The sequence below is a fragment of the Ailuropoda melanoleuca genome, chromosome 9 (genome assembly GCF_002007445.2).
Source record: "Ailuropoda melanoleuca isolate Jingjing chromosome 9, ASM200744v2, whole genome shotgun sequence".
Classification (NCBI taxonomy): Eukaryota; Metazoa; Chordata; class Mammalia; order Carnivora; family Ursidae; genus Ailuropoda; species Ailuropoda melanoleuca.
The window spans coordinates 34,626,452-34,694,569 of NC_048226.1; the positions used below are offsets into that span (position 1 = coordinate 34,626,452).

The following is a 68,118-nucleotide window of genomic DNA, read 5'->3' on the forward strand; positions in this document are numbered from 1 at the left end:
CACCATGATCCAGTGGAATTTATCCCTGTGATGCAAGAGTGGTTCAACATATGCAAATCAATAAATGTGATACATCACATTAACAAAATAAACATAAAAATCATATGCTTATCTCAATAGATGCAAAAAAATAATTTGACAAAGTACAACATCCTTTCATGATAAAAGCACCGAATAAATTCAGTATGGAAGGAACACAACTCAACATGATAAAAGCTGTATATGACATGCCCACAGAGAGCATCATTCTTAATGGTGAAAGTTTTAAAGCTTTCCTCTAAGATCATAAGACAAAGGTGCCTACTCTCTCCACTCTTATTCAGTGTGGTGATGGAAGAGCTAACCAGAGTAATTAAGCTTAAAAAAAGAGATGAAAGACATCCAAATTGAAAAGGAAGAAGTAAAATTGTTTTTTATGGCAGATAATGTGATCTTACATACCTACACTCCTAAAGACTTCACTAAAAACGATTAGAACTAATCAAGGAATTCAGTAAATCTGTAGGATACAAAATCAACATATAGAAATCAGTTTGTTTCTATACACTAAGAACAAAATATCTGAAATAGAAGTAGAGAACAGTCCCATTCACCATAGCACCAAAAACAAGAACATACTTAGGAATAAATTTAACAAAGGAGGTGAAAGAGCTGTACACTGAAAACTATAAGACTTTGATGAGATAAATTAAAGAAGTCATAAACATATGGAAAACTATCCCATGTTCCTGGATTGGAAGAACTAATTGTTAAACTGGTCATACTACCCCAAGCCATCCATAGATTCAACATGATCCCTATCAAAATTCCAATGGCATTTTTCACAGAAATAGAACAAAGAATCCTAAAATTTGCATATAACCACGAAAGACTCCAAATAACCAATGCAGTCCTAAGCAAGAAGAACAAAGCCAGAGGTATCACATTTCTTGATTTTGAACTATACTACAAAGCCATAGAAATCAAAACAGCATGGTGATGACATTAAAATAGACACATAGACCAGTAGAACTGAATCGAGATACATAAATCCACACATATACACTCAACTAATATTTGACTAAAGAGCCAAGAATAGTCAGTGGAGAAAGGGTGGTCTCCTCAATGAAAGGTGTTAGGGAAACTGGGTAACTACACGCAGAGGCATGAAACTGGACCCCTCTCTCACAGCACTCACAAAAATTAGCTCAAAATGAATTAAAAACTTAAAATCTGAAACCATAAGACTCCTAGAGGAAAACACAGGGGAAAACTCCTTGACATTGGTCTTGGCAATGATTTTTTTAATTTGACACTAAAAGCAAAGGGCCAAAAGCAAAAATAACCATGTAGGAGTACATCAAACTAAAAGCTTCTGCATAGCAAAGAAAACAATCAACAAAATGAAAAAGTAACTTATGGAGCAATTTGTAAATCATATATCTGATGAGAGATCAATATTCCAAATACGTAAGGAAATCATACAACTGAATAGCAAAAAAAAAAAAAAAAAAATCTGGTTTTTAAAATGGGCAGACGGACTGGATTGACATTTTTCCAAAGAAGTTATTCAGATGGCCAACAGGTATATGAAAAGGTGCTTAACATCACTCATTATCAGAGAAATGCAAGTCAAAACCATGGTGAGATATCACCTCTCATCCGTTAGAATGGCTGTCATCAAAAAGACAAGAGATAACAAGTGTTGGCAAGGATGTAGCAAAAAGGAAACCCTTGTGAGCTGTTGTGGGAATGTAAATTGGCACAGACACTATGAAACAGAATGGAGATTCCTCAAAAAATTTAAAAGAACGAACATATGATTCTTCAAACCCATTTCTGCATATATATCCAAAGGAAATGAAAACAAGATCTGGAAAAAATATCTTCACTTCCATGTTCCATTCAGCATTATTCATAAGAGCCAAGATATGGAACAACCTGTCTATCAACAGAAAAATGGATAAAGAAGATGTGATTGTGACATATCACATTATTATATTATATTATAATGTAATATATAATGGACTGTAATTCAGCTATGAGAAGGAAGGAAATCCTAGCATTTGTGACAACGTGGATGGACCTTGAAGGCATTAGGCTAAGTAAGATAAATCAGAGAAAGACAAAAATGTGGAGTCTAAAAATACTGAACTCATAGAAACAGAAGGTTTGGTGCTTATAACTAATAATTCTGTATTATATATTGAAAGTTGTTAAGAGAGTAAATCTTGAAGAGTCTCGCCTGCAAAAAAAAAAAAAAAAAGGTGATTACATGACATGTTGGATATGTTAGCTGATACTACAGCAGTAACAATCGTTTTGCAATATATAAGTTTATCAAATCAGAGGGGAGGAGTCCAAGATGGCGGAGGAGCAGGAGGCTTACATTTCGTCTGGTCCTAGAAATTCAGCTAGATAGCTATCAGACCATTCTGAACACCTACATACTCAACTGGAGAATTAAGAAAAGAATATCAGCAACTCTATGAACAGAAAAGCGACCACTTTCTGCAAGGAACCCAGTTTAAAACAGGAGTTCAGCTCCAGCTCGGCATTCCAAGATGGCGGAGGAGCAAGAGACCTAAAGTTCGTCTGGTCCCAGGAGTTCAGTGAGAGAGCTACCAAACCATTCTGAATACCTATGAATGCAACTGGAGAATGAAGAAAAGAGTAGCAGAAACTCTATGAACAGAAAAGCGACCACTTTCTGCAAGGAGGAGAAAAGATGGCAGAGGAGTAGGAGACCCTTTCCCAGCTGGTCCCGAGTCGAGCTGGATATCTATCAGACCATCCTGAACACCCACAGAATCAGCCTGACCTTGTGCTGGGGAGTGGGCTGGACTCCCAGACCGGCACCCGCGAGATAGCAGACTGAGACCATGAGCCTGGGAACGCACGTGTCCAAACTGAAAACAGGAACTCCGGACAGCACACTCGAACTAGACTGAAACAGAGAGCTCGGGAGTGCGTGTGCGACCAGACTGAAAACTGGCACTCCAGAGCACACACGAACCATACTGAAACAGGGAGCTCGGTAGCACACGTGGGAACCGGGGGCGGCAGGCAATGTTAGAAGCACAAAGAACAGAGATGTGCCGGCCCTGGAAGTGAGGGCTGGGACACAGGCTGTGGGGCGCACATCCTGGGTCGCTGAAGAGTTTTTAGCAGCACCGATAGAAACAGAGTTAAAGTGGCCAAGTTCAGTGGAGAGTGAACTACGAGCTCTCTGTTCTGAGACAGAGGCTAGGATACGGCCACTGCTGCTCTGATTCTCAAAAGAGGCACAGAAAACCACCAGGGAAAGCTGACAGAGAACAAAAGCCCGGAAATACCAGCTCACATTGTGCCCATCCCCATCCCCCCTCGCAGGGGACAGGGCAACTCTACCCAAACAGGTTTTCCTGAATATTAGCGCAGCAGGCCCCTCGCCCAGAAGGCAGGCTGAAAAATCAGGAAGCTGACATCCCTAAGGTCCCTATAAAACAAGTGCACACTACCTGGGTCCTAGTCAATACTTGAGCTCTGGGCATCCCCACAACCTCTCCTCATCAGAATGTTGAGAAGGAGAAATCCTCCCCAGCAAAGAAAAGATAATGAATCTGTGGCCTCTGCCACAGAACTAATGGATATGGATACAACCAAATTGTCAGAAATGTAGTTCACAGGGTGCCTGGGTGGCTCAGTCATTAAGCGTCTGCCTTCGGCTCAGGGCATGATCCCAGCATTACGGGATCGAGCCCCACATCAGGCTCCTTCGCTGGAAGCCTGTTTCTTCCTCTCCCACTCCCCCTGCTTGTGTTCCCTCTCTCGCTGGCTGTCTCTCTCTCTGTCAAATAAATAAATAAAATCTTTAAAAAAAAAAAAAGAAATGGAGTTCAGAGTAACAATGGTCAAGATGATGTGTAGGCTTGAAAAAACTATTAATGAAAATATTAACGAGAATATAGAATCTCTAAGGGCAGAAATGAGAGCAAGTCTGGCAGAAATTAAAAATGCTATGAATCAAATGCAGTCTAAACTAGACACTCTGACAGCCAGTGTAAATAAGGCAGAAGAAAGAATTAGTGAATTGGAGGATGGGATGGCAGAAGAGAAAGTTAAAACAGAAACTTGCCTCAAAAAAATCCAATCTCAAGAATGTAGATTACGGGAGATTACTGACTCAATGAAACGTTCCAATGTCAGAATCATCGGCATCCCTAAGGGGGTGGAGAAAGAGAGAGGTCTAGAAGAGATATTTGAACAAATCGTAGCTGAGAACTTCCCTAATCTGGCAAAGGAAACAAGCATTCGTGTCCAGGATGCAGAGAGGACCCCTCCCAAGGTCAATGAGAACAGACCTACACCACGTCACGTCATAGTGCAATTCACAAATATTAGATCCAAGGATACAGTATTGAAAGTGGCCAGGGGGAAGAAAATCCTTACATACAGAGGGAAAGATATCAGAATAACATCAGACCTGTCTACAGAGACCTGGCAGGCTAGGAAGAGTTGGCAGGGTATTTTCAAAACTCTATCTGAGACGAACATGCAGCCAAGGATCCTTTATCCAGCAAGGCTGTCATTCAGAATCGATGGAGAGATAAGGACCTTCCAGGATCGGCAGAAACTGAAGGAATTCGTAACCACCAAACCAGCCCTACAGGAGATATTAAGGGGGGTTCTATAAAAGTAAAAAGGCCCCAAGAGTGATCAGAACAGAAATTTATAATCTATAGAAACAAAGACTTCACAGGAAACATGACATCATTAAAATCCTATCTCTCAATAATCACTCTCAATGTGAATGGCCTAAATGCTCCCATAAAATGCCACAGGGCTGCAGATTGGATAAAAAGACATGACCCATCCATTTCCTGTCTGCAAGAGACTCATTTTGAACCTAAAGATACATCCAGATTGAAAGTGAAGGGATGGAAAACCATTTTTCATGCCAATGGACCTCAAAACAAAGCTGGGGTAGCAATTCTCATATCAGACAGATTAGATTTTACACTAAAGATTGTAGTGAGAGATACAGAAGGACACAATATTATTCTTAAAGGATGTATCCAACAAGTGGATATGACAATTATAAATATCTATGCCCCCAACAGGGGAACAGCTAGATACATAAGCCAACTCTTAACCAGAATAAAGAGACATATAGATAATAATACATTAATAGTAGGGGACCTCAACACTCCACTCTCAGCAACAGACAGATCACCTAAGCAGAAAATCAACAAAGAAACAAGAGCTTTGAATGACATACTAGACCAGATAGACTTCATAGATATATAGAACACTACACCCCAGAACAAGAGAATACTCATTCTTTTCAAATGCACATGGAACTTTCTCCAGAATAGACCATATACTGGGTCACAAAACAGGTCTTAACTGATACCAAAAGACTGAGATTATTCCCTGCATATTCTCAGACCACAATGCTTTGAAACTGGAACTCAATCACAAGGAAAAATTTGGAAGAAACTCAAACACTTGGAAACTAAGACCATCCTGCTCTAAAATGATTGGGTAAACCAGGAAATTAAAAATCAGTTTAAACAATTTCTGGAGACCAATGAGAATGAAAACACATTGGTCCAAAACCTGTGGGACACTGCAAAGGCAGTCCTAAGGGTAAAATACATAGCCATCCAAGCCTCACTCAATAGAAAAATCTAAAATGCAGTTTTTATATTCTCACCTCAAGAAGCTGGAGCTGGAACAGAAGAATAGGCCTAACCCATGCACGAGAAGGCAGGTGATCAAGATTAGAGCAGAGATCAATGAATTAGAAACCAGGAACACAGTAGAGCAGATCCAGAACTAGAAGCTGGTTCTTTGAAAGAATAAATAAGATCTATGCCAATAAATTAAACAACCTGGAAGAAATGGATGCCTTCCTGGAAGCCTATAAACTACCAAGACTGAAACAGGAAGAAATTGATTATTTAAACAGACAGATTAATTATGAAGAGATTGAAGCAGTGACCAAAAACCTCCCCAAAAACAAGAGTCCAGGGCCTGACAGATTCCCTGGGGAATTCTACCAAACTTTCAAAGAAGAAATAATACCTATTCTCCCGAAGCTGTTTCAAAAAATAGAAACAGAAGGAAAACTACCAAACTCATTCTATGAGGCCAATATTACCTTTATCCCCAAACCAGGCAAAGGCCCCATCAAAAAGGAGAATTACAGACCGATATCCCTGATGAATATGGACGCCAAAATCCTCAACAAGATCCTAGCTAATAGGATCCAACAGTACATTAAAAGGATAATCCATCATGACCAAGTGGGATTCATCCCTGGGATGCAAGGGTGGTTCAACATCGATCAGTATGATTGATCATATCAACAAGAAAAGAGTCAAGAACCATATGATCCTCTCAATTGATGCAGAAAAAGCATTTGACAAAATACAGCATCCTTTCCTGTTTAAGACCCTTCAAAGTGTATGGATAGAGGGTACATTCCTCAATTTCATAAAAACCATCTATGAAAAGCCTACAGCGAATATCATTCTCAATGGGGAAAAGCTGGAAGTTTTCCCTTAAGATCAGGAACACGACAAGGATGCCCACTCTCGCCATTATTATTCAATATAGTATTAGAAGTCCTTGCAACAACAATCAGACAACAAAAAGGGATAAAAGGTATCCAAATCGGCAAAGAAGTCATCAAACTGTCTCTCTTTGCAGATGACATGATACTCTATATAAAAATCCAAAAGACTCCATCCCCAAACTACTAGAACTTATAGAAAAATTCAGTAATGTGGCGGGATGTCACAAACCCCGCCCTGATTCCAGAAGAGGGACAATAACCCCCAGCATCCCCATCTCTGGGTGGAAGGAGCACCCGTCATACTGTAAGAAGAATCTGTGGGATGAGATAAATGCATAGGAGCAGGAACCGATGAGAAATGCAATTTCCCACAGCCTTAAACTCTGTTAGACCTTAGAGCAAGCTTTGGAGTTAGTCAACACCAAGAAACATGTGTCATACAGGGCTCCATGGGTGGTCAGAGGATCATTTGTGACCAAGGATTAAGGCAGGCTTCATAGAGGAAGCAACATTTGAGTTTTATCCTGACGGGGCAGGATTTTGCTTTGTTTAGTCATTGAGTGCCTACTTGGTGTATGGATGGTAATGTGCTAAGTGAAGAATGTCATGAAAAATTCTACTACCAAAAGCACAGAGCTGAAGGTGATCTCTAGAGAGGGGCTCAGGACTTCCCCAGTGGTGAACTATTCATTTGCACCCTTGCTTCTCTCCTCTCACTGTCATGTACCTTCTGGCGTTGCTGGAAGCTCACAGTGGTGCAGAGATCATGAATCCTACTTCCCTGGCTTCCCTTTTGTCTCTTCTCCGATAGAGAGCAGGACCATGGGAGACATGGCACTAAGGAACTTGTGGACCAACCTAGAAACTATTTCATATTTCTTTATTTTTTAATATTTTTAAAGTTTTATTTATTTAAGTAATCTCTATGCCCAACATGGGGCTTGAACTCACAACCCCAAGATCAAGAGTCTCACCTGAGCCAATCAGGTGCCCTTGTTCTATATTTCTAAGGAAAATAATTACATAAAACTGTGAATGGAATGAAATAATCTCTTTGTAGACCATTAAGCTGCCAGCTTTTAAATATTCAAGGAAATCAATTTTCTTGTGATGTGTGAACTCAACAGTTTAAAATACATAGAAGCAAATATCTTTATAATTTCCATTTTCTGTTTTATTTTGATCTTTCCTACTTCTTATCTCTCCCTATCCATGTGATTCCACATGGAATAGAGATCAAAAGATTTTACTTGTTCATGAGGAAAAGCAGAGGAAAATCTAAATGACATTTTTAGTAATTAACAGCCGGACCAAATAAACTAGAAATGTCAGAGCTATGGCTGTGATTTTTTAAATCCTATCAATTATTCTGTCCCTGAGCAAGTGAAACTTTCAACAATACTAGGGCATTGTTTTTTTTTAATAGCTCCAAGTCTTGTATTTTACTACAGAACTACAGAATAAGTAGGATATGCCCCACATTTATACACCAGAAGTTCAGTAAAATGTTCACTGTTTTTAAACCCATACATATAAAAAACTGACTTTGGAAACTCAGTGTAAATTCCAAGTCTCTCCTCTTATAATGAAACATTGACCATGAATCAACTGTGATTTCTTTCTTCGTATATATGAGATTAGCTTATAACTTTAGACTTATCTTGAAAGTAGATCATCAAATACCTTTACAGGTAAGAACTTTGCAGATTTTACTTCTAAAAGAGGATCAATGCATGGTTATTTAAAAACACAGTGATTGCAAAAGGCTAAGAGTTTCGCAGGATAAGGACATTAATTTTCTAGGTTGGAGAGTATTTTTTTAACGCAGAGATGGAATGATCCTAAACTCCCATTTCTCCCTTCTGAAGCTCTTTAGAACTGGCTCAGAGATAAAGTTCAAATACAATAAAATTTAGATAAACCAGCTCATGAGATTTAGGCAAATTCAGAGGCCTTTCACCGTGAGCAAAACCTAGATAGTCTGTCTATTCTCTCCCCTCTGCCTCACAAGCCTCATTTGTGATTCACATCAAGGTTTGAAAGTACAGAATGATTACTAGGTGTGGTCTGAGAAGCTCAAAGGAGCCACATATTTATTCGTATGGTGATCTCTGGGTTAAAACCCCACTCACAAAAGAATAAGAACCTTAGAATATAAGGATATATTATAAGAATATATCAAAATAGGGTGCCTGCATGGTTCAGTCAGTTAAGTGTCCAACTCTTGATTTCAGCTCTGATCATGATCTCAAGGTCATGAGATCAAGCCCCGAGTAGGGCCCCATGCTCAGCTCAGAGTCTGCTTGAGGATTCTCTCCTTCTCCTTCTGCCCCTCCCTCTGCTCACACTCTCTTTGTCTCTAATATAAATATATAAAATCTAGGGGCGCCTGTGTGGCTCGGTTGGTTAAGCGTCTGCCTTCAGCTCAGGTCACGGTGGGGGAGATCAGGCCTCATGTAGGGCTCCCTGATCAGCAGGGAGCCTGCCTCTCCCTCTGCCCCTCCCCCCCCACTTGTGCACATACGCTGGCTCGCTCTCTCTCTGTCTCTCAAATAAATAAATGAAATCTTTAAAAAATTTTTTAAATAAATAAATCTTTTTTTAATAAATAAAATCTTTTTAAAAAGAATATATCAAAATAATATAAGGATTTACAATAAAACTAGCTGATAAGAATCCCAAAATATGAGAAGTGAAGAGGAGTGAACAACAGTGACAAAACCTACTTGGTGTCTGCACTTATGTGGGAGGAAATGGAAAGAGCAAAATGGGGCATCTGAGTGCCCTGAGAAAAAGGGAATCCAAAATCACCAAGTTACTCTCTAAGCGTGAAGACTGTCAGGGGATTCTACAAATTCTCATTTGCAGGTGAGAGCAAGGTAACCCGTGGAAAGGTCAGCAGGTGCTGACATGGTCTCAGTCCTTGGAATTCTCAAAACTTGAAATCCTGAGCTCATTTCTAGAGCAAACCTCTCACTAAGGAAGAACTGGTGATAATCTAGGTTGCAGGACATCAGGGTAAAGAGAAAAGAAATCCAGGTAAATATGGGGAAAGAGCAGAGGAACCAGAGCTCAGAAAATAGGCCATGGTTTAATTATTTTATAAAAACACCAGACAGGGGAGCTTTAGAGTTATGAAGCTAGAAAACATATTCCAGTCCACCCCTGCCTCTTTAAAGTATAGTATAAAACCTGTCTCTCCACCTGCTCCCATTTCTCTCTCTCTCTCTCAAAAAATATTTAAAAATAAAAAATAAAAAGAACTAAAATAATAATTGTAGAAAGTAATAAAGAAGAATATAAATCAGAATTAGAAAACCTTGGAAATAAAGTGACTGGAGAAAGGGAATATTTGAAAAAGGTGACGAAACTAAAAAAAATACATACATTTTATTTAATTAGTTAGTTATAAAAATTTTCAAAAAGAAAGAAAAACCATGCAAACTTGAATAAACACAATACAGAATGCCCTAAAGAGAGTTATAAAACTGAAAGAACAAATATTCCTATTTTTTAGAAGATTTTATTTATTTATTTATTTATTTTAAAGATTCTACTTATTTATTTGTCAGAGAGAGAAAGGGAGGGAGGGAGGGAGAGAGAGCGGCAGGCAGAGGGAGAAGCAGACTCCCCATCAATCACAGAGCCCAAGGTAGGGCTCGATCTCATGACCCTGAGATCATGACCTGAGCTGAAATCGAGTTAGACGCTTAACCAACTGAGCCACCCAGGCACCCCAATCCTCAAGTTGAAGAACCATATATCAATGGCTTTGAATTCCAGGAATATGGTTTAGAGAAATCCTCCCTAAGAATTTATTAAAATGAGCTTCAGACAACCAAAATGGAAAGAGATATATTGATGTAATACTCGACAATGGTTGTGAGACAGAATAGTATTTATAATACTGTCAGATTACGATATAAAACAACTTCAAAGTCTGGCGGAAGAATAGCCAGAGTATATGAAAGTATAATAATTTTGTTTATAGGCATTAAGTAGTAAAAGGACATTACATCAAATCGGATGACATGGAGATGAATAGGAAGGAAAATAAGAGGACACCAGCTAATTTCAATATTGTTAACAGTGGGGGGAAAATGGACAATAACCAAAAAGAGAGCACTAAGTGTTTTATATAGAGTTTAAAGGCAACCATGAGAACAAAAAATGCAAACCTTTCTAAAGAACATATCCATTTATATATTCAAAAAAAGAAAGAACATTTTAGTGGTCTCCAAAGAATGAAGGATAAAATAGGGTAGAGGGATTAAAAGTTAGTCCTCTTTCAAAAATACCTTGTTTTGTAGATTTGACTTTGGAGTCATATAAATATTTCATATAATCTTAAAGCAAAATTAAAATTCTCAAAAGCAGTTTCTGGAGTTCCTTCCACTTCTGGAATGAAAACATGAGGACCTTCATGGACCCAACCCTCAGTGAAACAAGAAAAGTTCATGAGAATTACTGTTTTTAATTTTTAAATCTCTGGGAATTTCCTAAGGGCATACAGCAGGTGAATGTAAGTTAGTCAAGAAAATCTATGAAAACTTGTAGGAAAAATGAAACTGTACACTTGAGCTATAACCCATGCATCCCCAGCCCTCTAACAGCTAAGTTTGATAGAAGCTCCACTCTGGGCAGATGTGGCCAAGAAGATAGGTCTCTCTTCCTCCTCAATTCCCAATCAAGGATTAGAGTATCTCACCGGGAGAGGCAGTCTGCCAGCATTTCTCATCCCCACCAAGTATATGATGAAGAAACTACATTCATAGGGAGAACAGCTGAGAGGCCAGTGCTCCCTACCTCCACCTAGCCTCTACCCATATGGCAGAAACTAACTCCCAGTTCATAGCATGCCAAGAATATTAGAGCTCTAACCACCTTCACCGCAGCTCACTTGTAGGGGAGGGTGCTTCGGGGGAAATTCATAGCTGCAAAGGCCTACATTAAAACAAGAAGAAAGATCTTAAATCCACGACCTCACCTAGAAAAGGAAGAGAAAACTGAGCACAAAGCAAGCAGAAGAAAGGAAATAGGGGGCGCCTGGGTAGTGTAGTCGTTAAGTGTCTGCCTTCGGCTCAGGGCGTGATCCCAGCGTTCCGGAATCGAGTCCCACATCGGGCTCCTCGGCTGGGAGCCTGCTTCTTCCTCTACCACTCCCCTTCTGTGTTCCCTCTCTCGCTGACTTTCTGTCAAATAAATAAATAAAATATTTAAAAAAAAAAAGAAATAAAGATTCATGGTGAAATTAATAAAACAGAATATAAGAACAAAAAAGAAAATCAATAAAACCAAATGTTGGTTCTTTGAAAAGATCAAAAATATTGGCAAAACTTTACCCAGATTAATTAAGGAAAAAAGAGAGAAGTTTCAGATGATTAAAAATATAAAAAGGAAATATTGCTACCAATACATAAATAAAAAGAATTTAAAGGGATACTATGAACAACTGTAAGCCAACAAATGAGATAACATACATGAAATGGACACATTCTAGGAGAAATGCAGACTACTAAAACTGACTCAAAAGAAATAGAAAATCTGAATAGACCCATAGTATGTAAAGAAATTGAATTAATAATCAAAAAAACTTCCCACAATAAAAAGACCAGGATTAAATGGCTTCACTGATGAATTCTACCAAACATTTGAAGAACTAGTTCCAATTCTTCACAAACACTTCCAAAAAATAGAAGAGGGAACAAAGAAACACTTCCCAACTCATTTTGCATAATCATATATCAGATAAAAGATTTGTTTGCAGAACACGTAAAGAACTCTTAAAACTCAATTTTTAAAAAAGGCAACCTAATTTAAAATTGGGCAAAGTTTCTGAAAAAAAACATTTCTAAAAGAAGATATACTTACATGGTCAATAAGCACATAAAAAGATGCTCGACATTACTAGCCATCAGGGAAATGCAAATCAAAAACAAAATTAGACACCACTTCACACCTCCTGGAATACCTATAATGAAAAAGACAGATAACAAATGTTGGCAAGGATGTGGAGAAATTGAAACCCTCGTATGTTGCTGGTGAGAATGTGAAAGATGCAGACACTTTGGAAAACAATCAGACAGTTCCTCAAAATGTTAAGCATAGAGTTGTCACATGACCTGGCAGTTCCACTCCCAGTATATACTCAAGAGCAGTGAAAACATATGTCCCCACAAAAACTTGCACACAGACGTAACAGACAATAAATAATTACCCAGCATAATTAAGTGAAACATACTTCGACGTGTTGAAGTATCATAGAAAATATAACTTGTAAGATTTGATAACTGGCTCGACCCACAATGCCGGGATCACGCCCTGAGCCAAAGGCAGACGCTTAATGGCTGTGCCACCCAGGCGCCCCAGTGATTCATTTCTTATATACCATACCTGGTACTCATCAAACATCAAATGCATTTTTTTTTTAAGCAGGTCTGCATAAGGTCTCCTGGCTCCTGTGGCTCTGAGTCTCAATCACCGGGGTCTGGGGCACAGGGTGCAACTTAGCCATGGGACAACTATTCCCAGCAACAGCTCTGCATCAGGGAAGGAGGAAGTCACAGGACAATTTCCACCAGATTCCAATCCCTTCCATCTACTCAATGCCTTGACTGGAAAGACAGAAGGAGGTTGTGGGTCTGGAAAAAATTCACAACCCAAATGCGCTGCCAGAGTACCAGCGTATCAGTCTCTCCCTCTCTCTGTGTGTGTGTGTGTGTGTATATATATTTTTATTTATTTATTTATTTATTTTACTGTCTCAGGCTTAGGTTTGGTTCAAGATCCATGAAGCAATATATTTAATATGAAAAACAGGTACAGCTTTGACAAAACAGACAGGAAAACCACTTTCAGCTTTGCAGCATGTTCAGCGCAACTCATGAGGGACCCTCTGACTAAGCTAAGGCATTGCTCAAAGTACAACGGTCATGGAACACCTGGGTGGCTCAGTCAGTGAAGCGTCTGCCTTCAGCTCAGGACATGATCCCGGGGTCCTGGGATTGAGTCCTACATAGGGCTTCCTGCTCAGCAGGGAACCTGTTTCTCTCTCTGCTGCTTCCCCTGCTTGTGCTTTCTCTCTCTCTGACAAATAAATAAACAAAATATTTTTTTAAAAAAGTACAATAATCAGGGAGTCACAATCATAGCCCGTAATTAAAGTGCTTAGACAGTTGCTTCATTATGACATTCGTGTGTGCATGAGCAGTGAGACCCTTTGGAGTTTAAGTAGAACTTCTAGAATAGCTGACTAGCCAATAGGCAAAAGCAATTCTCAGGATTTTAACTGGAGGAGCACTTTCATAAACAGAATACTGAGCAACACGGAGTGGCTGATTGCAAGGGCGGAAGTAGGAGGCTTGGCTGGCCGGAGTCAAGAGCCAGGTCCTGAACAGCCTGAGAGACAGCCCGGGCGGCACCCCCATTCTCCAGCCCTCCAGCCATCCCCCCACCAGACAGCAGCAGCAACAACAGATCTCAGAACGAGTGGGGCTCTGAGGAGCCCCCTCAGGGAAGGATCAGGATGCCCCCATCTACAGAGTTTGATGAAGATTTTGAGGAGTCCTCATCCCCCATAGGTCACTATGTGGCAATCTGCCGCTTTGAAGGGGCCAGAGGGCACTCTCCCCATAGCTGAGGGCGAAGACCTCAGTCTCATGGGGGATGGAGGAGGGGCAAAGGCGACACTGGACCCTGGGCAGGTGGGACCAGGGAAGTGAGGGCTAGGTGCCCACCTCCTGTCTCGTGTCTCACTACCTGAACCCTGCCAGCGGTGGGAAGATGAGGGCTGTCTGCTGCTGCTTGTGGGTCATGGGGAGCCCCAGGACCTGTGCTCCTTATTTCTGTCCCTGTGGCTTCAGCTGAGACCTGGGTACTGCTGCCCCCCACCCTTCCCCCCAAATGGACCTGCTGGGCCTCCACCATCTGTATATGTATTCAGGTTCTATATCTTTTCTTCCTGCCACTGGGCTTGGCTGTTTAGTTTTATATTTTATATAAATATATATTATATAATATGTAATAATATAACATGATAATACATAACAATGTATGTAATATAATAATAAAAAATTTTATGTATATGTTTTCATATATACGTGTGTGTGTGTGCGCGTGTGTATTTAAATTATGCAGTATTCCCAGAGCCAAGAAGTTGTAGAAGCAGCCTGAATTTGGAGAGATGCAGGAGGCAGGGAGCCAAGGGAGAAAGTGTTCAGATAAAGAGACAGAGCTCACTGCTGTGAGGACCACCAGGACACTTCAACCGGAAGAGCTCTATTGGTGGCTACTTTATGCATTAGCATTCTGAGTAAGATTTCTTTTGAAGAAAGCATTTCCTTGCTTTAAAAAGAGAAAGTCCAGGGGTGCCTGGGTGGTTCGTTGGTTAAGCGTCCAACTCTTGATCTCAGCTCAGGTCTTAATCTTAGGGTAGTGGGTTTAAGCCCTGTGTTGGGCTCTGCACTGGGCATGAAGTCTACTTTAAAAAGAGAGAGAGAGAGAGAAAAGTCCAAAAACCACTAACTCAAAGAATGGATATGTTTTCAGTATGGTAGAGACAATTAAAAAAATTTTAGTTATCGTGTTAAGAAAACTAACTCTAGAACTCTTGCTTATACTTCCCTGTTGATTTAATTCCACTCCCTCAAAGCCATTCTGGTACCTACGGCTTATTAGAACACCCTCCTCATCTGACACTATCCAGGAAACACACACCGTACAAACACAGACTCACGTGATTCCTATAGCAGATTTAAGGTTCTGGTTTGTGTAACTACTGTATATTCCAGAAATATCTAGGATGCTATNCGACCTACACATCAGAATGCTAGAATTATAAGGACTCTTGACAACTTAGGTATCACACCGAGTAATAAGTTGGCAAATTGATTTACAAAACATGAAAGCCAAAAGTAGGACTGGCCACATACTGAGGAACGTTGTGGTCAGTGTATTTGGCCAACATCAGCCCTACAAAGCAGGGCGGGAAGGACAGCCCTCTTAGCGCTGGGGAAGATGGAGCCACATGTGGTTTTGACTCATGGTTCAGACACATCCCCAGAGATGAATCCGTACCCTGTAGTTAAAGCTTCAAAGGGAAATGCAAGTCCTCCATCAGGGAAAACTGGCTGTGGAGCACAAACTCTCATGTGGAGAAAGATCTATGTCTGTTCCGACATGGCTACTCTGTCAGACTTCATGGAATAGTGTTTGAGTCTCAGGGGCGAGGGGCTGAAAGCAGAAAAGGCAAAAGGCAGTGTAATCCCCAGGCTCATGGGGCCTCGGGAGCATTCTTGTGGGACCATCCTGAGGAGCATAGAGCAAGGTGTGTGGACTGGGGAGGAGGGGGGACTCAAGGCATCTAGGCTGTGGCACAGGTGACTTCAGGAAATACCCAGGGAACCAACTGACAGCAGCACGAGTAGCCCACCTGCCCCATCAGCTTCTCAGGCAGGAAGGCCTGGGTCTTGGATTTCCCATAGAGGTGGCCAGTTATAGACACAAACCTAGAAAACTGTTACCTGCCACCAGGACAGGTAAAGGAAACTTTTAGGCATGTGAGTTCAACTCTTCTTAAGAAGAACAGCAACTCAGATGGAGAGGTGGTGCTCGGNCGCTAGGGTAACTCTGAATCCCCATCAACCCTCCGGCTTTCTCCACGGACCAAACCTCCTGAATAGCTAACTTCAATCTAAAAGCTGTGTCTCCTAATTCTGGACTGGAATGTGCCCTGGAATACGTGTCAGTCTTTCTGTCCCTCCTTGGGCGTGTGCATGGTCTTCCATTGAGTCCTCTTTCTCTGATCCCCTCCCGCACCCCGTAACCATGGCGCCCGGTCTCCACAGTTGCTCACCAGGTTCCACGTCCTGTTGGTGAGGCACACCTAAGTACCGCCGCACCCCTGCATCATCTCTCACTTTGTGCCAGCTTCACTGCTCAACTCCGCAGTCTTCACAAGTCCGAGAAAAATTGTACTCAAACTGAAAAAATTAGTTACCTGTAGAGATTTTTCTCAAGATTTCGCAGAAGAAATGGAAGGGAGAGATCAGTCCCACACTGCAAAGAAAACTGCTTTAAAACTCTTCATTGAACCGGTCAGTTTCCAAAGGTCAGTCCTCCCCACCACACCGCTCCTGGCTTCATTCCCCAACCCCAGCTGCCGCCCCCACCCCCGGCCACTTTGTACGTAGAGAAAATCATCCTTGTCCCATCTCCATCTTCTGCTTTTAAACATTATCTTCACAATGTTTAGCAAGCAAAGGGCTTTCTGGGACCCAGGATCAACCCTCCCTGTCCCCCATCAACTGTGGGATTATGAAGTCTTTTTTCAGTCGGCCCCTGGGATAGGATTGAGAATTGAATCCCAGTGTTATATTCTGAGGGACGTCACGTGAATACTGATGCATCTAAACTCCATGTAACAATAAGTTACAAACGTATGACAATTAATGGGTTTGCACTACATCAAATCCATAAATGTTTTCTTATTAAAGAAAAACTTATAATGGGTACCTGCAGAGAATTCCTGACNATACCCTGTAGTTAAAGCTTCAAAGGGAAATGCAAGTCCTCCATCAGGGAAAACTGGCTGTGGAGCACAAGCTCTCATGTGGAGCTGTTCTGTGTCTGTTCCGACATGACTACTCTGTCAGACTTCATGGAATAATGTTTGAGTCTCAGGGGCGAGGGGCTGAAAGCAGAAAAGGCAAAAGGCAGTGTAACCCCCAGGCTCATGGGGCCTCGGGAGCATTCTTGTGGGACCATCCTGAGGAGCATAGAGCAAGGTGTGTGGACNGACGTCACGTGAATACTGATGCATCTAACTCCATGTAACAATAAGTTACAAACGTATGACAATTAATGGGTTTGTACTACATCAAATCCATAAATGTTTTCTTATTAAAGAAAAACTTATAATGGGTACCTGCAGAGAATTCCTGACNTCTCGGTGTGTACTTTGTTCCTTTTGATTCTAGATTTAGGTGGTCCCTTTTAGTTTCCTATGCCTGTTAATAATAGGAAAAGCAGTTTGACAGGCTGCCTTCTTGACTGGAGTGTTATTCCATGTTNGTATTTGGCCAACATCAGCCCTACAAAGCAGGGCGGGAAGGACAGCCCTCTTAGCGCTGGGGAAGATGGAGCCACATGTGGTTTTGACTCATGGTTCAGACACATCCCCAGAGATGAATCCGTACCCTGTAGTTAAAGCTTCAAAGGGAAATGCAAGTCCTCCATCAGGGAAAACTGGCTGTGGAGCACAAACTCTCATGTGGAGAAAGATCTATGTCTGTTCCGACATGGCTACTCTGTCAGACTTCATGGAATAGTGTTTGAGTCTCAGGGGCGAGGGGCTGAAAGCAGAAAAGGCAAAAGGCAGTGTAATCCCCAGGCTCATGGGGCCTCGGGAGCATTCTTGTGGGACCATCCTGAGGAGCATAGAGCAAGGTGTGTGGACTGGGGAGGAGGGGGGACTCAAGGCATCTAGGCTGTGGCACAGGTGACTTCAGGAAATACCCAGGGAACCAACTGACAGCAGCACGAGTAGCCCACCTGCCCCATCAGCTTCTCAGGCAGGAAGGCCTGGGTCTTGGATTTCCCATAGAGGTGGCCAGTTATAGACACAAACCTAGAAAACTGTTACCTGCCACCAGGACAGGTAAAGGAAACTTTTAGGCATGTGAGTTCAACTCTTCTTAAGAAGAACAGCAACTCAGATGGAGAGGTGGTGCTCGGCACAGAGGCGGGAAAGACAGCTGTTAGTGTTTGTGTGGGATCCGAAGGAGTTGTCAGTAGGGGCAAAAAATAGCCAGGAGGTCTCAGAAGAGGATGAAGGAAAGGCAGGGAACGTACAGGAAGCGGGGGAAGGAGGTAGGGAGTTGAGCCGAGTGGCATTACCANCAAATGGCAACTATAAAAGTAGTATTAACTGTGCGTTAACAGATGGAATTTTAGAGATAACATATTACTAACGTCTCACTGATAATCTTTTTTTCTTCAAATAACACACAGTAGTTTCCATTATCTAAATAATGACACATGAGAATACTTCCACTATTACATTGAGAGGATTGAAAGAAGCCCAAAAGGGTGCTGAATGACCACACTCCTTGACTTGCAGGCAGCTTGTCACTTAAACTGGTATCAGGTGCTTTCCAGAACATTCCAAAGGTAAAAGTCCCATAGAGTCATTGCGTTAGCTCTGCTGTCATTCGAGTAAAGAGTCTGGTGCCCTTTCACAGAGAAAGCCTGGCTTCCCTGAGCTCCCAGCAATGTTAGCAACCTGGTTTCAAATTCAGAAGAGGAATTCCTCAGACTTTGAACACTCAACACTCTGTGTCAGGAGAAAGAGTAACTGGACAAGACCACATCACCAGAGCTTTAGGTGTCAAAACACTAAAAATAAAACCATAAGCATTAAATACTAATGACAACTTAATTACTTTCTCTGAGAAGCGGAACCATTTGAGACCATCAGGAAGCAAGTGAGATAATAATTCAGCAAGAACTTTCATTATGTTAGATGCATTATGTTAGACCTTAAGAGTATCTAGCAGATGTGCCCAGCCTCTGCCCATTGTCCTCTCCAGCTAAACTATGTCCTTTACAGGACATCTGGGACTCATTTACAAATGATTACAAATAAACCGATTCCTCTCCTGAAAAGTTGGCCTTCTGACACTGCTTACAGAACTTCTGTACGACCTACACATCAGAATGCTAGAATTATAAGGACTCTTGACAACTTAGGTATCACACCGAGTAATAAGTCGGCAAATTGATTTACAAAACATGAAAGCCAAAAGTAGGACTGGCCACATACTGAGGAACGTTGTGGTCAGTGTATTTGGCCAACATCAGCCCTACAAAGCAGGGCAGGAAGGACAGCCCTCTTAGCGCTGGGGAAGATGGAGCCACATGTGGTTTTGACTCATGGTTCAGACACATCCCCAGAGATGAATCCGTACCCTGTAGTTAAAGCTTCAAAGGGAAATGCAAGTCCTCCATCAGGGAAAACTGGCTGTGGAGCACAAACTCTCATGTGGAGAAAGATCTATGTCTGTTCCGACATGGCTACTCTGTCAGACTTCATGGAATAGTGTTTGAGTCTCAGGGGCGAGGGGCTGAAAGCAGAAAAGGCAAAAGGCAGTGTAATCCCCAGGCTCATGGGGCCTCGGGAGCATTCTTGTGGGACCATCCTGAGGAGCATAGAGCAAGGTGTGTGGACTGGGGAGGAGGGGGGACTCAAGGCATCCAGGCTGTGGCACAGGTGACTTCAGGAAGTACCCAGGGAACCAACTGACAGCAGCACGAGTAGCCCACCTGCCCCATCAGCTTCTCAGGCAGGAAGGCCTGGGTCTTGGATTTCCCATAGAGGTGGCCAGTTATAGACACAAACCTAGAAAACTGTTACCTGCCACCAGGACAGGTAAAGGAAACTTTTAGGCATGTGAGTTCAACTCTTCTTAAGAAGAACAGCAACTCAGATGGAGAGGTGGTGCTCGGCACAGAGGCGGGAAAGACAGCTGTTAGTGTTTGTGTGGGATCCGAAGGAGTTGTCAGTAGGGGCAAAAAATAGCCAGGAGGTCTCAGAAGAGGATGAAGGAAAGGCAGGGAACGTACAGGAAGCGGGGGAAGGAGGTAGGGAGTTGAGCCGAGTGGCATTACCATCCGTGAAAGCGGGGCTGAGCATCGCTAGCAGAAGTGAGTCCAAATGGAGGCCTGCCTGTCCTGGCGTACTTCTAGCCTCCTCAGTCTAGGTTTTTAAACCGAATAGTAAAAATTCTGTTCTGTTCTCATGAGATTTCTTCTCTCCTCCAGTGCCAGGCCACCTCCCACCTCCCCTAGGTTGGCCCATGTCCCACACGGGGACAAGTCACGCTTTCCTCTGCATGATCTGTCATGGCCGCTCTCGGACAGGAAACAGTCTGATGGGCTGGTTCCCATACACTGATTCCTGTAACAAATCTGTGTTACCTCAGCCCCTGCTGCTCTTTAACAGAGGTCTCCCAAAAATACAAAAGTGTCATTCTCAGGGGTAAGTTTAAATCATGGCATATCAGTCTCTGTAGCAGATTGGTGGAGGCAGGGTTTCCCTCGAAATTCATCGTGAATTACTTCATTTGTAACCTCCCTTTTTTTCTCCTTAAGGCCACCTCAATTTGGGGTTTAAAATAGATCTGTGCAAACAGCAAGTAAGTGTACACCCCTGACTCCTCTTCCCATCTGCAATTATAACACCTCCCATTAGAAAGCCCTGCTTCCAGTTATTTCTGGAAGGCTTTTTTTTTTTTATTGAGGAGGGAGGATGGCTCTTGTTCTATCTGCTACCACCNGTACCCTGTAGTTAAAGCTTCAAAGGGAAATGCAAGTCCTCCATCAGGGAAAACTGGCTGTGGAGCACAAACTCTCATGTGGAGAAAGATCTATGTCTGTTCCGACATGGCTACTCTGTCAGACTTCATGGAATAGTGTTTGAGTCTCAGGGGCGAGGGGCTGAAAGCAGAAAAGGCAAAAGGCAGTGTAATCCCCAGGCTCATGGGGCCTCGGGAGCATTCTTGTGGGACCATCCTGAGGAGCATAGAGCAAGGTGTGTGGACTGGGGAGGAGGGGGGACTCAAGGCATCCCAGGCTGTGGCACAGGTGACTTCAGGAAGTACCCAGGGAACCAACTGACAGCAGCACGAGTAGCCCACCTGCCCCATCAGCTTCTCAGGCAGGAAGGCCTGGGTCTTGGATTTCCCATAGAGGTGGCCAGTTATAGACACAAACCTAGAAAACTGTTACCTGCCACCAGGACAGGTAAAGGAAACTTTTAGGCATGTGAGTTCAACTCTTCTTAAGAAGAACAGCAACTCAGATGGAGAGGTGGTGCTCGGCACAGAGGCGGGAAAGACAGCTGTTAGTGTTTGTGTGGGATCCGAAGGAGTTGTCAGTAGGGGCAAAAAATAGCCAGGAGGTCTCAGAAGAGGATGAAGGAAAGGCAGGGAACGTACAGGAAGCGGGGGAAGGAGGTAGGGAGTTGAGCCGAGTGGCATTACCATCCGTGAAAGCGGGGCTGAGCATCGCTAGCAGAAGTGAGTCCAAATGGAGGCCTGCCTGTCCTGGCGTACTTCTAGCCTCCTCAGTCTAGGTTTTTAAACCGAATAGTAAAAATTCTGTTCTGTTCTCATGAGATTTCTTCTCTCCTCCAGTGCCAGGCCACCTCCCACCTCCCCTAGGTTGGCCCATGTCCCACACGGGGACAAGTCACGCTTTCCTCTGCATGATCTGTCATGGCCGCTCTCGNCATGATCTGTCATGGCTGCTCTCGGACAGGAAACAGTCTGATGGGCTGGTTCCCATACACTGATTCCTGTAACAAATCTGTGTTACCTCAGCCCCACCTGCTCTTTAACAGAGGTCTCCCAAAAATACAAAAGTGTCATTCTCAGGGGTAAGTTTAAATCATGGCATATCAGTCTCTGTAGCAGATTGGTGGAGGCAGGGTTTCCCTCGAAATTCATCGTGAATTACTTCATTTGTAACCTCCCCTTTTTTCTCCTTAAGGCCACCTCAATTTGGGGTTTAAAATAGATCTGTGCAAACAGCAAGTAAGTGTACACCCCTGACTCCTCTTCCCATCTGCAATTATAACACCTCCCATTAGAAAGCCCTGCTTCCAGTTATTTCTGGAAGGCTTTTTTTTTTTAATTGAGGAGGGAGGATGGCTCTTGTTCTATCTGCTACCACCCAGCACCTGTCATTTTACTGTGCTGCTACTCCTGCCCTCTTTTGTGAGGGCCGCAGTCTGCTGTCTGCCAAGCTGTTCAAGGCCCTACCCACTGCCATGAATGCTGGGCTCACCTCCTGCCACTGAGGTGGCACCCTGTGCACATTTTAATTGGTTCTAACTCCCCCCAAAAGTCATTAATTCTGTTATTTCTTTATTTGTACTGAATCTAGTTCCAAAGGATTTAAAGTCTAAAAATATGTATATGAAACAACATAATGAGTGGAGATTGAGTTTATAGAAACATAACTGTAAGAAGATAAAAATAAAGCTATCAGGGGCACCTGGGTGGCTTCAGTCAGTTAAACATCCCACTCTTGGTTTCAGCTAAGGTTATGATCTCAGGGTCCTGGGATCGAGCCCCGCATCGGGTTCACCACTGAGTGTAAAGCCTGCTTGGGATTCTCTCCCTCCTTCTCCCTCTGCCCCACTTGGACACATGGACTTTCTCTCTCTCTCTCTCTCTCTCAAAAAAAATAAATAAATATTCAAAAAAATAAAGCTGTCAATGAAATTAGTGCATAAAACACATTCCATAAAATCATGTACACATGCTTCAGAATTTGACTCTGAGCTTTCTAGCACCCCCTACAAAAAGGGAATCATAAGCAAAATCTTTTTAATCTTTTAATCTGAAATCCAAGGCAAGCATCTTGTATGAATATATCTTTATAAAGAAGTTTCTCTTTAACACCCTGTTATCTTCATCAGTATTCTTATTTTTTAAGATTTTATTTATTTATTTGACAGAGAGAGAGAGCACAAGCAGAAGGAGGGGCAGAGGGAGAAGCAGACTCCCTGCTAAGCAAGGAGTCAGATGTGGGACTCGGTCCAGGACCCCGGGATCATGACCTGATCCAAAGGCAGCCGCTTAAATGACTAAGCCACTCAGGCACCCCCTTCATCAGTATTCTTCTAGCAAACACAAGAACGTGCATGAGGTCTTGTGTAGTATTCCTTCAAAGTGTATCTGTGGCCTGCTATACAAACTGGATTCAGAAAAGTAATTTCAAGGTAGGAAAACAAAAACAATGTGGTTTAGGTTTGGTGCAGAAATAAAAGTGAGAGTATCTAGAAAATAGGCCAATTAAAAGCCAACACATAGACTTGTACAGCCAGCTGAGTGAAGGGTGAGGTTGATAGGTTTTTATAAAAGCTGAGTCAGCCCAAAAAAGGTTGTATGTGACATAGAAGGCCACGACTCCTGCACAGAGGCAAGATGAGAATACAGGGTGACACAGACAAGATTTTCTGTTCCAATACACAGAAAAATGAGCAGTTGAGTCTCAAAGCTCTGGTTTTTAGAATGTGAAAACAACCATATTTGTATGGAAAACCTCATGAAAATCTCGGCAAAAACGAACAAACGAACAAACAAAAACAAACATAACCCTGATTGAAATACCAGCTGAGCATCCAACTTGAAGCAGGGTAACTACTTACTCACCCCTCCCAGGATAATTCCCTGAATTGACCCTAACTTAATTGTCTGGATTTACCTGTTTTGTAGGGCTGTTCACTGTCAGCCAGTTGGAGGTTGAGAGAGTCTAGTAAAAGCTAAGAGACTTTTGTTTCCGAAGTCCGTCTTTGTGGAAGTATTTGCAAAGGACAGCCAGTCGCCAATTAAGGTCACTCTTTGTTCATTGAACTACAACATGTGATCTGCTTCTAATAAAATGCTAATATTTATTCTCATATCCTCAGGATGAGAATTTTATTGAGTCCTTTTCAACTGGGGTATGTTCAACTGAAAAGTAAACATTTCCTTCTATCCAAACTTTGAGAAAAGTGTAGACCCCTTCCAAACCCAATTAAAAAAAAAAAAAGCCTGTACTTTTTTTAAAGGGCCACATTAATAATTCAAATGTAAAATTTTCACAATAAAAAATAATAATAATAAATATCATTAGAAGGTGTTAGTCAGATACTGTGGTTTGCCTCTGAGTTTAAGAAAACCAAAGAACTGACTGGTTCCAGAGCAAGGGCTATTTATTTATTTATAACAGCTTCTGCAGACGGGAATGTTTCTTTTTCAGGGAAGAGCTCGGGGTCATGACAACCTACAATTAAACACTCTCTCCTCAGTTTCGTCTAATCAGGGGTCCAAAGTCAGAGATGTGGTGAGGACCTATGTGGGGTTTCACTTTTCATCTACGAACTTGCTCAACTGTCTGGGGAGAAACGATGACAGTTTTCCATTATTTGGCTTATTTTACCATCTGTCTGTCTTTACCAAGGCAGCATAAGAGCAACGCCTACATTCAGATACACCGCCCTGGGAAGATGGGAACTAGAAGAGACGGGAATTGCCATCTATGTTTCATATCTGCAAACTCTTCCATTCTGGTATCAGTTCTGGAGCCAGATTTCTATTCAACTGACACGACCCTACCATTATCTCATTATCATTTGTTATATGATATGAAAGCCAGATATTTCAAATTATGAAGCTTTGTTTCCATAATATGTGATTTCATCATCATGTATGGGTTATGGCTTAGAAGAAGGAATCACATAATTGAGTTCCACTCCTAAATGTCCAAACATTGTACATATAATCCTACTTTTACCAATAGAGATATTAGGAGAAGGGCGCCGAGGTGGCTCAGTTGGTTAAGTGTCTGACTCTTGGTTTCTGCTCATGGGTTGTGAGATTGAGCCCCGAGTTGGACTCTGCGCTCAGCAAGGAGTTGGCTTGGAGATTCTCTCCCTCTGCTCCTCCCCCACTCACATGTGTGCTCTCTCTCTCTCTTTCTCTCTCTCTCCCCTTCTCTCTAATAAATAAATAAACCTGAAAAAAAGATATTAGGAGAGAAATTCAAGCTTTATTCTGAACCCCCAAAGAGGGAAAATATCCCAAAAAATCAAGAACAAACCACCAAGAGAGTCCAAAAAATACTGATGACACAGTGACAAAATAGAAAATAGCATTGTTCCTTAGAAAAGGTGAGTCATGGAACCGTAAACATCAAACTAACAGTTTAATGTTGCTGTGCATGTGTTTTACAGATGAAACATTAAGAGGGCCTTACAAAACAGATGAAATCTGGACATGTAATTAACACTTGAGATTTTGCAGTCATTTTAGATCAAGACTTTCTGGAATTAGAACTTCCATGCATAGACTGTCGTTAAGAATCCCTGACAGTGAGCAAGAAACCAACATCAGCTCTCACTGCCAGAGTTCAAATTGACATTTAAAACCCAAGACTCTAATACGTTCTTCTCTGATACATCCCAAGTCGAAGAAATAAATGTCGAGAGAGCAGAAGGCCTTTCAACTCTATAGAACACTGTGCTAGAATGAGAATTAAGGGAATTTGATTCTGACATGACTCCATCAAACCCCAAACCTCATTTTGCTGATAGAGATCGGAAGGAAAAACAAAAAGGTGGAATCTACACGTGTATGCCCGTAAAAATTGCACTTCAGGATTGACAGAGAGCACTGATGTATGGGAGTGCATAGGGAACGTGGTTAAAATACCAAATAGAAGTTGGATTAAATTTATACTTCCAGCAGGTATTTAAGCAACAACAAGAAAAAAAAAGAAAAGGGAAAAGCTTACTACTAGGAAATCTTGTGTTCCAATCAGCAGCGTATCTAACCAGAGCTGTCGTATTTGTTAGTGGGAATACACAACAAAAAATACCTATAGCAAGCAAGGTCCTGACAGCCGAGGTCTGTTGTTTCCATGAAGACCTCCCTCTTGGTGATTGTGCAAAAGACAGTCTTCAAAATGGGTTAAGGTNAAACGAACAAACAAAAACAAACATAACCCTGATTGAAATACCAGCTGAGCATCCAACTTGAAGCAGGGTAGCTACTTACTCACCCCTCCCAGGATAATTCCCTGAATTGACCCTAACTTAATTGTCTGGATTTACCTGTTTTGTAGGGCTGTTCACTGTCAGCCAGTTGGAGGTTGAGAGAGTCTAGTAAAAGCTAAGAGACTTTTGTTTCCGAAGTCCGTCTTTGTGGAAGTATTTGCAAAGGACAGCCAGTCGCCAATTAAGGTCACTCTTTGTTCATTGAACTACAACATGTGATCTGCTTCTAATAAAATGCTAATATTTATTCTCATATCCTCAGGATGAGAATTTTATTGAGTCCTTTTCAACTGGGGTATGTTCAACTGAAAAGTAAACATTTCCTTCTATCCAAACTTTGAGAAAAGTGTAGACCCCTTCCAAACCCAATTAAAAAAAAAAAAAGCCTGTACTTTTTTTAAAGGGCCACATTAATAATTCAAATGTAAAATTTTCACAATAAAAAATAATAATAATAAATATCATTAGAAGGTGTTAGTCAGATACTGTGGTTTGCCTCTGAGTTTAAGAAAACCAAAGAACTGACTGGTTCCAGAGCAAGGGCTATTTATTTATTTATAACAGCTTCTGCAGACGGGAATGTTTCTTTTTCAGGGAAGAGCTCGGGGTCATGACAACCTACAATTAAACACTCTCTCCTCAGTTTCGTCTAATCAGGGGTCCAAAGTCAGAGATGTGGTGAGGACCTATGTGGGGTTTCACTTTTCATCTACGAACTTGCTCAACTGTCTGGGGAGAAACGATGACAGTTTTCCATTATTTGGCTTATTTTACCATCTGTCTGTCTTTACCAAGGCAGCATAAGAGCAACGCCTACATTCAGATACACCGCCCTGGGAAGATGGGAACTAGAAGAGACGGGAATTGCCATCTATGTTTCATATCTGCAAACTCTTCCATTCTGGTATCAGTTCTGGAGCCAGATTTCTATTCAACTGACACGACCCTACCATTATCTCATTATCATTTGTTATATGATATGAAAGCCAGATATTTCAAATTATGAAGCTTTGTTTCCATAATATGTGATTTCATCATCATGTATGGGTTATGGCTTAGAAGAAGGAATCACATAATTGAGTTCCACTCCTAAATGTCCAAACATTGTACATATAATCCTACTTTTACCAATAGAGATATTAGGAGAAGGGCGCCGAGGTGGCTCAGTTGGTTAAGTGTCTGACTCTTGGTTTCTGCTCATGGGTTGTGAGATTGAGCCCCGAGTTGGACTCTGCGCTCAGCAAGGAGTTGGCTTGGAGATTCTCTCCCTCTGCTCCTCCCCCACTCACATGTGTGCTCTCTCTCTCTCTTTCTCTCTCTCTCCCCTTCTCTCTAATAAATAAATAAACCTGAAAAAAAGATATTAGGAGAGAAATTCAAGCTTTATTCTGAACCCCCAAAGAGGGAAAATATATCCCAAAAAATCAAGAACAAACCACCAAGAGAGTCCAAAAAATACTGATGACACCGTGACAAAATAGAAAATAGCATTGTTCCTTAGAAAAGGTGAGTCATGGAACCGTAAACATCAAACTAACAGTTTAATGTTGCTGTGCATGTGTTTTACAGATGAAACATTAAGAGGGCCTTACAAAACAGATGAAATCTGGACATGTAATTAACACTTGAGATTTTGCAGTCATTTTAGATCAAGACTTTCTGGAATTAGAACTTCCATGCATAGACTGTCGTTAAGAATCCCTGACGGTGAGCAAGAAACCAACATCAGCTCTCACTGCCAGAGTTCAAATTGACATTTAAAACCCAAGACTCTAATACGTTCTTCTCTGATACATCCCAAGTCGAAGAAATAAATGTCGAGAGAGCAGAAGGCCTTTCAACTCTATAGAACACTGTGCTAGAATGAGAATTAAGGGAATTTGATTCTGACATGACTCCATCAAACCCCAAACCTCATTTTGCTGATAGAGATCGGAAGGAAAAACAAAAAGGTGGAATCTACACGTGTATGCCCGTAAAAATTGCACTTCAGGATTGACAGAGAGCACTGATGTATGGGAGTGCATAGGGAACGTGGTTAAAATACCAAATAGAAGTTGGATTAAATTTATACTTCCAGCAGGTATTTAAGCAACAACAAGAAAAAAAAAGAAAAGGGAAAAGCTTACTACTAGGAAATCTTGTGTTCCAATCAGCAGCGTATCTAACCANATATCTAACCCGAGCTGTCGTATTTGTTAGTGGGAATACACAACAAAAAATACCTATAGCAAGCAAGGTCCTGACAGCCGAAGTCTGTTGTTTCCATGAAGACCTCCCTCTTGGTGATTGTGCAAAAGACAGTCTTCAAAATGGGTTAAGGTTGAGTAAAAAAGGATCGTGAACTTTAAGAATCATTTTGTAAACTAAACCATATTCCGGTTGATGGGCTTTTGGGTCTTGTTTTAAAACCGTTTCAAGAATGTTCTAAAAACTTTCCATTTTGCAATAGTGGTAACTCAAGTGGAATGGTAGGTTCACTTATATACAGATTGCTCTTGTGGTCCTGAAATCCACGTTGGAGTGGAGTAAATAATTTTACAGGTGACATCTTCTGGGATCTCTCATAGTTCACGTGATTCCTAAGTCATTAGCCCAAAGAAAGACATGGTTGCCTAGGTTCGTGGTGGGAAATATGCATGTAACACCCAGCAAACTTGACTACACAGCTATTATGGGTTAAGCCCTGGAGATCCAAAGATGAGCCCCTGCCCTCAGATGCCTTAGGAGCTAGCTTGGAGACAGACACTAACCATATTTAGTGGCAATTATAAGACAGTGTTGCATGCTTCTTGTAATCAACCCAATCCTGTCTCTTGTGAACAACGGTTAGAGAACAAATGCAGTTAAATAGGGATGTCCTAGAAATGGCATACAGAAATAGACTTAACATGGTTTCCGTAAATAAAACTGAGGACATTGAGAGCAAGATGCTGAATCTGGAGTTTCCTAGAAAAAGGGTGAAAATTTGTGCTTTAGTCTTTTACACAACCCAGTTATCAACCAATATCACGCGAGACCCACAGTTTATGTTAAGGGCTTAGACTGACACTTTCCATTGTAGGTTGTGTGCCATGCACACTTGATATGTGGCTACTGACCAAATTCCAATGTAATTTAACTGTAAAATATACACCAGATTTCAAAAACAATCTGAAACAAAGAATCATCTCGTTAACAATTGCTTTATGTGGATGTAACGTTGAAATGATACTGTTTTGGGTATATTGGTTAAATAAAATATATCGTTCAAATTAATTTCACTTGTTTCTTTTTGTTTTTTAATACAACCACTAAAAATGTATTAATTTAATATATGGTTCACTTCATGTTTTTATTGGACGACACTAACTTAGACTCTCGAACCAGAGAAAACTGAGTTCAAATCCACATATTATTAGCTGTGTGGCCTTCAGTAAGTTACTTAGCCTCTCCCACCACTTGCCACATAACAGGTACTGTTTGAATTAGCAGGGATACCTGAAAGAATTGTTTTTAGGAGAAGCTTACCAAGTGAGTTGTTCAATATAAGTGTGCGATTTTAGGACTCTTTTCAAAAAATCTCAACTATGCAGTGACCACTTTTTTTTTCCACTTTACTGCTAGTCATCACTTTAAAGAATCCCATGATTCTTTAAATCAACCCAGGATCTTTACAAAGGAAATGGTATTTTCGGGGCACCTGGGTGGCTCAGTTGTTAAGCGTCTGCCTTCGGCTCAGGGCGTGATCCCAGTGTTCTGGGATCGAGCCCTGAATCGGGCTCCTCTGGGGGCACCTGGGTGGCTCAGTTGTTAAGCGTCTGCCTTCGGCTCAGGGCGTGATCCCAGTGTTCTGGGATCAAGCCCTGCATCGGGCTCCTCTGCTAGGATCCTGCTGCTTCCTCTCCCACTCCCCTGCTGTGTTCCCTCTCTCGCTGGCTGTCTCTCTCTCTGTCAAATAAATAAATAAAATCTTAAAAAAAAAAAAAAGAAATGGTATTTCCACTCCCATTTGGATTATTGTTTCCAACCTTCACTATTTGATAAACTTCTACTCAACCTTCAAAACCTAGCTCAGATAGATACTTCTCCTGTAACAACTTTCCTGACTTTGCTGTCCAACGAATTATTCTCAACACAGTTCATCTAATGTTTATTTAACAAGTTTCATTGAGCACCTACTGTGTCCACTCTGCTTTGTGGGCAGCAAATAGAACAGTGAACAAAGTAATGTCTTTGCCCCAGGGGTGCATACCTTCTGTGGGAAAGACAGACAGTAAACAAAAACATACATAGCATAATGCCAGCTAAGGAGAAGGTTAAGGAAAAAATTAAGTTGGTAAGGGATAGAAAAAAACAGAGTCAGAGAACAATGTTTCAGATAGTGTGGCCCAGAACAGTCTTTCTGGAAAGCTGACACTTGAGCAAAAGCATCGGATGACCCACCCAACACACTCAGCATATGGACAAATACTAGGGAAGGTAACATTCTTGTGCCCTGACCCTCTCCTCTGGAGAGGTATGCACACTGCAGTGTCCTTGGACACTGTCTGGAAATGTCCCTGGAACACAACTGAGCAATTATCTAAAGTCTTCCTACTTTGCAGTCTTCTGGAAGAAATAACAGAGAAATCTGTGAAAACATCTTGCCCTTAAAAAAAACTGCCCTGTTGACTGAACCTTAGGACATTTTCCTGGCTTTATCAAAAACCAAGGACTGACTAGGGTCACCTGGATAGCTCAGTAGGTTAAGCGTCTGCCTTTGGCTCAGGTCATGATCCCAGTGTCCTGGGATCAGGTCCCTCATCGGGGCTCCCAGCACAGCAGGGAGCCTGCTTCTCCTTCTCCCTTTGCCCCTCCCCCTGCTCATTCTCTCTTCCGTGAAAGAGTGCTTGCGATCTCTCTCTCTCTCAAATAAATAATTATAAAATAAAATCTTTAAAAAATAAAAAATCAAGAACTTACTAAAGCCTTTGGAGACCCTTGACCTAGCCACATACCCACGTTTATATGTATTTCTTAGTGTTAGAAATGATAAATGATTTTTATAATTTAGCTAGTTACATTGTTGCCTGAAAACAATTAGCACACTTTTATTTTATCAGGCTACGTTTAATGTGATTTGTCCATAGCATTATTTTTTTAAACAAAAATAAATTTTTAAAATTTTTATTAAAGTAACAAATGTTTAAATTTAAATGAGGTAGAAAAGTTTCTAAAAAAAAGCAACAATCGCTCTTCTAGGTCTTATAGTCCTAATTTTGTTTACCAGTGATGCTATGTGAACTCTGTTAACCTTTCTGTTTTTAGTTTTTCTAGTGGTTGCGCATTTCTTTAAATAACAAGCTTATGTAGGTCATGATTGTTTGACCCATCAAGTCTAGACATCTATGGACTTCCTATATGATCCCCTTCCCACCTTTTTTCTCCCCTCCTGCCAGGTAAAATTACTATTGCAAGTCTCTCTATTGGTTATCTTTTTAACTTGAAAATACAAATATGTAAACATTTCTTGAGCTCTCATTTGGTTAAAAAAAAAAAAAAAGGATTATTAATGGCCTTATTCTGTCTTCTTTTCTCCCCACCCTACCTTGCAACCTTGGCTGCCCAGCACCTTAACTTCTCCTTGTTGATTTGGATAGCACTTTTTAAAAATACATAATTAAGTCTTCCTTCGTTTGGGTGTTGGTTAATGACTATGTAGGTTTGTTAACTGTACAGCTAAGTAGTATGTTATTGTTGCATTTAAAATTTTTGTTTTCCTTGAGTTTTTGGTTTTCTGCTCCTCCTTTTCCTCTTCCTGTTTCTCCTTGTTTTGTTTTTTGTTTTTTTAATATTTTATTTATTTATTTGACAGAGAGACAGAGAGCACAAGCAGGGAGAGCTACAGGCAGAGGGAGAGGGAAAAGCAGGTTCCCCGCTGAGCAGGGAGTCTGATGCAAGGCTCAGTCCCAGGACCCTGGGATCATGACCTGAGCCAAAGGCAGTCACTTAACTGACTGAGCCACCACACACCCCTCTCCTTGTTTTTCTGCTTCTCTTTCTTCTTTGCATTACTTGCCTTTATCCAATCCTTACTTTTCTAATATCTCAAGGATCCAGCAAATCTTTTTTAAGATCTCATTTTTCCAGATATCTTCCTCTTTGACCCTCAGTCTAGATTTAATGCTCTCCAGATCTGCCCCTTACTGTAACCTAGAACTTCACTTTATATTCCTACCTTTTTAAAAAAAATTTTATTTAAATTCAATTTAATTAACATATACTGTATTATTAGTTTCAGAGATAGTGTTCAACAATTCATTAGTTGCCTACAACACCCATTGCTCATTACGTCACATGCCATCCTTAATGCCCATCGCCCAGTTACCCCATCCCTTCTCCCCTCTCCTCTCCAGCAACCCTCAGTTTGTTTCCTATAGTTAAGAGTCTCTTATGGTTTGTCTCCCTCTTTGTTTTCTTCTTATTTTATTTATTAATTTTTCCTTCGTATGCTTTTCTTCTTCCTGGTTTATGTCCTGTTTGGCTAGACCATACCCTCTAAGTAACTTCCTAAAAAACTGTATGTAACAGACAGACTTTCTAACTCCTTACATATCTGAAAATGCATTCTATCCTCATTCTTGACTGATAGCTTTCCTGAGCATAAAATGTGAGATTGAAATAATTTGCTGCATAATTTTGAAAGCATATTCCATTATTCGCAGGCCACCCTGAGCCTGCCGGGGGTGGGGGTTCAAATGATTGCCGGATTTTTGTTCTTCTGTAACTGATCTTGTTTGTTTGTTTTTTCTGCCTCCCTCTCTATAAATTTTTTAATGTTTTCTTTTATATATTTTCTGAAATTTTACACGGCCAGGTCGAGATGAGTCTGTTACCTATTCAGTGTTCTGAGCAACTAGTATCATTCAGCTCTGGGAATTCCTTTTTTTTTTTATTTCTTGAATTAGTTCCTGTCATTCATTTTTTTTTTTTTCTGTTCTGTCTTCTGAAATTCCTGTTGGTCAAAATCTCAGATACTTTGGGTTGATCTTCTAGGTCGTTTTCCTTTTCAATCACATTTTTCATCTCCTAACCTTTAAGAGTGACTGGATAGAGAGCTGGTCTTCGTCTAGAGGACCACCAATGCCAGAATTGCTTTGGGGAAGAAATGCTCATTCTCACTGCTCTGTCTTTGAATTTGTTCAATTTGTTTATAGTGACATGTTTTGGTTTGTTTGGAGGTAAACTACTGACCATCAGGTGTCTTGAATATAGGTTTGAGCAGAGGTGGAATCTTTCTAAACAGATTTTCAATAAACCTTCTTGGTTTCAGCCCAGTGATTCATTTTTGCCCTCCATCAAAATTGGTATAACTGAATCCCAAACTCCCCCAGAGTCCTACATAAACTACACTAGGATGTAATTTACTCTTCCTTGCAATCCCTCAGCCACTTTCTGCCATCCAGAAATTTGTTAAAATTTCTCCTTTGCTGTTGATCAACTCCTGCTCTTTTCAATTTTGTGATTAATACCTTTAAGAATTTTACTGTAATTTTAATAAGGTTTTTAAAAGGAGAAAAATAAATGAGTATGGTCAACCACTCATCTTGAACGAGGAGTCTGTGACTCATTTTAGAATAAGACACATCTATTTGTCTTGCATATCATGCAATAGATTTCTTTTTTATTTACTGCTTCTCAAAAAGTATCCTTTTGGGGGCGCCTGGGTGGCACAGTGGTTAAGCATCTGCCTTCGGCTCAGGGCATGATCCCGGCGTTGTGGGATCGAGCCCCACATCGGGCTCCTCTGCTATGAGCCTGCTTCTTCCTCTCCCACCCCTCCTGCTGTGTTCCCTCTCTCGCTGGCGGTCTCTGTCAAATAAATAAATAAAATCTTTTAAAAAAAAAGTATCCTTTTGGAGCATGCTAAATCTCTTTGAAAAAAATGAAAAATAATAAAGAGAAACTTTCTGAATGAATTTTTAGAAGAGTAAAGATCAGCAGGGACTGATGGGTGACCAACAGCACTAGGAAGGCCAAAAGAATGGAAATATAAAAATCCTGCCCAGAGTCTGATTTTAATTAATTTGTTTGTCCAATGAATAAACATTTATTGATTACTCAGTGTTTCAGTGTTCTTTAGGCATTGTTATAAATTAATACACACACACACACACATCCCCTTCAAGAGATCAGAGTTTAATAAAAGGGCATGATGCCCATTCTTATACCATATGATGACTTACAGCTATAGTAAAGGCTAGAGAATGATCCCTGGTTGGGCCAGAAAAATCCTAAATAATTTATTAACTATCAAGTGGCTATTATATTTGCCCGCAACTGTGTAAGAAATTAGCCACAGTTTCCACCAGAAGGATTTACCGTCCAGCAGTAAAAGAGATTCATACATTCAGAGCTTTGGGTTTGGAATCGCACAGACCTGAGTTTTCACCCAAAAATTTCCACAACTCGCTGACTTCGTAAACTTACATTAGTTGTTTTGCGTCTCTGAGACTCAATTTTCTCTTTTGTAATATGAGAAATAAAACTACCATAAAAGTTCCTTTAACCAACCTCCATTTTACCAATTCTCCAGATTCGTGAAGACTCTTCTTTCTCCTCAAGACATACTGACTGTTGCTCCATCATGCTGAAACACACAGTTCATAGGCTACACAAGATGGTGCCCGCCAACCAAGTCACAGCTACCAAGATACAGTTGTGTTTGTTTTTAAATATATTTAGGCTGATTTTAGTTATTTTAATTACAAAAAAATTAAAAATGTTATTACCAGTGAAATATGAAGGTAAGAAGTAAAAGACAGGTAACTTTTAAAAATACTGTCAAATTAGTTGATTAAAAAAACATATATATATATTGCTGATAAAGTTGGAACAAATGGTGTGGAGAAGTTGTAAAAATCTAGGATTCTATACTCAAAATGTTTTGCAGGTGCAGTTACATCGGACATTTCAGATGTCCTAAGTAAGGCAATAGGTGTAGTTTATGCAAAAAGACAAGGGAGTTTTAATCAAGGGACTCATGATCAAAGATAAACACTTGGCCTTATGGATGACATGTGAATAAAGTGTTATATGTTTAGGATTAAAATAAAATTTTGTGGAGTGATGGGGTTAGAATACATACAGCATTTATTATAGTACCTGGCACATAGACATTCCATAAGTGGTGGCATTATTGTTGGTAACTAAGGACAGGTGTTATTTTATTTGATAAAATATTTATTAAGAGTCCACTCTGTGCCAGGCCCTGAACATACAATGATGAGCAAAAAAAAAAACCAAAAAAATAAAAACAAAAAACAACCCCGGACACTGCCTTTATGAATCTTATAGGGAGAGCATCTATTTGATGGAATCACCACACAAAGCCATAATCTCAGTGTAAGAGAAGGGCTATAAAGGAAGAATACAGTAGGCAAGGACAACACACAGCAGAGGGCCTGATCTGTGTTGAGGGTCACCAGGAAGTACCCTTTGAACTGAGTTCTGCAGCATGAATCAGACCTAGCGAGACGAAGAAAGAGCAGAATTCCAGGCAGCGAAAACAGCATGTTCAAATATGCTGAGACAGGAGAGAGCTTTGTGGAGTGAAAAAAACTGAAGAAGGGCCAATGTAGCTGCTATTCAATTAAAAGAGCATGGCATTGGAATATGCTAAAGAGATCAGCAAGGGCAAATCCAGCAATGCTTTGCAGTCCATGCAAAGAATTTAGGGCATTAGCATAATGCAGCACAAATTCATAGGTTACAATCTACTTTAAGATAAATTGCATAAAACATCTCCATTCCCTTTGAAATCCTGTGTTAGTTAGCCGCTGTAAGAAATCAACACCAAAATTTCAGTGATCTGACACAAACTGAAATTGATCTCTTGCTCATTAATAGCCTTCAACAACTATTCTTGGCTATCGGAGTATTGGTGGAAGTTTTTAAAGTATGCTTGGTGTAGCTGAAGGAAGAAGCACTTGTGAACCATCCCTCAGTCGGTGATGACCGGGAATGATGTTAGTTGGACACAGTAAATATTTTCATTCATGGTAGAACATTAAAAATTAGAAGAATTCAGACCACCCAAATATGGTCCAGCAAAAATGGTAGCTACTATGTTTCCCGATGAGCAGGTCCGCCAAATACATGAGCATTTATTATGTACATTGTATTTAAATGAATACCTTTTAAAATAGCCATATCAATTACTGAACACTAACTCAATTGCCTTCCATCTTATGACTCTACCATCTGGCCAGAACCCATCGACCTCTGTGCCTCTGCATTCACACCCACTTACTGAACATCTGACTTACATCACCTCCGCTGACACTCCATTGATGAGAACAGGCCAATGAACACATCAGGTAAACTGAGGAAAGTAGATCCGCTGCTTCCTAGGGACAGCTGCTTTCTATGGTACGGGAGGACGATCTGTATTCACCAACCCTGCCACACACCGCCTAACATGATTAACATATTTGCCAAGTAAGTTTGTCCTTATCTTAGAAAATCTCCCTTATCCCAATCTCAGTACATTCTCTCAATTTGAGAATGTGGCTATTTTAAGAGGCAGAGCAAATAGGAGATTTTTCTTTTAAATGCAATGTACATAATAAATGTTCATGTATTTGGCAGGCCTGATAGTCCGGAAACATAGTAGCTACCATTTTTGCTAGACCATATTTGGGTGGTCTGAATTCTTCTAATTTTTGATGTTCTACCCTTAATGAAACTGTATACTGTGTTCAACTAGCATCACTCCTGGTCATCACCAAATGAGGGATGGTGTCCTGAGTGCTTCTCTATCAGCTGCACCAAGCAGACCTTAAAAATTTCCACTAATACTCAGCAATGTCCACATATATACACAACTACAATCTCCACTAAAAAAGAAAGAAAAAAAGAAAAAAGTTAACTTTAAGCCTGTTGTAATGTATCTTTTCCTCTACCAATTTGTCACCCAATTTTGAATAGGTAAGAGAAGAAAAACAAAATGCTGTCTGTAAAATCTTCTTTAGATTCTCTACACTCAAGCCCTCACCTGGACGGTTCAGGTCTCCAGCTTCTCTCTCAAGTCCAATTCTTCCTCCAAATAGGTTTTGCTGGGTTTGCATCCTATCTTACTCTTGTCCGTAGACATAATGAAATCTAGAACATACCATATTTTCCTTTTGTAGAATAAGATAAGACCCTTGGATGTGACGTCAAAAGTACAGGAAACAAAAGAAAAAGCCAGATAAATTGGACCTAGTCAAATTAAAAACTTTTGTGCATCAAAGACACTACCAACAGAGTGAAAAGGCAGCATGCAATGGGAGAAAATATTTGCAAATCATATGTCTGATAAAGGGTTAATATCCAGAATATATGAAGAACTCCTACAACTCAACAACAAAACAAACCAATTAAAAAATGGGCAAAGGACTAGAATAGACAGTTTTCCAAGAAGATACATAAATGGCTTGTAAGTGCATGAAAAAGTGTTCAACATCACTATTCATTAGGTAAACGCAAATCAAAACCACAAGATAACACTTCACATCCATTAAGATGGCCATTATCAAAATAAAACAGAAAACAAGTGTTGATAAGATGGAGAAACTGGAACCCCCATGCACTGCTGGTAAGAATGTAAAATGGTGTAACTATTATGGAAAACATTATGTGGTTCCTCAAAAAAGCATGAACAGGATTCTCATGTGATCTAGCAATTCCACTTCTAAGTATAAATACAAAAGAATCAAAAGCAGGGGCTCAAACAGATGCTTGTATATGTGTGCTCATAGCAACATTATTCACAAAAGCCAAAGGGGGAACCACCCAAGTGTCTACCAACAGTTGAACAGATAAAATATGATATGACATATACATACAATTGAATATTTTTTAAAGCTTTATTTATTTTAGAGAGAGGGAGAGAGCAAGTGTGGGACGGGGTGTGTGTGGGGGGGAATCTCATGCAAATTCCTTGCTGAGCGTGGAGCTGGCCTTGGGGCTTGATCTTAGGACCCCGAGGTTGTGACCTGAGCCAAAGCCAAGAGTCAGACATTCAATCGACTGAGCCAACCAGGAGCCCCCATACACTCAAAGGTTTAATCAGTCTTTAAAAGGGATGAAATACTGATACCTACAACAGCATGCATGAATCTTGAAGACATTATGCTGTGAAATCACCGAGTCACAAAAGGACAAATACCATATGGTTCCACCTATATGAGACACCTAGAGGGGTCAAATTCATAAATACAGAACATAGAACAGTAGTTACCAGGGGCTGAGGGGAGGGGGAAATGGGGACTTACACTGAGTTATTGTATGAGTACAGAATTTCAGTTTGGGAAGTTAAAAAAGTCCTGGAAACGGATGATGGTGATAGTTGTACAGCAGTGTGAATGTAGTTATTGCACAGACTTTCACTGAAAGTGGTTAAAATGGGCGGCACCTGGGTGGTGTAGTTGGTTAAGCATCAAACTCTTGGTTTGGGCTCAGGTCATGATCTCAGCATCACGGGATCAAGCCCCCCATGGGGGTCCACACTCCGTGGTGATTCCTGAGATTCTTTCTCCCTCCCCCTCTGCTCCTCCCCCCCACTTATGTACTCTCTCTCAAATAAATAAATAAAATCTTTTTTTAAAAAGTGGTTAAAATGGGAAGGAGGGTGGGAAGGAAGGAAGAAGGGAGGGAGGGAGGGGAGGGGGAGTGAAAGGGAAGATATGATACTTGAGACAAAGTCCGGTGGAAGCGTGGCCCCAAACAGAACTTGACATCCTAAGATGATGATGTCCCCTTTGCTACAAATGGCCAAATCTTTCAGCAGGAAGCCCTTGGATCCCCTTATTAACCAGTACCATGGACATGTTTTGTTGTTCAAGTTTTAGAACAAGCACAAGGCATCTGGAGCATTCCATAGCCACCCAGCCACATGCTGAAGCTTGGGTCGGTTTGTAGAAACGGTTAGTTTGGTAGAGTTCATGCCAGTGTCCTTTGTATGTTTTTTATCTTTCTGACCAAAAAAGATAAAGAGTATATAATATTTAATTTAATATTTAAGTTAAACTAAATATATGTATGTATATAGTAAACATAAAATATATATAACTGTAAAGGGTATATAATATTTATTTTACCTCAATATTCAAGTCTGGTCTATATTCTTATTCCCAGCAGTTATTAAATCCGAGAAGAAGAAGAGAGAGAAGGAGAAGAAAAGACAAAGCCATGGATATCTCAGATGTTAAAGGGTGAGTCACAGTTCGCTGCTTACCAGGTAGAAAGAAGTCGGTAGCATTAACTGTTGCTGTGTGGTTTGCAGACCTAAGAAGTTTCCATTGTTACCCATTTCTTATTGATGGTAAGTCCAGCCTGCTTTGTGCTCTTCCACAGTGGAATAATACTTAGCCTTCCATGTACGTCCTTTCTGCTAGTTGCAGCTGTTTTTCTATTATTATTTTATTTGCGTAATTAACACACTGATTTGTTTTGTCTTGACAGCCTGGGGCAGTGGTACGAAGGGCACACATTTATAATCAAACAAATACACGGACCTTTTGAAAATGAATCATGCTAGATTCCTTTCTTTTCAGATTCTCTTGAAATCAGATAATAGAGATTCTGGGAATTATCCACTCTAGGCCAAAAAAAAAAAAAAAAAGGTTTTACAGCCAACAATGATCTACATAAACTTGAATGCCCATTAAGATCTTCTGTCTCCTACTATATGTTGGCTAATTGAATTTAAATTAAAAAAAAAAACAGAAAGAAAAAAAGATCATCTGCCTCACGGTCAGCTAATTTTTCTCAGCATGCCTCCAACATAAATGTGTGCATGCTTATATTTCCGTGTGACCCCAAAAAATACATGGACCAGGGTTCTCTACTATCAGGTTATGAGGGGAGGGTGTTGGATTGTTCATAAAATGCTTTTGATCTTTGCTGAGACTCTGTTGCTAAACCAGCCAGACTTCAGGATTCAGAAAACCTACTCTGTGACGCCAATCTGAAATTCACAATGCTCCTGATTAAGGACCAGTGAGTTAAATTGGGTATGTAGAGGCCAACTTTTTTTTTAACTGAAGAGCATTTCTTCAGAGTGATGCTGCCAACAGGATTTTACTCATTGTGCAGGTCCGTCTCCCTTTTACAGCTCTGCCAAGTAAACTGGCCAAATCCCTACAGTACGTTCCAGAGCCTCACCAGCAACACCAGCATGAATTAATAGTAAGTCTGAATTACACGGTAATTTGTAAATAACACTTCCTTAATTGCCATCAAGAATTAAAAAAAAAACAAACACTACTAATGGTGAACCAGGTATGGCCTAGGAAATACATTGATCACCTATCACACAAAAGTTGACACCCAGCATATTCAAAGGGATACTCTTCAGGAACGAGGTGGCCTGAGTCCTCCTCTCTGTTCATTCTGTGGGAGCTTGTACAGGTCAGCTGAGCTTTTTACTCTACTCATTTCTCATTTTTTAAAAAAGATTTTATTTGTTTGAGAGAGAGAGCATGCACAAGCAGTGGGGGGTGGGGCAAAGGCAGAAGGAGAAGCAGGTGCCCCACTGAGCAGGGAGCCCGATGTGGGGGCTCAATCCCAAGACCCTGAGATCATGACCTGAGCCCAAGGCAGACGCTTAACCGACTGAGCCACCCAGGCACCCTCCTTTCTTTTCTCATTTTTAAAATAAGGGGCATCTGCTAATAATCTTTATATCTTTTCTGGCTCCCAAATTCTAATTTTACATTTCCAAATCATTTAAAGTAACACATTGTCTCTACATAAACTAATCTCGCTAAACTGATTCCAGCATAACTTTAGTTGACTTGTTTAAGTAGGTTAAACATCCCCACATTAGGAGCTCTGAATCATGGCCTCCCTATTAATTTTCTCATAAATAGCACAGAAGTAAGTTGCAACCCAGTTTTGCCTGCAATGTCATAAAATCCAAATTAGTTGAATTTAAATTGGTGAAGTGTGAGTATGCGTTAGATTAAAACCCAGTATCGACTAATCGTGCATGTTCTTTCCTGGGTCATTGCCTCTTTTTCCACACAATCTGCCCGGGAGATTGTAAAGCCCCCACAGCTTCCACAGACATGCCTGACTCTTGAAAGTCTGACTCCAGACAGTTTCCCTCCCGAGCTCCAAACTCATATTTAATAATACTCTTCATCACTCACTGAGCGCCTCTTACAAGTCTGGCACTGAACTGTCATTTTAGCAACATGCTTTCTGCCTTGACAGTTCCTGTGTGGGGCGGACCTTGTTATCTCTATTCCAGATGAGGCTACTGAGGCTCAGAGAGGCCTTGCAGCTGATCAGAGTCACAGAGTTGGTCGTTTTCAAAGCCGTGATTCGAATTCAGGTCTTGCTGCCTCAGAAATCCATGCCTCTGACTATTTTACTAGAATGAACAATATAGATGAGAAAAGCAAGATACTAAATCATGATAACTGTTCCACATCTAAGTTTTCTCCTTGGTAGAGAGAGGGGTAGGTTGGCAGGAAAGGTACTCGTGCAGGTAGGACACACTCTGAAATCTGATGTCCAGAACAGAGGAAGGGGGAGCTGTAGAGACAGGTGTGGGCCAGACTGGGAACAGCTTCCGCAGTCCAGGACCAACGTAGGTTTCTATAGAACAACGTGGGTCATCACAGGCTTTCAGGAGGGAGCAGGGAGTGATGTCTAGCATCAGTTTCATATTTTAGCAGAAACATTCTGGAAAGGACTTTAAGAATAGTGTAGAAAGAAATAGAGGTGAGAAGCAGAAAGATCATTGAGGACGCTCTACTACTGGCCCAAAGAAAGGAGATTCGGCCTGAACTAGGACAGTGACAGAAGGGAGGCATAAAAAAGGATGCAGAACGTGGCACACAATTAAATTGGGTACGTGGAGAAGGATGAGGGTACGTGGACCCCAAAGCAAGTCTGATTTGTTTTTATGTTGCTTCCCAGCAGAGTATGCCCCGATGGCACACCTATTGCAAAGCCTACCATCTCCTGGGAGAAGGTCATTGCTCTGGATTGCACCAGACCCAAAACATGCAAAAATAGAATGTCTGAATCCTATTGAATTATTTCTGTGTCTTTCTTTATTTTTAAGAAAGAGTCCATAGTACATGATTTCCTGTCACCAAACGTCTGTGTCTTCAGACTAAGGGTAGGAAAGAGAAGGAGTACAGAAAACTGAAAGACACCCTTGGAATATGTAATGCATACCTAAGTCCATGACCCGTGGAAACGATGACATGGCCTAGGATAGTGGGAGCTCAGGTCTCACGCCCTCCAGAGCCTGACCTCAGCTCCTGCCTCCATGGGCATGTCTGAATGCAGCCCAAATTTAATATTTCTAAATTTCTCACCACCCGGGTCCAGAAAACTTCTGTCCATTACTTAAATTCTTACAGTCACCTCCTAACTGGTCTTTCCACATCCACACTGGCCCCTGCCCCAGACCATTCTCAACACCAAAACCCCAGACTTCTTAAAACCTAGTCGGACCGTCTCACTCTTCTGCCCAAAACTGCCCAATGGCTCGATGACCAAAGTCCTTCCAATGGCCAGAAGACCCTGCTGACTCTGTCCCAGCAGCCCGTGGACACTGACCTCATCTGCTGTTCCTTCCCCTCCCTTGGCTCCAGCTTCATTGGCCTCCTTGCTGTTCAGATCCACCAGTCACACCCTACCTAACACAATGCTTTTGCACTGTTTTCTTTATGCTCCCCCCAGACATCTGTGAGCCCCACTCTCTCCTCTCCCTCGGGGTTTAGTCCAAATGTAGCCTCTGTAGTGAGTCATACCCTGGGCCACCTTACAGGAAATTGCAAACTTCCCCACTACCTTGCCTCATGCCCAGATGTCTCCCCAACACACTTACACTACTTTATTTTGCTCCAAAGCATTACTACAAGTTAACATACTATTATGGGTTGAATTATGTCCTTCCCAAAATGCTGAAGTCCTAATTCCCACTATGTGGTTGGTGGATGTAGCTTTTTTGGGAGAAGGCTCTTTGTAGATGATTGAGCTAAATTGAGGTCTTTAGAGTGGGCCCTAATCCAGTGCGGCTGGTGTCCTTATTCAAAGGGGAAATTTGGACCCAGAGTCACAGGGAGAACACCACATGAGGATGAAGGCAGAGATTGGGATGATACTGCTGGCTACAAGCCAACCAAGACCAGAAGCTGGGGAAGAGGCCCAGAGCAGATTTTCTCTCACAGCCCTCAGCAGGAACCCACCCTGCCAACACCTTGATGTTGAACTTCTGTCCTCCGGCATGTCGAGACAAAAAAATTCTGTTGTCTAAACCAGCTCGTGTGTGGAACTTTGTTATGGTGGCCGAACAAACTAACCTTATACAACCTGCCTGTTTTTGTATGTATGATCTGTCTTCACCCCCACAGGTAAGCCTCCCGGGAGCAGGGATTGGTTGATGTATCTTCACTATCCTATCTCTAGCAGTAAATGAATGAATCGACAACTGTGCCCCAGTGCACACTTCTAGACTTTTCTCCCAACCTCTTTCCAAGACGAAATCCTTCTGACCTTCACCCCAAATACCATGGACTTGCATACCTTCTTAACTCTGCTTACACTGTTTTCCTCTACCCAGGCTGCCCCTTCTCCACCCCTTAACATCTCCTTATCAGTTAAGACACATCCGTGTCACCCCTTCAGTGATGAATTTCCTCTGCTCCCCTCTTCTGCTTTATTATTCATGTGGTTGTGCCTCTCCGCCTGTAAACCGTGACCCCTTCGAGTTCTGGAATCATATCCTATTAATCTTCCTATCCCCAGAACCTGGCCCAGTGACCGGCACACCAGAAGTGCTTAGTAAATGTTTGCTAGATTGAATTAAATCTGTATCCCGCAGCTTTTGCTCTTGCTGCCCTTCCTTACACTGCTAGCCACAGCAGGGTACAAGAGGATTAGATAGGACTTTGCAGAGCAGAACTCAGATTAGAGCGTCGAAGCGCTACGGGGCTGCGCCTCTCCTCAGACCCTTTGTCTCCGTGCAATCTCGCGAGAGCTTCTTAAATTGGAACAGTCGGCGATGTTGTACCCGAACCACTCAGCGAAGCCCTGGGAGACGTTTGCCAGAATTCACAGCAACACAAACAGCTCAATCAAAGGAGAAGTTGCATGAATCCTCTTCCTTTTTTATAAACTAGAGCAAGTATCCTGTTGGGAAAAAAGGACAGTTCTTTGAGACAACTCTTCCCCGGTTGGTAGGCAAGAAGACGCTGGCTTTGATTCCAGGTAATGGGCTCATCTCTGTTTTCCTTTCTGCCCCTCGTTCTTTCCAGTGGGCGGGCGTTGTGAAGGCCACGTGTGTCCACTCGTCTTTGCAGAGAGGATGAATTGGAGCCAGCTCAGAAACGAAGGTTGTGTTTGGAGTGGCCAACGCTCATTTAACCTATTTGAATACTCAAGGGAGTGTAATCTGAAAAGGCCACGATAGACTGTGCCCCCAGAAATTCAAACTGAATGGAACTCAAATATCAAACATGCATCTAAGGAATCACTCCTGCCTCTCATTCTCAGAAAGTTCTCTCCCCCTCTGTTTTCTTAAAGGCATTCATTCGCAGTCTTGCGGTCATTACCAAAACAGCAGAGTGGGCCCCGGGAAATACCGGAAACTTCAGAGAGCGTTATTGAAGTCCTCACCCCTTGTAGGTACCATCCTGGTTAGGGTTAGCTTCAAATTCAGGAGAATAGCTGATTCCTCACCCTAATTTTGCACATTCGACAGTAACACGTTTTCAAATGTCCAGCTAATTGTGTCCATGTGGGTCATTCAGTCGTGGGCCCAAACTCAGTGCCTATGAGGTACCAAGCCCTGTGCTCTTCTCAAATGCATCAAAACGAGTGGCTCCTCCTTTTCGCATTATGCACAAAGTTGATTAAACGATAACTTACTAAGCACTTCCATTATTCCCAACAAAATATAATAAACTTCGTGATTATGACTCAAGAATTGCACTCATGTTGTTAGTAATTCAACTCAGTCCTGCCCATCTTCCCCTTAAATTCATTAGGGGCAATGCTTTGTTCATTGTTTGTACATTGATCCCATAATACTGTGAGCCGTTGTTGTTGTTGCTATTATTATTATTGGCAGTGGAGAGGCCCTCATTCAGCGAGACTAGTAGGTCTTAACATTTGGGTGTTTACATTCAACTTTCAGAGCAAAGAATGTCTGGTGCCCTCTCTCCAGAAAAAAATCACGTCTCATGTATATTTCCTTTATTTATAATTTCAGGAGATCTAAAAGGTTAACGGGCCCTCTAAAGCAGGAGTCAGTAGACTTTTTCTGTAAAAACCAGAAAGTACATATTTTAGTCTTCATGGATCAAAAGGCAAAAGAATGGGTATTATGTAGATATAGTTGTCCCCCCTAATTTGTGAAGCATAGGTTCCAAGACCCCCAAGGGATGCCTGAAATCACAGATAGTACCAAACCCCGTAATACTATCTTTTCCTATACTTACACACCTATGATAGAGTTTAATTCATAAATTAAGCACAGATTATAGAAGGATTATAACAATGTACCATAAATAAAAGTTATGTGAATGTGGTCTCTCTCTCTCGTAACGCATCTAATTGTCCTATATTCACCCTTCTTGTGATGACGTGAGATGATAAAATGTCTACGCCATGAGATGAAGTGAGGGGAATGACGTAAGCACTGTGACGCAACATTCGGCTGCCACTGACCTTCTGACCACATCTCAGACGGAGGATCTTCTGTTTCCTGACCACCATTGGGTGCGTGGAACCAAAATCGTGGGAAAGCAAAACCATGAGAAAGCAAACCCATGGATAAGGGGTAGGACTACCGTACTTAGATTAAAGGAGAGAAAACAAATTCTTGCCATTTTTAATTGATAATATCCAAACTAATAATGGAGTATGGTTTTGGGTTTTTTGTAATACAAGCCTATCAGTGAGAAGAAAGGAGCTTAGCAAGGGATAGGAGAAAAATATATCACTTAATTGTGGTTCAAAGTTAGTGTTCCCTATCATCAAATCAATTGAAAATGTTCATCTGTAAAAGCCATCCTTAAGGGGTGCATGGGTGGCTCAGCTGTTCAAGCATCTGCGTTTGGCTTGGGTCATGATCCCAGGATCCTGGGATCGAGTCCTGCGTCAGGCTCCCTGCTCAGTCGGGATCTGCTTCTCCCTCTCCCTCTGCTGCTCTCCCTGCTTGTGCTCTCTCTCCCTCACTCTCTCAAATAAATAAATAAACAAAAAACCACCCTTAGCTTGAGGACAGTAACAACCCAGGCAGTCCGCTGGGTTTGGCCAGTAGGCCATAGTTTGCTAACCCCTGCTTTAATGTTCACCCAAAGTAAAAGACCAAGGTCCAGGCTATTTTCAGGAAGTGCTGCTGGGTGGGCGCATAGGCACGTCCAGGACCAGTGATGCTGTTCATGGTTCTCCATGGTGGTGGCAAGAAACAAGCCACACAGTGGCCTCACCTGGAGCCAGCAAGGATTCCTGGTTGCAGCGCTCCCATGGCCGGGCTGGCTGACAGCTGAATTGGGGTCGCATTCCTACTGCACAGAGTTGCAACCAAGAATGCATGGCCTAGTAAATTCTATTAACCTACATTCTGTGACCTCGATAAAACTTTCTCAATAATCAGCAAGAATAACAATGCATATGAAAAGAAATTCCTTTGCCCAGTGTTTGAAAATTGAAATGTAAAAAGCACATCGGTGGATAAGGCTTTTTAATGAATAAAATTATTTTCTTAATCTGCAGTTATCTTTCAATCAATACTCACTCCCAGAAATTCAAAAAAACAGCATCTCACAAATTTAAAAGAGCTTATAATAAATCATAATAAACTAATCAAGAGGCAGTGTTCAACCAAACTGATTATGCAGAAATTTTAGCCTTGAACTCACGCAGTGAATCTTTTTCTACTAAAAACATTCCATAGTAACAGTCAATCACAAGAGAAATGTAATTCTATATAATGTTTTCAGGCCTATAATGTCTGGAAAGCTTAGGCCACTAAGAAGAGCCATAAATGCATTTCATTGTCGGTTAGAACCCATCGTTTCATTTCAATAATGGTTAAATAAATAAATAAATAAATAGATAAACGCAGCTCCCTTGGCTCTCGGAGCTGCGCAGTCCGAGGGGCAAACTTGATGCAAGTTCTCCACCTAGCGGCTGCTTCGAAAGATGTGCACTAAAATAGAAACGGCCTGTACGTACGTGTGTACTATTCAGACACAGAGACCGAGATACAGGGAGAGAAGCAGAGAGCATTCTGTGCAGCAACCAGTGATGACATCTGAGACGTTCCTCTTTCTTCAGTTATACTTTTCCTCTTCCTTTTGTGTCTCTTCCCATCTTGGGCCAGGTTCCCCAGGGATGACTGAAGACGCTTGCGTGCTGGACCTTAATTCGGGTGGACTCTCGGGAGGGACACCTGTAAGAGAATGAAGGCAGCGGGACTGGACAGTGGGGGCAGTTGGACTGTGACACCAGAGCCACAGAGTCCAATGTGTCCTACCTGCCCCAGGTGGCCACTGGAGGGCAGGTGACACACCAGAGCTCAGCTCTGCTCGTGGTTGGACCCTTGCTGCACCGTGGCCTTGGTGAGTGGGAGCCACGCTGCTGGGCCACACATGACCTCCAGTCCTGCTCCCCTAGCTACACCGTGTGCAGGCCCGTGTGGCCAGTACTGGGTGGCCAGTGGTGAAGCTGGTTGCCTTCAGCTACGTGAGCCATTCTCTATTTGTTCAGTGCCTCATGGACAGTGGATGCTCCCCGGTAGGCTCTCACGTGAGAAACCAAGCCTGGTGCCCAGCCACCTGCTTCTACCCCAGACCCACTTGTTCCCTGATGGTCCAGGCTTTCTCTTCACGGGCTCTGACCATCTGGCCAAGCCATCTGCCAGGGCTTATGAGTCCATGTGCCTCCAACCATGCTCCTTACACGCTAAGTGGATGACAAGATCGTCATCCAACTCACTGCCCCTTGGGTTTCCCCTCACCCTTGTCTTTAGGGCCAGCCTGCGGGGCTGAGTGCTGCTCTTGTCCAGTCTTAGCTTGCGTCTTATCCCACTCCGACCCATCTGTGAACTTTGCTTGGCTTTTCTCCACCTCTGTCAGCTGCTCATAATGGACCCCTGCCCCCGCCACACAGCCATGGGTATGAATGAGGGGAAGGATGAGTAGACCTGGAATGGATGAAATGAGCATCAGAAATCCCACCTTTGGGGTGCCTGGGCAGCTCAGTTGTTAAATGTCTGCCTTCGGCTCAGGGCCTGATCCCAGGGTCCTAGGATTGAGCCCCACATCGGGCTCCCTGCTCCACTGAGAGCCTGCTTCTTCCTCTCCCACTCCCCCTGCTTGTGTTCCCTCTCTCGCTGACTGTCTCTCTGTCAAATAAATAAATAAAATCTTTAAAAAAAGAAAGAAAGAAAAAGAAAGAAAGAAAGAAAAAGAAAGAAAAAAGTTATCCCGCCTTTTATTCTTCAATGTGAGGTGATGAAACGAGGGACACAGTGGGAATTGGAAGAACAGGAGTGCAATAAGAATTGATCCAAAGGAAGAAGTAACGGCATTAGAAGATACATCTGGGAGATGGCAGAACGGGCAGAGAATCAAAGCCCTTTACACTTGCCCTCCATGCTTCATGCTGTCTGACTTTCCACCTACCTCTACTCCTTCCCAGACGCCTTTGCTTCCTCACTTCCTGGACCTCTAAGCATTGGGGTGACCCAGAGCCCAAGCCTAGGACCACTTCTCTTTCCTTTCCACACTTGATGTCACTCAGTCTCGTGGCTTGAAGGATCTTCTCTGCATTCCAAGTCCCAGATTTAAAGCTCCAGCCCAGACCTCCCCCTCCTGACTTCTTTCCCCACCTGACTCTGGGTGACTGAAAGGCACCTCGAGCTCAACGACTGGACTGCTGCACTCGGTTGCCCACAGCAAAGCTCCTGCCACCCCCAGTCTTCCACATCTCAGGACATGTCAGCCTCGGTTTCTCAAGCTGCTCAGGCCAAAGGCTTGGAGTCATCCTTGACTCGTCTTTTCCTCTCACCGCCTCAGTCAATCCATATACAAACCCTGTCAGGAATAGTCTTAAAACACGTCCAGAATCCAACCACTTTCACCACCTCTGCAGCAACCACTGTGGTTCAAGCCACCATTCGTTCCTGTCTTCCTGTCATGTCTGAACAGATCTTGCCTCTCTCTGCCTTTGCTCCTTCCATTTACTCTTCACACAGCAGCCAGCACCAGGCTGTTGAACAGAAGTGGAGCTGTGTGGCTTCTCTGCTTTAAGCCCTCCATCGGCTCCCCTGCATGCTCAGAGTAGAAACTAAGGTCATCACCTGGACCTGTGATGCTCTGTGCAACCTGGCCTCTTCACTCCTTGAACACTTGCCCTGCCCTCTTCCTGGAGTTCTCCTTCCCGGAAGTCTGCACTGTTACCCCTCCCCCCTTACCCCTTCCCCCTTCCTGGAGTTCTCCTTCCCGGAAGTCTGCATGGTTCCCTCCCTTGCCTCTTCCAGGTCTTTATTCAAATGTCACCTTTTCAGAAATACCTTCCCCATAACTTCCAATTTAAAATGGAAAAAACAATTTTACTTGTTCTCCTCTCTAGTGGGTTCAGTGGTGGCCCCCCAAAAGATATGTGTTCTTCCTAACCTCCGGAATCTGTGATTGTGCCCTTATTTGGAAGAGGATCTTTGCAGATGTAATCAAATTATAGATCTTGAAATGAGATCATCTTGGATTACCTGGGTGGACTCTGAATCCAATAACAAGTTTCCTCATAAGAGACAAAAGACGGACACCCAGAAGAGGGGAAGGCCATGTGAAGCTATATCACTATCCAATATAAAATTCATTGATCATGTTTATTGACTTTCTACCCTAGTAATCTACAAGCTACGAGAAGGCAGAGGTGTTCATCAGCTGTGTTCACTGCCGTATGACTGGAGTCTAAGACAGTGCCTGGCTCCAGGGCCTAGTTAGTGGCTAGTGTTCCATGAATATTTGTTAATTAGGAAAACAAAGAGATGAATAAATTAATGAGTCATGTCATTCCTGATCATTGTGCCTGAGTGGAAAGAAGAATGATGGATCTATTGATAAAAACAGGAACGAAAGAAAGAAATGATAATCAGAACTGAGGTGGGGGTAGCTAGACAAGTTCAATGTAGGTTGTGTCTAGTTTGATGTGACATAACTACAAGTGGAAGCATACACACGGTCCCAATTCACGGTGGTTCAATTTATGAGTTTGGGACTTTATAATGGTGTAAAAGTGAAATGCATTCAGTAGAAACTGTACCTGGAATATTGAATTTGGAATATTTCCCGGGCTAGCAATATGCAGGATGATTTTCTCTCGTGATGCTGGGTGGGAGCGGCAGGGGCAGCTGGGAGCTCCCACCCAGCCGCATGATCATAGGCAATACACCGTCAGCCACTCTGTACCCCTACAACCATTCTGGTCCCCACTTTCAGTACAGTGTTCAACACATTATGTGAGGTAGTCAACACTACGATAAAATAGGCTTTGTGTTGGGTGATTTTGCCTGATTATAGGCTAATGTAAGTGTTCTGAGCATGTTTGAGGTGGGCCAGGCTAAGCTATGATGTTTGAGAACTTAGATATATTAAAAGCATTTTCAACCTAATGACATTTTCAACTTACGATGGGGTTCTTGGGACATAGCCCCCATTGTGAGTGGAGGAAGACATGTATATGTTTTCATTAATTTAGGATTTGCTTATCCAGCCAATTCCAAAAGAATTTTGGAAGACTTAGTCTATTTAATAATTAATGGGGATCAGTTGGTTAAGCATCTGCCTTCTGCTCTGGTCATGATCCCAGGTCCTGGGATCGAGCCCATGTCGGGGTCCCTGCTCAGTGGGAAGTCTGTTTCTCCCTCTCCCTCTGCCCCTCCCCACTCTGCTCGTGTTCTTTCTCTCAAAAAAATAAGTAAAATCTTAAAAAATAATAGTAATAATAATAAGATAATTAATAAGATGTAATAAGACAAGAACAGAAGAAAACAGACAGGCATTGGAGAAATAGAACTGATGTTTGGTTGAAATGTCAGTGTTGAAGATACATAGTGATTCAATGTCAAATATGAGCCCTTCAAATCCTATTTTAGTTAGCCTCTCATGCACCAGATGTTTTATTATATAAATTCAGAATTGAGTGATGGATTGATTTTTACCTCTCCTCTTTTCCCCTCTCTATATATCGAGGCAATATTAGTGGTGAGGAAAGCAGCCAAGATTCAAATGATATAAAGGATAAGGGAAGAGCAGTGGCTCCAGCAAATGTCAGAGATTCAGAGTAGAAGCTGAAATTGCTGACCTGCCATGAGCACTGGCCTGGGAGCTCACGGACACCCTGAAGAGCTGACCACCTCCGAGCCCCACTGAAGAGGCCCACTGGGGAGCCAGAGAGCACTCCGGAACACACCGGACCCATGTGGGGAAGGCATGCTGGTCCAAACCGTGGCCATCTCTCCTTCCCCACCCTGTCCTGCTCCCCATTGAATGAGGCACTTCCACTGGTGAGATATTTTCCAAATCATGTTCTGCCCTGCTCGCCTTTCTTGGTGGGAAGAAGAAAAAAGAAAAGAAAAGAAAAGAAAAAAAGAAAAGAAAAGAAAGAAAAGAGAAGAGAAAAGAAAGAAAAAAAAGAAAAGAAAAGAAAAAAGAAAAGAAAAGAAAAGAAAGAAAAGAAAAAAGGAGGGAGGGAGGAAGGGAAGGAAGGAAGGAATGAAGGAGGAAAGAACTCCTCATAATAGCTCATAGATATATTAAAAGTGTAATAGATGTCTCCCTTTGAAATTTTTTGGGCATCTTTCAAAGGACAAAGTGTTGGAAAGATAAATACCAGAGTCAGATTTGTTTATTTTGCAAGATTTGCAGAGGCTTGGGGATAGCCTTGCCGAGGCCAAAGGGCTCGGGTTGTTAAGCATTAGATCCTTACCCTTTAACAGAGGCGTGTCGGGTGGCCACGTAGGAGGCACTGCCGGCAGAACTTGGCCCCCTCACACCGACCTCGCCCATGTCACCCCCGGCAGGAGGCAGGCCTAGCGCCCACCTCCCTTGGGGTCATTAGGCAGCTGCCAGCTGAGCCCCAGTGTGCTTTTGAAAACATCAAAGTTGAAAAAGTGCTCATAAAGTCTGAGCAAATATTAGCTTCATGGATGAAATCTGCATTTAATGGACCTTGAGTGATGAGATGAAGCGTGTATATAAATATATATATAAACATGTGTATGGATATATGTTTACCAGTTTATTAAAGGATCTGAATCAGCAGCCAGATGAAAAGATACATAGGGTGAGGTTCTGAACAAAGGAGCCCCAGTCCTCATGGAAGTTGGGGCTTGGATCCGTAGCACATGCAAGAGGTCTGGTCCCTCAAGCAGAGCAGCTCTCCCCACCCCCACCCCCAAAAAGGAAGAAGAATCGAGATGAGGATATTTTTTTGCAATACTTGGGCTATACTTCATATCCCAATACCTTGAAATACTATGAAGGCTTTTTCTTTTTCTTTTTTTTTTTTCCTACTTTTAAGTTCATTTTAATCCCAAAGGTAAAACAAACTGGAAAACCTGAATTATTCTAAAATGTTGTTATTTTTCACTATGAGTGCTAGATGGCATGTGCACCCGTCACATGGCTGTAGGCTGGTTTGCTGTTGCTAACATCTCCTTTAGGAGAAGAATGGGTAGATTATTCAGATAAAACATCTGGGCCTCTGGTGGAAGAAAGGTGACTTTTGACGTCACAAAATGTTTATTGCTAAAAGTAGTCAGTGTCGACTGTGTTCTGCCTGTACCCACTGACAGGACAGGAGGCATTACTTTGTAATACAAGGAGCCACAGACCGGTTGAGAAATAGGGTGTTCTTGGGATTGAATTGTAGGGGCAGTTTTTCCACAAAAAGGAGATAGAGAAAGAGAAATAGATATAGATCTCTATATATAATATAGATACAGATATTTCCTTTTTCTGGGAAAAAATATATACATATGAAACCTGACTTCTCAGACCATACTCTAAGCATAAATTGTAGTTTTATTATGATATATGGTCTCCCTACACACAGGTCAGAATTTGGAATGTTCTTTCTGGTAAGCATTGTGCTTTCAGCCCAGTAGAAAACAGGACTGTGAATTGAGGTCAGCAAATCTTTTTTGAACAGAGGTTACAAGCAAGGCATTGAGAAAGGCATCCTCAGAGCCCCCCTAATCTAGTGCTCACACTGTCATTAATCTGGACCTGTGGACCCTGAGTTTCTTCCTTCTGGCCGTTTGCTAGACTACACAACTTCCCACACTAGTGTTAATGGGTGACAGTTCATGTGTTATCACTTCAAGGGCAATTGTACTTTTGACAATTAGTTGATCTCTAATTGGCAGGAAGACCGGAATCCCCCAGCTGTCTGGTAAGCCCAGAAGAGACTTCATGGGCTGGGACATTGCTAGCCCCTGTGTGAGGTCTTCCTCCCCAACTCCGATACTGAATCTGACTAAAGAATGAGTACTAGCCACCCCAAGGCTGGAGATGACGGGCTAATCTGTGAGGAAGACAAGTACAAGTGTCTACATTGCATTCTGGTGGAGTTGTGGGTTTCGAGTATGGATTTAGACTCCTCCGGAATCAATTTCCAGGGGAGGGTCACTTACAAAACCTTAAATCTGTGCCATCAGACAAGCTTTTAACTTCTCTAACCCCCTATTCTTCACTTGTAAAATAGGGATAATGTTGGCAGGGGTTTCGTTAGACTTCAGAGAATGATTTTAAGGTCTCAGCACAGAGCCGACCCAGAAAGTGCTCAACAGACGGTAGTTAGGATCATTTCATTTTAGGAGTTGAGACTAATTAGCTCCAGAGTCACAACATCTCAGACTAAGAGGGACCTTTGAGTCCAATCCAATTGTGACTCTCCAGCCCCTGGCCAAGCAGTCTCATCTGTGTGGAAGGGACATCTTCCAAAATACTCAGCATTTGACATCAAAGCCTTCCATTAAGTTTATTGCCAATAAAGGGGAGCTGAAGGCAGAGTGATGTACTTGCTAAACTGAGCTGTAAGAAGATATCTGATTTTTCTTGCAGGCTAGGTTTCCTGAGCATAGGACTGTTGCGAGTCATTCTACTAGAACAGGGTGGAAACTCCCATCTAAGGTGATACTTTCTGAAAGGCACTTTGAAAACAATCCCCCTCCCATATCTCTTATAAACCACAGCTGTTAAAATCCAGAGGTACCCAGTTAGGTATTAGAGATTTCTTTCCAACACAACTAATAAATGAGAAGCCGCTACGAAAACCTCGGCATGCATCGCCTAAGCCCGGGAGTTACGCTGTGACACTCAGCGGGTGTCTGGCGCCGACAGAGATTATCATTGAAGCGTTGAAGGTTACGCCAGGAATCACAACATTGCCACCTGCATTCCGGCTGGGAAGAGCGAGCCTGCCAGGAAAAGTCGGTGCGAGCCTCGCATGGCCTTCCTCAGTGCCAGAGGCTGGAGGACACAATGAGATGTCAGCCAGCCCCACCTCCCACCTGCCACTCGACCTTGGTCGTGAGTCACTGTTCCCTGAGCCTCAGTGTTTCCCCTGCCATGTGGGGACAATCGTGATCGCCTGCCTTCCTGTCTTGATGATTCAGGGCTTTCACGAATTTCATGTTCACCAAGTGTTCGCATATCCTTGACAGGACATTGCTCCCCAGCGTTAAGGAAAAAGCCACTCTCATTATTGATCTCAGAGCCCAAAGCAAGCTACTTTCTCAGGCTTCCCTTGCTAAGCAAGTCTTAGGATCGAGCTCGTATCCAGCTTTTCATCCCACCCGACAAAAAGCATCCCAAAGTTCCCGATTTTGAAATATGAATTTGTTGTTGCCGTTGCTTTCCGTGCAAGGCAAGGCACTTTCGCACATGTGGCCAGTTACAGCCAAGACTCGCTCCAAAGATCCTCAGTGCAGACGGCCGCTGGTGCGCAGTTCATTAAACAGTCTCCCTTTGACCAACGGACCTCATTGTCAGGCAGCCCAGGCCTCCGCTGATGTCAAAAGCCCCATTCTGCCCGGCGTGGATTGTTCTCACAAAGCATGCCCACACGCATCCTGCGGCAGATAGGGATGGGGCTGGCTCTGCAGATGTCGCCACCACCGCCACCACTGTCCCCTTCCCCCCCCGTCACACGATCTTGGGGATCTTTCCAGAGGCTTGCACAAAGCCCGATTCAGAGTTTGCCTTTGACCGATGCACACTTGGCTGCAGATGGATGGGGCAGAAGAAAAAGGCGTCCTGGTGTTTCTCCACACTTGCCTGGGAAAGCTTGGGAATTCCTGGCTTCTTGACCAGCGTCGACTGGGACTGAAAAACAAATCAGAAAGTTGCCAATGGTTTCATTCAATCTAGGAAACTGGGTTAATGCGACTCTGTGAGGGAAACCATCAATGCACAAAAGTCAGGAAATCCAAGAGCGCCATTCCCACAGCCCGCGGAGGCCTTCCACACACAGGTGACTCTGTGCGCCCGCCCGGGCCCTCCGCCGCATCCTTGCCAAAGGCTGGAAGCCATCCCGGGCATTTGCCAGCCTCAGCAGGGGAACACGGTCCCTGCATTCATGACACTACCGTTTCAGCTCTGAAATTCTGTATGTGTTTTTAAGTCAAGCGCACCACATTGTAATTACCTGGCCCCACGGAGTGGACCAAGCCTTCCCTCTTTCCACCTCGGCCTTCCCAGAATGGAAGCCGGGACCCGCTGAACACACAGCTAACGCGAGCATGCCTGGACGGGTGGGTGCTGCAAGACTTCTGCAAAGTGCAAAGTGTTCGATTTCCATTCCTTCTATAACTATCACACACAGACGGCTGTCTGGACTCCAACTCCCCCTTTCATCCGGACTCCCACCCTTCTCACCTTCCTGATAGCCAGTTCTCTGCTGTTCCAAAGGCAGATAGAAACTGCACCTTCACCTTCCCTATGTAATTGGCAGCAAAATGTCTTTTTTTGAGCCTCATTATTCTTTCTGAGTCACTTCCAAAGTCTATCATTCCAATGGAACTTTGTCCCCAAAAGCAAACATGGAGCAAAGAGAGCCCTTGGAAATAATGTCTAGAAAGTGCCTGAGTGGGGTGTCTGGGTGGCGCAGTCAGTTGAACATCCAAGTCTTGGATGTTTCAACTCAGGTCATGATCTCAGGCTTGTGGGGTCGAGCCCCAGGTAGGGCTCCACACTCAGGGAAGAGTCTGCTGGAGAGTCTCTTCTCCCTCTGCCCCACCCTTAAAACAAACAAATCTTTAAGAAGAAAAGAAGAAGAAAGAAAGAAAGAAAGAAAGAGAAAGAAAGAAAGAAAAAGAAAATGTGCATGAGACCTGCCACATTGAGGCCAACCCCGCCTCGACAGGCCATTGAGCAGGCATTCAGATCCTGCCAGGTATGTATACACAGCAATTATTTCTTGAGAAGGAAACACAACAACCGACCTGGGCAGTGACGGTGAACAGGGAGAGTCAGCACAGCCAAGCCCCCCAGGAGCCTGTAGTGTCCTCGATGGGGGAAACGCATTGGACGCATTCTTAGCACATGAGGCGTGTCCTACATCCCAAGAACAGTCACGCGGCAGAAGCACAGTCAAACTGAGGCATCTGATACGTGCAGAAACGTGGAATAAACGTTGCAGAGGTTGGGGAAGGAGAGACTAGAACAGTTGGGGATGAGTGGTGCTGACCAGGATGCTTCTTGCTGTGAGAACACTTCAAGCATGTGGGGAGCATCCTAACGTGTCAGAATTCCATCCTGTTCGAAGAATCTAGACCTGAACAGAAAAGTGGAGACTGTGTAAATCAAACATAATCATAGAGATGAAGCAACTGACTTACCAGACCAAAAGTGAACAAGTGTCATGTCAGGATCAACCATGACATCCACTAATACAGTTCCGTGGAAGGATTATCAGAAGACCCGTCGCACCTCAAAATAGTCCATCGATGTCTGTTAAGATAGTTCATATATTCCTGCCATTTTTTTTCATTCCTTTGGGTAAAGTTACTGATGTTTCCAGAAAGTGTATCTTAAAAAAAAAAAAATCTGTTTTCAAACTGAGGGGCAGTCTACAAACTGAAGACCTGTACTTCAAAAGCATAAAGGTCGCGAAAGGCATAAATACGGACATACACACATACATACATACATGCTGAGGAATTGTTCCAGATGAAGAAAGACAAAAGAAACACGGCAACTAAATGGCATGTGGAACCCCAGATTGGACCCTGAACCAGAAGAGAATTATTTTATTTTTCTTTTCGTACATATAAGTGGAACAGTTGGCAACATGTGAATAAGTTCTAGAGACTGGATATTAGCATATCAATGTTAATTTCCTGATTTGGATCATTTTTCTGTGGTTCTGAAAGAGAACATCCTTGTTTTTAGATAACACACACTGAAGTATTTCGGAGTCAGGGAGCACGTGTCACCCATCTTAAAATCATTTTCTCCTGTCTCAGCAGGAGTGAGTTCCCAAACACCTGCAAGGGACGGTATGACCAACAGGAGGCACTGGAGAGCCCGACTATTGCCTGCATGCCAGCTACAGAAGGGTCCCTGAAGTATTGAGCAAATCACTTAACATCTCTACTGTCCTTCGTTTCCTCATGGAAGGATGTTACGAAAAATACCAGGAGCCCACATTTACTGAAACCTTTGTATGTGCCAGGCGCTGTGTCAGCACTTGAAGTGCATTGACAACAACTGTGACAAAGGAGAAGACGGTCCCAGAGAGTGATGTCGTTTGCTCATGTCCACACAACTAAGTAGCAGCCGCGACCAAAACTGAACTTCTACCTTATACCACGTCTGATCTACCAGCGCGCCCGTGAGGCTCAGATGAAATCTGCCTGCGCCCCTGGAGATGCTCAGTAAAGATTAGCCCATCACCGGTGTCACCCACATCGCCACCACCCACGATGCCCTCAGCATAACCGCCTTAGCTGGATTCTAAGTCCTCAGTGCGTGGGTCCCTCTTCTTACTAAATCTTCTGTAGTTTCATCAAGTAATGTAATCTGTAAGTTAAACACCAGATCTCAGAAAAGCTAAAGAAAACTTAGAGGTAACATTAAGTGAATATATTTTTCTTGTAACAATCGTAACTTCGTAGCTTGGTTCCATGAACTTGGCTGGTATGATGCATCCAAACTTGAGGACATTTTTCATACTATTTGGATTCCTTCCAAAGGGCACCATAGAGTTGGGGGGGTGAGAGAATTATAGTCAATCATTACTGCAGTGTACATATTTTGGGCATGTATTTGGGCTTTTCTCCAGAAATCGTGCTTATAATGTGTCTTGTCTAGGAAACAACACTGGGTGTCATTCAAACCAGGGGTTATTTCTCAGGTCACTTTCCTGGGTTCATGCTTTGTATCCTGTTTTTAGTTTTTGGGTTTTGGGGGTTTTTTGGTTTTGTTTTGTTTTGTTTTGTTTTGTTTTGTTTTGTTTTTTTAGCTCCTTACAGAATGGCCTTTAATGGTTTTCACTTGGTTGGTGTTGAGACTGACCGGATGGGTCATCCAGTCATGTTCTTTAAACTCATGAGGAGGCCACACACTACTAGGGTTGCTGTAGCAAAGTACCACAGACCGGGTAGCTTGTAGAGAAACTTACTTCCTCACAGTTGTGGAGGCCAGAAGTCTGAGTTCTAGATGTCAGCAAGGTTGGTTTCTTCTAAAGTATTTTCCTTGGATTGCAGATGGCGTTCTTCTCCCTGTGTCCTCACATGATCTTCCCTCTGTGCGTGTCTGTGTCCTAATTTCCTCCTCTTATAAAGACACCAGTTATATTGGATTAAGGCCCACCCTAGTGACCTCATTTTAACTTAAATAGCTCTTTAAGGTACCTGTCTCCAAATGCAGTCATATTTTCAGGTACTGGGGGTTAGGACTTCAACATATAACTTTTGGAGGGACGTAATTCAGCCCATAATAGAGACTTAAAAGGAGAGAAGAGAAAATCCATAGAAAGGTGCCTTCAATTCTAGGAACAAATATTCCTTGGAGCCCACTGTTTATAAAACACTATGAGTTTAGCTTCCGACGCTGCCTGTCTCACCTGTATCGGCTTTTGGGAACTACTCAGGTGGAGGTTCCATTCTAGCCAAGTTTCCAGAAACTGCCCTAACATATCCATAGACTCCTTCTTGAGCCCTGCTGACCATACCTGGATCTCCTGCTCAGTGGGCCACCACCTTCAGTGTAATTCTCAGTGCCCAGGAATATAAAACTCTTGTGCATATGTTGGCACCATCACCGAACTCAATGCTCAGCCAATATGGCTAAGCAACTTGGAAATAATCCACCCTCTTAATAGCTGTTATAATTTTAGTACTTTATTTACTACAAACATTGAATTTTGCCTTCAGGCCTCATAGACAACAGCACTGACGACTCCCAGAAACATATTTGAAATGCCTCACGTAGCATACGCAGCTGACTAGCAGTGTTCCTAGTGAGCTGTGACAGGGATGGGGAAGAAGAGGGTGTGAAGCCGCTAATCCAAAACGGAAGCTCTCTGGGTCTCCCCCAGAATCCCTGACCCACATGACTTCTGCTTTAGGAATCTAAAGCAGACTGCAACCCTCAGTCTGCCGGGACTCTGCACAGGAATTAGACTCCTGTCTCTGCTTCCATGCCCATGAAACAGGGATTGAAAATATATTGTTCTCTCCCCCTCCAAACTGTTGTAAGAAGGTAAAAATGAGGTGCATTCTAAAACAAAATTGTAAAAGTCAAAATCAATGAAATAATGTAATTGTAATTCTTACCTGTGAGAGTCCATTTAAATCCACCAAATTTGTTGTTCTTTTTGTGGCAATGTCTCCCAGTTCATGCTCATTACCAGATGAAGACTGAAGGGCTCCCAGAGGAGAACTTTGCCTTCAATCCCACGAGAAGATTCAGATTGATGCATTCGTTGTTCGAGATGTATCTTCACCGATTCTTCACAGCTCTAGACTTCCATACTGTATCATATAAGACACAAGAGTAATTGTATACCCTTGAAACTAATAGAATGTTATGTATCAATTATACCTCAATTAAAAAAATAACCCACAGGATATACAATGACCTTGGTCTTAACAAGAATTTATCATCAAGTTGCCAATGTGGGTGTACTAATTGTCCCAGAACTACATATTTTAAACGGTTAAGCTGGTAAATTTTCTGCGATATATATTTTGCCACAGATTTTAAAAAGAATTTGTCATCCAAAAAAAAAAAAAAGTTCCATACTGTAATTGTGATTTTATAGGACTAGGAGCTGACCTGTAGTACAACATACGACCACCAGGGGACAGCATAGACCTGATTCTGCTTTAGACTTCGCCAGGCTTTGGAAGTGGGTTTTCTCTTGTCACAAAGTCCCCACCCTTCCCCCCAGGAAAACCTCTCGGTGCTGCAGGATCTGGAATTGCCCCTGGGGCAGCGGTGTAGCAGGCCTTGCCCTGAGGAGGATTCTAGCCCCTCCTTCTGTCCTGCGCCTTGCTGGGTGCGGGACTCTGGGCCGCTGTCAAGGCTGGTCCCAGGTAACAGGTGTGGGTGAAGAAGCCAGGCACCTGTCTCAATATGCATTATACAGGCATTGGAACCTGCCCTTTCCCAGGCCCTGGCTCTTTCCGAGGTATCAGGGAGCAGGCACTGGCTGGGGTGGGGGAGGGTGGCCAAGAGGCCTCCTGGGGCAGGTACATCAAAAAGGCTCCCAAACCTGGTCAGGAGAGAACAGGAGATCAGAGAGGCCTGAGGAAGGATGATTACTAAAGAGCAAGCAAGTATTTCATGTTTACATTAGTTTGTATTTCCAAAGTGTTTTATCCTCATTCATCGTTAGCTCCTAATTCTGAACCATCACCCTCACATTGTAGATGGAAGAATGAAACTCCAGAAATCGGCACTTTCTGCAGAAAGCAGCATGGACACGAGCATGACCCCAACCTCCCTTGGACCATTATGGTTAAACACACCAAGCCCTGGGAAGGCACGTCACCGAGACAGGACTGGAACCAAGGAGGAAAGATTGTGTTACCACAGAAGCAGAGACGTTGCAGGCCCCCCGACTCTAAATTTGTGTGGCAACCAGCATAACCTGTTCTGTCAAGCAGAGAGGAGGGCAGGGACCCGGGAGCCCAGGGACCGGGGGAGCATTGCAGGGACAGATATGTGGTGACAAGGTCAGAGGGGCCACAGCGCACTCTCCGCTCAGCTCCTCCCGCGGTTCCCACACATGGGCTCCCCATTCATGCCCGTGATTGATGCTCCTGGAAATTTCTGTGTGTGAGCTCATTCTGGGGGATGACCTGCAGCGGCTGGGCAGGAGTGGGTGAGAGGATCGGTAGGTGAGAGTGGGCTATTCACAAGAGGGCAGCCTTTGATGGAGCAGAGCGGAGGGTTTGGCGGAAACTCAACACCTCTCAGAAGTACAGATTAGTCAAGAGGAAGAAAGGAGAACGCATTGTGGAAGTTTTCAAGAAGGAGACAAAGGTGCCTGTGTTTTGTGTCGCTCAGCTGCCTCGAGAAAATGTCCATTTGTTTTCTTTACACTCCTTTTACATTTTAAGTGGAATCCAGTGAATGTGTCTTTTCAGCGTTCCCAATTTCACCGTTTTCACTACACCTCATGTTGCCGTTTTAATGAAGCATCATTTTTCCAGAGGGTGTGGGAACAAAACGTATTTAATGACCTCTCAGAGCAAACACTGAGTTCTTCAAATATTTCCCTGAATTAAACCCCCCACCCCACAACTCACTTCCTTTTTAAAATACCCATTTGCCAGTTTACTGCAAACCAATAAACAGGGCTTTTCTTTACGCTCGAGCCACAGAGTTCCTGTCGAGTCTCCTGGCCTGGGAAGCCCATGAGAAACCCCAGACTCCCGGGCCTCGGCCCGACCCCCGGGAGGGCTCCGTTGCCCAGCAGCAGTTCCCCCTGTCCCCCGAAACGCGGTGCCACATGCCCTGCACTCCTGCAGCACGTAGCTTTAGGGGACTCGGCGGACGTGGGAGGACCTTGCCGGTGATCTAGTCCCACCCGTCCCTTGACAGATGAGGAAACTGAGGCTGGCGGGGGAGGCATGCAGAGGCCACCCGGGGTGTCACAGATAGAAGGGCATAAGCAGGGCTGGCCCCGTCTGGGTCCCACACCTTCTGCTTCAGCATCGCTAAGGGCAATTGTTCGAATGCATATTCCTGACCACACTTCCACACCTACTGAACTGGCATTTCGGGGGCCGGGGGCGGGGACTGGGAATGTGCACCTTAACAACACCCTTTACTGTGGTTGTGATGCACTCTAACTCTGGGGAAGCGCTAGCAGTAGTAGAAAAAGCAGGCTTAGATCAGACAGCTCTGGGTTCGAATCCCATCTCTGCTACTTAACTCTGCGCATTTAACAAGCTAACGCCTCTGAACTTGGTTTCCTAATCTGACTTGGGGAGATTGCTGTGAGGGCCACTGGGGGCACACTCAGGCCCCGGGATCCGGCTCCAGGACACACTCAATCAGTGTCACCTGTCACCTCGAGATGGCTGGATTTGAATCCCAGAGGCTCATTTATGGACTGTATGAGCTTGGGCACATCATCTGTGTCCTCTGAGCCTCGATTTCCTCATCCGTAAGGTAGAGGTAATAATATCACCTCCTCCCAGCCATGTCGGAAGATTCGCTGGAGCATGTTTCGGCAGCACGGACCGGTCATGAAACAAAACCACTTTAGGTCTTACCGATAGAATTAATTCAAGGCAGGGTTTGGTTCCACAGAAGGTGCAGGAGCTGGAAAGCAGGACCCGATAAAGAAGCCATCTAGACATCGGTGGCTCGAAGGTGGCCGGGAGTCAGGGTGGCTAGCAGGAGCTGGGACCATGGTGGACGGCAGAGCTAACACCACCAAGGACAATTAGCTGCTGCTGGATATGGAGACAGCACACAAAGCAGATGGGAAGGGGGAGAAGAGCCTTGGCTTCTCTCCTCCCCCTTGTCCTCCCCCCACCCAGAGCCTGCTGTCCCCTGCCAGTGCCTCTCCTTGCCCAGAAGAGGTAGAAGGCAGAAGACAGGGGAGCCCGGGGAGCATATTTCCTGGAGATACACAGCAGAGAGGAAGTGGACAGTGGCCCTGGGAACAAACCAGTAAATGCAGACACACACGTGTGAAGACACTTACGACTCCCCAGACAGAGAGGAGGCGTCCGCTGGTGCTTAGCGTCGTTAACTGTTATCAACGAAATCGAACAGTCTGATGGAAAGCCTGCTGGCAAGAAAAGCACACATCTGTGGGAAGCCTGCCTTTCATTCGTCACATACAGACATTGTTTTTCCAGGGCTGGTCGCCATGTGGAGGAAAAGTCTGGAAACTAGAGTCCCAGAAAATAAGCCTCAACTTCTTCGTGTGGGGAAACATGAACCATACACTATTTCATAAAGTGTCCTCAGGATGTAATGAGGTCATAGACATGCAAGTACTTTATGCACTTTGAGTCCTATACAAAAACAGGATGTGTTTGCTTTCTTGGAGAAGGAGAAACTTTCAAAACACAGCAGTCCGATTCACCACGACCTACATTTCAAGTACCTAACTTTTTTTTCCAACTGATTTTTCAAGTTCATCGTTTTCTTTTCGGGAATTAAGATAGAACACGATTTAAGCAAATACTATTAAATACATGGTTCAGCACTACCAAAGCAATGTTCTAGGCAAAGGCTCACCTGAGAACCTCTTAGCCAATGGGATGGCACCCTACTCTGTAAAAAGAGGATTCTTACGGATCTTCACAAGCATGACTGTCCAGTTTTGCTGTCTCTACTGATCCGGCTGGTAAAACAATAGCTGCATAATAATATAACAAAATATATTGTAATGAAAACTATTATTTGACTAATCTTTTTATGTACTTTACATGAATTATCATTTAATTTGCTATATAATAATAATGCTTATTATTATTACTATTTCCATTTCTTAGCTAGAAAATCACCGACATTTAGAATGGCCAGTTATGGGATCCCTGGGTGGCTCAGTTGGTTAAGTGTCGCCTTCAGCTCAGGTCATGATCCCAGGGTCCTGGGATCGAATCCCACATAGGGCTCCTTCCTCAGTGGTGAACCCGCTTCTCCTTCTGCCTGCTGCTCCCCCTGCTTGTACTCTTTCTGACAAATAAATAAATAAAATCTTTTTTAAAAAATGGCCAGTTATTTTGCTCAGCATCCCTCAGCTTGTCACCAGCAACGGCAGGATTTTGTTCCAAGTCTGCCTGAGTTCAAAACTGAGTGTTCTCTGCCTTCCTACGCCATTTGTCTCTGGGGTACTGGTCACTGAAGGAAATGATTCTGTGTCATCAATTATAGTGGAAAGAGCCCCAAACTGAGAACAAGAATATGTGAATTCTAGATGGCCTTCTTGTGGCTAGTCCTGTGTTCTCACCCACAAAATGATAGTTAACTCACAAAATGGGTGAGAACCCAAGCTTTACGGCTGTAACATTTGGTAAGTTTCACCAACTCCCTATTACTTACCAGGGTTTGGGTAACAAAATTGTTACCATTTGGGCATGGGATCTATGCCCGGTTCCCAACATTTGGCATCTTCACAATGGAAATACTATTTGCTCCTGTTCTTTTGGTTTCTTGTGCCTTGGTTTATTAGCGCAAACCAGTATGCTAGGCATTGTGATACATTCTGACATGAACTCTTAATACACTTTTAAAAAATCATATAATTTTCTGCCCAAAGTATTCCATTTTGTATTGGGGCACATTTTGTTTTGTTGGTTGTAACAAAGACTGTGCTGGGACGTGGCCAAACTGCCAGCGTGCCCTCGAGTGTCATCAATCACGCAGCAGCTGGCAGAGCTTGTGCAGGCTTGGTGAGCCAGGCATGAGGCCAGGACCCAGGACCCAGTGAGCACAGCAGCCAGGGTGGCCCGTGAGCAGAGAGAGGAGAGGGGAGACTGTGGGGCCGGTCTGGAAACACAGCCAAGGTAAAGGAAGTACCCCAGTCAGCCCAGGCCTTCTGCATCAGCTCAGGGGGGCTCCGGCACAAACTTTGAAGAAGGAAAACCAAGCCCCAATGTGCGTGGCTTGACCTTTGCCAGGAAAGGCGAAAGTCAACTGCCTGGATGGGAAAATGCCCAAGAGGGGTCAACAGGGAGATGCCAGGGATTGAAGATATTTGGAGTTGGACAGAATGACAGAAAGCCCTCATTTTCCCTGGACCATGATGTAAAGAGCCAAAGGGTACTGGTGTCATGGAACCATGGAGGGACCATCCCCAAGGACATGGACAAGGTTTGTCCCTAAAGAGTAAACCAGCAAGTCTATACACAATAGAAGAAGTTAGTCATGGGGGGGCGGGGTGCCTGGGTGGCTGAGTTGTTAAGCATCTGCCTTTGGCTCAGATCATGATCTCAGGGTCCTGGGATTGAGTCCCACATCGGGCTCCCTGCTCAGTGGAGAGCCTGCTTCTGCCTTTCCCTCTGCCCCTGTTCATACTCTCTCTCCCTACCTCCCTCTCTCAAATAAATAAATAAAATCTTAAAAAAAAAAAAAAAGTTAGTCATCTGGTTACACCAAGAGACTGCTGAAATGTGTTCAGAAACACCCAAAACACGGATGAGGAGGACCCAAGAACTCCCGCAGGGAGACCTGCTTGGAGTGTGATAGCGATCGGGTGAGCAGGAACTTAATCCACTATATTGAACCCCATCGGGGGGAGACGGAACCTGAAAACACACACTGAACGGGTAACCTCGAAGATCCAGGAAAGGGTAGTACCCAAACAGGCTCAGCTGAAGTGAGGGGCGCAGTGGCCCCCAGAGCCCAGCCCTAGGATCAGTGGACCTGAACATATATGGCTGCTGAAACCCCATGTGATCAATTATCGAAGTCAGACAACGCCTCCTCTTTGCTCTGATTCACCAGGAAATCTCCTGGTTTAATTCTACTCCCTCAGGAGAGCTGCCAAAAGAGAGCTAATATGCTCATCATGCTGACCTAAATATTTCAGTCAAAGGGATGCTCAGAGTCCTCACTGCAAAATAATACCGGCACCTTGATTTATACATCAGTCTCTTGTCACCCGGGTTAATGAGAGTCTGCCCCTGAGAGCTGGATCCACACCAAGTGTGCTTAAAATTCTAAATGTTTGAAGCTCCAAAGCTGAGGATCTGACCGGAGATAGGATAGTATCTACAGAAGGTAAATGTCAGTTTAGGAGCCATGTGGGCATTGACACAACCAACCTTCCCTGATAATATCCCCACACTGCCACCTGCCATTGTTCAAATTCAAACAAGTATCACTACTGAGTGTGCGTGTGCCAGTTGACCTCAAATGCTCCACAAGGTAAAGCAGTTTTCCTCTAAAACTGGAGGAATTATTGTCTTGGACCAGATCTGTGTTGCCCGAAAGGATTCAACGTCTTTGAACTGTAAATAAATTCAGTAACATCCTGCTTCATGTTGTGAATGGGTACCAGGTAGTTTAGACATGATGAGTCATGGAACAGCCAGCACGGTTTTCTGTGTCACTCCAACTACGTGAACTTCAGAGCCTGACTGGCCCAGACACGTCTGGGATGTCTACCACTTCTTAGCAATTTAAACCGTGTATGCCCCCCCTCAAAAAAAATGAAATAGCGCTCTGGCCATACACAGATAAGCCACAATATCTGTTTTGGAATCACCATTCCAAATTCTAAAAGTAAATTCTAAATTCTAAAAAACATTCTAAAAGTAAAGAAAGGGGAGACGTTATCACTGGAGACAAATTAATCTGACCCATATAAAAGTTTTGAATTTCTGTGAAGGTAACTATCAAAGTTAAAGTTGTAAAGGCAAACAGATTAGAAAAATATTTGTAGTGTGGCAATAAAAGAGAAATGAAACATTCTGTTAAAAACTATTCAAACTTCCAGGGGCGCCTGGGTGGCTCAGTAGGTTAAACATCTGCCTTTGGCTCAGGTCATGATCCCGGGGTCCTGGGATTGAGTTCTGCATTGGGCTCCCTGCTCAGCGGGGAGCCTGCTTCTCCCTCTCTCTACCCCTCCCCCATGCTCATGGGCTCTTGCTTTCTGAAATAAATAAAATCTTTAAAAAAAATTCAGACTTCCTAATAATAAGTGAAAGTGTGAAAGTCAAAAGAGAGAAATTCTATTATATATGTATTTAAAAGTAAGCAAGAATACCTAGCAAAGGGGCGCCTGGGTGGCTCAGTCTGTCAAGCATCTGCCTTCGGCTCAGGTCATGATCCCGGGGTCCTGGGATAGAGCCCCTACGTTGACTCCCTGCTCAGCGGGGAGCCTGCTTCTCCCTCTGCCTGCCACTCCCCCTGCTTGTGCGCTCTCTCCGTCTCTCTCTGACAAATAATTAAAAAAAAAAAAGAATACATAATAGCAAAAATTAAGTTGGGAAGAAAAAAAGATTCTCACCTGCTGCTGTTAATAGTGCGTATTTACACAATTCCTCTCGACTTCATTGCACATCAGGAATAATAGCATCATTTACATTCTTTTACGAGTACGACTTCAAGGTTTTTAGCTTAAAGAAAAAAATTTAAAGGAGAAAAAAGCTACATGCATTAACATAATAAGGTTAGTATTATGTGTAGTAGAAAAAACTGAAAACAACCTAAATTTTCAACAAGTGAGAAACAGCCAAGCTGTTTATGATGCACAACTCAGTAGAATGTGATACAGTCATTTAAAATTGTAATGTTTAGGTCTGTGTAATATTTTGACAAAATGTTTAGAATATGCTAAACAAAAGTCTGAAAATCTCATTTCAAGTATGTTACAACTCCAGTTATGAAAATATGTGAGTGTGTGAACAAAGTCTGGGAGAGAAGAGGAAACAAGAAAACTCCTGTGCTATACTTAAATCCCAGCTCTACCGCTACCGGATGCAAGGCTTTGGGCGTGTTACTCAAGGTCTCTT

At 42.9% G+C, this 68,118-nt stretch overlaps 2 long non-coding RNA genes across 3 annotated transcripts; both read right to left on the minus strand.

Moving 5' to 3' along the window:
- Nucleotides 1-12,458: 12,458 nt before the first annotated feature.
- Nucleotides 12,459-42,876, minus strand: LOC117803748. The gene is made up of 3 exons (XR_004627792.1): nt 42,726-42,876; nt 16,395-16,597; nt 12,459-12,512 (listed from the first exon to the last, which is right to left on the minus strand). It is a non-coding gene; the product is annotated as an uncharacterized LOC117803748 (long non-coding RNA).
- Nucleotides 42,877-52,782: 9,906 nt separating this feature from the next.
- LOC117803749 lies at nt 52,783-60,137 on the minus strand. 2 transcript variants are annotated; one of them, XR_004627797.1, is made up of 3 exons: nt 59,965-60,137; nt 56,629-56,960; nt 52,783-55,510 (listed from the first exon to the last, which is right to left on the minus strand). It is a non-coding gene; the product is annotated as an uncharacterized LOC117803749 (long non-coding RNA). The 2 variants fall into 2 exon arrangements; XR_004627796.1 differs by lacking the exon at nt 59,965-60,137 and adding an exon at nt 57,116-57,217.
- Between the last annotated feature and the right edge of the window lie 7,981 nt (nt 60,138-68,118).